At 36.8% G+C, this 72,089-nt stretch overlaps 1 protein-coding gene and 1 pseudogene across 2 annotated transcripts; both read left to right on the top strand.

The window, feature by feature from the left end:
• The first annotated feature begins 27,365 nt into the window (after positions 1 to 27,365).
• LOC120070576 (pentatricopeptide repeat-containing protein At1g08070, chloroplastic pseudogene) lies at positions 27,366 to 29,367 on the top strand (annotated as a pseudogene). Its single transcript, XR_016527538.1, has one exon. The product of XR_016527538.1 is annotated as a pentatricopeptide repeat-containing protein At1g08070, chloroplastic pseudogene (transcript).
• A 14,328-nt stretch (positions 29,368 to 43,695) lies between these two features.
• Positions 43,696 to 64,779, top strand: LOC120070770 (xanthine dehydrogenase 1-like). Its single transcript, XM_039022653.2, has 14 exons — positions 43,696 to 44,409; positions 44,974 to 45,073; positions 45,170 to 45,278; positions 45,589 to 47,094; positions 47,786 to 48,028; positions 49,653 to 49,967; positions 56,745 to 56,984; positions 57,655 to 57,939; positions 58,058 to 58,279; positions 58,371 to 58,532; positions 61,023 to 61,157; positions 62,422 to 62,658; positions 63,441 to 63,614; positions 64,420 to 64,779. The coding sequence occupies exons 1-14, from the start codon at positions 44,274 to 44,276 to the stop codon at positions 64,660 to 64,662; spliced, it is 4,107 nt and encodes a 1,368-aa protein (XP_038878581.2). The 5' UTR covers positions 43,696 to 44,273; the 3' UTR covers positions 64,663 to 64,779.
• Positions 64,780 to 72,089: the final 7,310 nt, after the last annotated feature.

Below are 72,089 nucleotides of genomic sequence, written 5' to 3'. Positions count from 1 at the left end.
TTCTTTTGAAATAGAAATGAATTTAATAGTGTAAAACGGAAAGGAATTAAATGTAATTATATTTGCTTCCTTTTTTGTTTTATTATTATTATTCTTATTATTGTTTTTTATAAAAAGTCAAACCCCACCCCCCTTTTCTTCCTCACGTTCGTGAGCCCGTCCGATGCCGCCCAAAGCCATTGCATCAGTTTCTTCTTTCTGACCTCCGTCCACCACTACTCAAGCGTCGTTCGCTTTTGCCATCACTGGATCTATCGATTTGGGTAAGATTTATATCGTTTGGGTTTGTTTTTGGTTGATTCTTGAATACTCATTTACTTTTGGCATCAATTGATTAATACCCATTGTGTTTCAACTTTGGATTCAAGTTTGTGAAGGTATTGAGATGTTGTTCAGAAGTTGGAGTTTGTTTTAGCGAGTTTTGATAAGTTTTATGCTTTGATTACCCTCTTGTGGATTAATTTTGGTTGTTGAGAAATTTTGGTAAAGTCATTTGGAAGTGATTTTTTCACAAAGCTACATATGGATAATTTATTTGAGACATTGGTAGTGAAGTATGTATTTGATTCAAGCTTTAATCATGTACGCCTAATTTCAAATTATGATTAGGGGGTTGATTCAAGAATTTCATTCATGAAGAAGAGTTTGATTTGCTAATTATCTGGACTTAAAATTAGAGGTTTGGAAGGTGAATTCGAATTGGACCACACCTTAGGTAAGATTATTTGGAAATATTTTGTAATATTTGGGTGTTTGGAATTTGGCCTTCACTATTAATTTTGAAGGTTTATGTTTAGACTTGATTAAGGATTCAAGAATTTCACAAAGATTCAATTGCTTTTTGGTTCAACCTAATATCAAGGTAAGTAATCTTACTACTGGAACTACCCACGGGCCAGGCATTAGATGCATGCTAGCATGTTAAATGAAGGTTATGGCAGAATGACAGCATGAAAGATTGATAGTATAACATGATTAAAGTATGTTCTGTTACGAGATCCGAATTATTTATTTATGCACATAGACATTTGAATGCTAGTATGAGATGGTATGTGCTTCCATGGTTGTATTTGATCTAATGATGTTGAGGTATACATGTATGTTGTAGAACCATGATGTTGAGGTATATGTGTATGTTGTAGAGCCATGATGTTGAGGTTTATATGTATGTCATAGATTCGTACAGTGATGATTATGATGTTGAGACTGTGCAAAATGTCCTTACTGATTAGTTAGATGCCCATTAGATTTTTTGTTTCCTTCGGGTTCACCAGTTTGTGTTTCCTTCGGGATTCACCAGTTTATGTTTCCTTCGGGATTCACCAGTTTTTGTTTCCTTTAGGATTCACCAGTTTGTGTCTCCTTCGGGATTCACCAGTTTGTGTCTCCTTCGGGATTCACTGTTTGTGTTTCCTTCGGGATTCACTGTTTGTGTTTCCTTCGGGATTCACTGTTTGTGTTTCCTTCAGGATTCACTAGTTTGTCGCCTTCGGGATTCACTAGTTTGTGTCTCCTTGGGGATTCACCAGTATGTGTCTCCTTGGGGATTCACCAGTATGTGTCTCCTTGGGGATTCACCAGAGGTATTGGGCATACTTAACTACAGTAGGATAGGACTCGGTCTCTTTCTTGTTTCATGTGCACATGTGTCCTATGAGGACTAGAGCAGTTTATATGTTTCACCAGTGGTGGATATCTAGAGAACATAGATGCCCAACCTGACCGCAGTAGTGGGGTTACTTACTGAGTATTTTATACTCATTCTTTCTCATGTTGTTGTTTCAGGTAAGGGTAGAGATGCACCGGCAATGGATAAGTGGAATTCGTGATCGAGCCACTGGGACTAGTTTTTACGCTTCTGCTCATGAGATTTAAAGTTCTTTTCATGTTTCTCTTAATTTTTAGTTTTGATGTTTAAAACTTACTTTTAAGAATCGTTTTTCATATTTATTTATTATCCTTTATGATTTATGGGTACCCTACTATTGATTTAGTATTTGAATTTAATGAAAGTCTTTTGAACTTACCTTATTTAATTAGCATTTATTTCGCCATAACCGAGAGTGGTTTTGAGTTACATGTATGCATGTATTTAGTAACTGTCTAACTTAAGTCCTAGGGGGTCGGGTCGTTACAGCCTCCGTCACGAACACTCCAACAATACGAACAACCTCCACAGAACCTCGACGGTGTCGTGTTGAGTATGACACCACCAAGAAGGCTACCTTGGTATTCTCGGTGTGAGAATCCAGAGGGTGGGCTCTGTGTGGACTTGGTATGAGGCAGAAGAATGAAGGAATCAACAATCGTGTTAACGATTGAGCAAGTGGGAGAAGACTGGACCTATCGTATAGGTCGATGCCCAATCGTTTACCAAAAGCTAAGCGGTCATATAGCAAATCATATAGGTAGATGCCCAATCATTTAGCAAAATCTAAGCGATCTTTAGCTCATTGCTTAGCAGCGTGTCTGTCACATACAAACACTACACGATCGTTTACCTTGTCGCTTAGTAAATCGTATTTACTTGAAAACTTCTTTTTCGAGAGAAAAATCATAAAATTCAACATTTCAAAAACTTACTATCAAGTACTCGATGCAAAACTCCAAAAGGGGCCTATTACCTTTTAGGCATGGAGTTACTTTGTCTACGGAAATGTGTCCTAAAATGCCTCGAGAGGTTGAGGAGATGAGACGGGTCCCATATGCATCTGTCGTTTAGACATCTACTATGCTGTAAGAATAGTTAGTAGGTATCAGTCTAATCCAGGACAGGGTCACTGGACCACAGTCAAGAACATCCTCAAGTATCTTCGGAGAACGACGGACTACATGCTCCTGTACGGAACTAGGGATTTCATCCTTACTAGATACACAGATATTGACTTTTAGACTAATAAGGACTCTACGAAGTCCACTTCAGGGTCAGTTTTTACTCTTAACGGAGGAGCAGTAGTATGGCGAAGCATTAAGAAGGGGTGCATCACCGACTCCACGATGGAGGCCGAGTACGTAGTGGCTTGTGAAGCTGTGATGCATTATTTTATGAGGTGAAATTATGAAATGGAATGCAGTGATGGAAATGCATCAAGCAACAAGTTTTCTTAGCAGAATCCAAGTGTAAACCCTACTGAGTTTCCTGGAAAGTCTAGGGTCGAACTCAGGAACTAAGGAAAACGGTATGCGGTGATAATTTTCAAGAAGACTTTGCGGTAACCAATAAATCAAATAGTTGTTTTGGGTTGTTGTTTGCGGTGTAAAATAAATGTATGCGGCAGAGATACGAAAAGAGTTGATAATACAGAAGATGCGATGAATATGCGAGGAATGGGTTGAGAAGGGGTTCAGCTAACACTTTTTAGGATGCGTTCATGTTATGTGATCATGCAACACACATACAATAACAAATCATCTCTCAATGCAGATGCTACGGCTTCTAGTACTAGAACACATGCGATATATGCGATGAGTCTATAGGACCTACACATAAGCCTCTATTCTTATTTATGCGATGACAACATGACACACACACAAATAAGGTGACCACATAATATCATAACCTATCTCAAGGGTGCATTCGATGCATGTTGGCAAACAGAGCTTATCACTAAGTCCCTATCTCCTGCTTATGCAGATCTAATCTTGCTCTCTCGAGTCTAGATTTTAACCTAGCTCTCTCAAGTCTTAGGTTCTTTCTTTAGACTCTCTCTCGAGTAGCTCTAAAGCGGTGTTGGGCGTAGCATAAGACAAGATAATTGCATGCGATCAAGGTCCTAGGTCATGTTAGCTTAATTCTTCTCAACCCATTTGATAAAGTTAGCTATTCATGCGTTCTTTTAAGAGAGTGAACAGAGGTAGAATAGCAAGTTCCATTTTATAGATAAAGAGTTGAAATACAAAATAACAATGCAAGATGAGAATAAAGAGCCTGGTAGCAATCTCTTGCTTCCCAAGGCTTTTACACTGTCCTTTCTACTTTGTTCAAAAGATAGTCTCGCTCTGGCGAGAGTCGGCCCTCTCTCTGCTTTTCACGCCTCTGGGTTCTCTCTCGAGTTGACCAGAGCGATCTTCCAGCGTCACTTCTCTTCTCTCGCTTTGCCTTCTAAATAAAAAGGAAAACTATGAACAAGGTTGTTTCTTTCTGAGGAAAAATTCTCTAACTCTCCGAACTTCTTCACTGAAGGTTGCCTTAGGTATTTATAGAGCTTCGGGGTGAAAGGTTGCTTCTCTCTTATGATTGCACAATGGGATGGTATTAATTCTCTGTCTGGTGTGCCAAATATTTGTCACCAAAAAGTTAAGTGTACTTGTTACAGTAGTTCGTTAATGGCTTGTCAACTTAATTCGGAATCGACCATCATCAGCTTTCTGTCTCATCGTGATTTATTATTCTTTTCACCCAGATGCGCCCACCAAGTTGCGGCGGCTCTATGCGGCAATCCTTCTTGAACAGATATTTGCGAGCACAAATCACCGCATTGCGGTAACGCTTGCTCGACCGTATCTTTCTTGTGATTGCATTTTACGCTTTGCGTCAACACATATTCTGCACAAAAATACAAAAGTTAACTGTTTTTATGCGATGAACGCATGCAACCACAATGTTATAAACTTAATGCTTTTTGGACGCAATCTTATATATTTTATCAATGCAAACCTGCATTGTTTAATAACTTAGCACTGTAAGAACGTGTATTTCTGCCCGTTATCACACCCCCAAATTTAAACAATGCTTGTCCTCAAGCATAAGCTAAATATTTTCTTTAGAAAGTTGACTGCAATCTCTTTTCCTAGATTTCTCTAGGATACGTCATTCAAATCCTATACACCAAAATTTCCTTAATTCTTATTCAGGTCTCTTCTTAAAATATTTCTAAAATTTAGGAACCGCCAGTTTAACCTTCAAAAGGACTTTACTAGATTTATTTCAAAAAGAACTTTTTCACTGGGCTATTAAATGATTTTTATCTTTGCATTTTTGACATTATTATTTTTCTCTGACCTTGCGCTGATTCAAGTGCCTCACCTTCATTTTGGCTTGCCCCCACATGTGTCATGCAGACATCCAACAACGAGCAATGCATTCTTTCTCAGACTAAACCTATACCTACTCGGCAGCAGAGTTGTGGTCATTTATTTATGCATTGATCACAATTCCTACCTTCATTTTGGCTTGCCCCCACGTGTGTCATGCGAACATCCAACTACGAGTAGGATCCGATCGCAACGTTATGATTTTTTTTTTAAATAGAAAGGTTGAAAATAAATACTTCATCCCCAAATTTAAAATGCAGCAATGTCCTCGTTGCCAAAAGAGTGAAAGAGATCATGTGATGTTCGTAGGAAGTTTGGTAAACGACCAGTTTGAAAGAAAACTAGCAGACCACTAAATTTTAGAAATATTTCATGAGGTGACTGTCCTAAAATAAAGTTGACTCTAGTATACATGAAAAAATAGAAACATGCATTTCATCACTGTAATCATAATTGGCAAAGAGAAAGCATTCGATGACTTACTAAATTTATCAAAGTTAAATGATTGCGGTAACCAAAGAGGATGCGGTGATAAAATTTTCAAAATTAAAATGCGATGCGATAGTGTAGAATTTGAAATAAAGTCAAGGAAAAATACAACCTCCAAATTTGCGCTGTCGCCCGCATTGTTTGTTGACGCATCCTGCTTTGCGGCGATCTACTGTTTTTAGATTGTAGTGACGAAATAAAGTAGTTTCGTCTTCATGTAACGCCTCCGCAATCGTTCACCTTGATCATTGCAAGAAAAACATTGAGAGGGAAAAAAATATTAAACAAAGAGTTAACGAAATCTTTTACCCCAATCGTTCAGCACGATCGCATATCTTTTTTTTTAAAAGCAAAAAAGTAAATATGCGATAACAGATAATAACAAGGTGAAGTAAGTTCAGGAAGCACTGATTCGTTCTTCTCAATGTATTGTTTCAGCAAGCTCTCTAAGGACGAAGATTGCAGTATCTGTGAACTGCTGGCTTGATTATGCATTGGACCATTGGTTTGCAGGAAAAATCCGGGTGGCCCATGTTTTTGCGCCACTGGTTGAAAACTTTGTTGTTGATTTTTCCAAGAGAAATTTGGGTGGTTTCTCCACCCGGGGTTGTATGTATCAGAATAGGGATTATTCTTTATGAAGCATACTAACTGCGGATTTTCTGGGCATCCTTCCATCGAATGAGCATCTCTACAGATGACACAACTTGCGGTCGTTTGAGAAATTGCGTTGATCTGCCCCTTTTTCTCTCCCGTACTATTAATTACAATGCCTTGAATCAAACTCATCATCGCAGTCATTTGGTTCTGAAGGGATGCAATGGCCCTATTGTTTACGTCACTATCTTTAATTCTTAATCTTTGATCGCTTTCTCGCCAGCCCTTGTGATTTTTGGAAATGCGATCAAGTATATTTTTGGCCTCCTCATATGTTTTGTCAAGCAGACCACTAGCTGCTGCCGTATTGGCAGCGGTCTGCGAAGCAGGGTTTAGTCCTTGAAAAAAGATCTCCATTTCCAAGCAGTCTGATAATCCGTTGTGTGGACAGTCTCTTACTAGCCTCTTAAACCTCGCACAAGCATCGCTGAGCGATTCATCAGTTTCTTGTTCAAAATTCGTTATTAATTTCCTTCTCCTGGTATTCTCGGTTGGTGGGAAATATTTCTTCATGAACTTTTTGATGACTTGTTCCCACGAAATTATCTCTCTCGGTTTGAGAAAATAAGCCCATTTTCTTGCCTAATCATACAGAGAAAATGGAAACAAAGTTAGTCGAACTTCTTCGGTAGAGATATTCGAGAACAGAAAAGTGTTACAGATTTCTATAAAACTCCGAGGGTGGGCGTGCGGATCCTCGCCACGCCTTCCTCCAAACTGTCTTGTAGTCTGGAACATCTGTAGCATCACCAATTTCATTTTGAATCGGGATCCATCAAGGGCAGGCCTCATGATTCCTAGAGAGAAATCGTAAAGGTTTGGTGATGCATAGTTCCGAATGGGCCTATTATATTCATTTGCCAGTAGGATTGGATTTGTCATGACATTGTTTTCGTTTGGTGCTCCGTTTTCAGGTCGCTCCGCCATATCGTCTTTATCTGGTTATTATTGTTGGCGGCTGTTTCTTAGTCTTCGTCGGGACGTCCTCTCAATCTCTGAATCGTAATTCGTCAAAGAGTGAGAGCTGCAAAGAAATCAGAAAAATTACCGTTAGCACACTGAATTACTGAAGTCCCCGGCAATGGTGCCAAAAACTTGATGCGTTATTTTATGAGGTGAAATTATAAAATGGAATGCGGTGATGGAAATGCATCGAGCAATAAGTTTTCTCAGCAGAATCCAAGTGTAAGCCCTACTAGTTTCCTGGTAAGTCCAGGGTCGAACTCAGAGACTAAGGAAAACGGTATGCAGTGATAATTTTCAAGAAGACTTTGCAGTAACCAATAAATTAATAGTTGTTTTGGGTTGTTGTTTGCGGTGTAAAATAAATGTATGCGGTGGAGTTACGAAAAGAGTTGATGATACAAAAGATGCGATGAATATACGGGGAACGGGTTGAGAAGGTGTTAAGATAACACTTCCTAGGATGCGTTCATGTTATGCGATTATGCAACACACATACAATAACAAATCATCTCTCAATGCAAATGTTACGGCTTCTAGTACTAGAATGCATGCGATGAGTCTATAGGACCTACACATAAGCCTCTATTCTTATTTATGCGATGACAACATGACACACACACAAATAAGGTGACCACATAATATCATAACCTATCTCTAGGGTGCATGCGATGCATTTTGGCAAACAGAGCTTATCTCTAAGTCCTTAGCTCCTGCTTATGCAAATCTAATCTTGCTCTCTCGAGTCTAGATTCTAACCTAGATCTCTCAAGTCTTATGTTCTTTCTTTAGACTCTCTCTCGAGTAGCTCTAAAGGGATGTTGGGCATAACATAAAACAAGATAATCGTATGCGATGAAAGTCCTAGGTCATGTTAGCTTAGTTCTTCTCAACCTATTCGATAAGTTTAGCTACTAATGTGTGCTAAGAGAGTGAACATATGTAGAATAAGAACTTCCATGATATAAATATAAAGTTGAAGTACAAAATAACAATGCAAGAAGAGAATAAAGAGCTTGGTAGCAATCTCTTGCTTCCCAAGCTTTTACACTGTCTTTTCTACTCTTGTTCAAAAGTTAGTCTAGCTCTCGCTCTCAACTTTCTACGCCTCCGGGTTCTCTCTCGATTTACCCTGAGCGATCTTCCAACGTCTTGGCTCTTCTTTTGCTTCTCCTTAAAAAAGAAAACTGTGAACACAGGGCTTTTTCTCATCGTTCTGAACCCCTGGGTTCGTTTTCAAATTTTCGGCCATCGTAAAGTTCCCGCCTAAAAATTAGGACCCGAGGCACCCCCACCGGGCTCGATAGCCGTTTGGGGTACCAAACGAGCTCTGTTCCCAAAATCTTCTGCGCGCACGGCTTTTTCTCATCTTTTTAAACCCCTGGGTCCATTTTCAAATTTTCGCTCGTCAAAAAGTTCCTGCCCAAAAATTGGGCCCCAGGTACCCTCGCAGGGCCTGATAGCCGTTTGGGGCACCAATCGAGCTCCATTCCAAAACCCTCTGCGCGCATCGCTTTTTCCCATCGTTCTGAACCCCTGGGTCTGTTTTCAAATTTTTGCCCGTCGGGAAGTTTGTGCCCAAAAATTGGGCCTCGAGGCACCCCTGCGGGGCCGGATAGCCGTTTGGGGCACCAAACGAGCTCCATTCTCAAAACCGTCTGCGCGCATAGTTTTTCCTCATCGTTCTGAACCTCTTGGTTCGTTTTCAAATTTTCGCCCGTCAGAAAGTTCCCGCCCTAGGACACCCCGCCGGGACAGATAGCCGTTTAGGTAACCAAACGAGCTCCATTCCCAAAATCGTCTATGCGAACGACATTTTCTCATCATTCTGAACCCCTGGGTACGTTTTAAAATTTTCGCCCGCCGGAAAGTTCCCGCCCAAAAATTAGGCCTCGGGGCACCCCTGCCTGGCTCGAAGGCAATTTGGGGCACCAAATGAGCTCCGTTCCCAAAATCGTCTACGCGCACGCCTTTTTCTCATCGTTCTGATCCCCTGGGTCCGTTTTCAAATTTTCGCCCGCTGGAAAGTTCACGCCCAAAAATTAGCACCCCCGTCGGGCCCGATAGTCGTTTGGGGCACCAAACGAGCTCTGTTCCCAAAACGATCTGCGCACACGGCTCTTTCTTATCGTTCTGAACCCCTGGGTCCATTTTCTAAATTTCGCGTGCCGGAAAGTTCCCGCCGAAAAATTGAGCTCTGGGCACCACCGCCGGGCCTAATAGCCGTTTGGGGCACCAAACGAGCTCCGTTCCCAAAACGATTTTCGCGCATAGCTTTTTCTCATCGTTCTGAACCTCTGGTTCCGTTTTTGAATTTTTGCCTGCGGGAAATATCCCGCCCAAAAATTGGGCCTCGGGGCACCCCGCCGGGCCCGATAATCACTTGGGGCACCAAACGAGCTCCATTCCTAAAACCGTCTGCGCGCACGGCTTTTTCTCATCGTTCTGAACCCCTTGGTCTGTTTTCAAATTTTTGCCCGCCAGAAAGTTTGCACCCAAAAATTGGGCCCCGGGGCACACTCGCCGAGCCCGATAGCCGTTTGGGGCACCAAACGAACTCCGTTCCTAAAATCGTCTGCGCGTACAGCTTTTTTTCATCGTTCTAAACCCATGGGTCCGTTTTCAAATTTTTCACGCATCGAAAGTTCCCTTACAAAAATTGGGCTCAGGGGCACCCCTACCGGGTCCGATAACTGTTTTGGGCACCAAACAAGCTCCATTCCTAAAACTTTCTGCGCGCATTACTTTTTCTCATCATTCTGAACCCCTGGGTTTATTTTCAAATTTCCGCCCGCCGGAAAGTTCCCGCCCAAAAATTTGGCCCTAAGACACCCCCGCGGGGCCCGATCGCTGTTTAAGGCATCAAACGAGCTCCGTTCCCAAAATCGTCTACGCGCATGACTTTTTCTCATCGTTCTAAACCCCTCGGTTTGTTTTAAAATTTTCGCCCGCTGAAAATTTCACGCCCAAAAATTGGGCCCCGGGGCACCCTCGCCAGTAGCCGTTTGGGGTACCAAATGACCTCCGTTCCCAAAACCGTCTACGCACATAACTTTTTCTCATTGTTCTGTACCCCTGGGTTCGTTTTCAAATTTTCGTCCGCCGGAAAGTTCCCACCCAAAAATTAGGCCTCGGGGCACCTCCGCAGGGCCCGATAGCCGTTTGGGGCACTAAACGAGCTCCGTTCCCAAAACCGTCTAAGCACACGACTTTTTCTCCTCGTTCTGAACCCCTAGGTTCGTTTTTAAATTTTCGTCCGTCGGAAAGTTCCCGCGCAAAAATTGGGCCCCGGAGCACCCTCGCTGGGCCCGATAGCCGTTTGGGGAACCAAACGAGCCCGTTCCCAAAACTGTCTGCGCGTGGTGCTTTTTTTCATCGTTCTAGACCACTGGGTCCATTTTAAAATTTTCACTCACCGGAAAATTCTCGTACAAAAAAATTTGCCTCGGCGCACCCCCGTCGGCCCTGATAGCCATTTGGGGCACCAAACGAGCTCCATTCCCAAAACCCTCTATGCACACGGCTTCTTCTCATCGTTCTGAACCCTTGGTTCGGTTTTCAAATTTTTGCCCGCCAGAAAGTTCCCGCCTAAAAATTGGGCACCAGGGCACCCTTGCCGTGCCCGATAATCGTTTGGGGCACTAAACAAGCTCTGTTCCCAAAACCATCTGCACGCACGACTTTTTCTCATCGTTCTGAACCCCTGGGTCCGTTTCGCTCGCCGAAAAGTTCTCGCCCAAAAATTGCACCGGGGCACCCCCACCGGGCCCGATAGCCATTTGGGGCATCAAACGAGCTCCATTCCAAAAACCGTCTGCACGCACGGCTTTTTCTCATCGTTCTGAACCCCTTTGTCCGTTTTCAAAATTTTCCCCGCCGGAAAGTTCCCGCCAAAAAATTGGGCCCCGGTGCGGGGCCTGATTGCCGTTTGGGGCACCAAACGAGCTTCGTTCCCAAAACCATCTGTGCGGACGGCTTTTTTCATCGTTTTGAACATTTAGGTTCGTTTTTAAATTTTCGCCCGCCGGAAAGTTCCCGTCCAAAAATTGGGCCCCGAGGCACTCCCGCCGAGCCCGATAGCCGTTTGGGGCACCAAACGAGCTCTGTTCCCTAAACCGTCCACGTGAACGGCTTTTTCTTATCGTTCTGAACCTTTGGGTACATTTTCAAATTTTCACCCGTCGGAAAGTTCCTGCCAAAAAATTGGTCCCCAGGACACCCCCGCCGGGCCTGATGGCCGTTTGGGGCACCAAACGAGCTCCGTTCTCAAAACCGTCTACGCGCACGGCTTTTTCTCATCGTTCTGAACCCCTGTGTTCGTTTTCAAATTTTCGCCTGCCGGAAAGTTCCCACCCAAAACATGGGCCCTGGGGCACCCCATCCGGGCCTGATAGCCGTTTGGGGCACCAAATGAGCTCTGTTCCCAAAACTGCCTGCACGCATGGCTTTTTCTCATCGTTCTGCACCCCTGGGTCCATTTTCAAATTTTCGCCCGCCGAAAAGTTCCTGCTCAAAAATTGGGCCCTGAGACACCCCCGCCTGTCTCGATAGCCGTTTGGGGCATTAAACGAGCTCCGTTCCCAAAACTGTCTACGCGCACAGCCTTTTCTCATCGTTCTGAACCCCTGGGTTCGTTTTCAAATTTTTGCCTACCATTTTCAAATTATCCGGGAAATCGTACACTGTGGTGACGTTGTAGTGACCCAAATACCTTCTGAGCAAAATATTGTTGATCTTTTTACAAAAACCCTCACGGCTAAAGTTTTTTAGGTCACCTACAGAGTTTAGGTTTACGGTGTTTTTAAACTAGGACAAATGGGAGATTATGTTGGGCGTGAATGCCCTAGTTTATTGTATTCATATGTTTATTGTACTCATATGTAATATTAATTTCTCACAGTTAAATTCAACATCGTTTGATCCTACTAGGAGTTTTAGTCCAAGTGGGAGTTTGTTGGATTTTATGTCCTAAAACTCGTAGTTTGTAATATTATATTCTTGTTTAATAAAGCAATTATTGAAAATCTTTAGTAAATTTAAATTCTATGTTAATGAATCTAATAAACTAAGGTTCCGAGGCTATTAAGTTTAAGTTTGAACTTTATGTAGTGACATAAATGTGGATCAAGTTCAAATATATATAGACAAAATGGTCTATAGTATATGAATAAGGTTGGGGGCTTTATTCTTGGGACACTATGGATGCGGCCCATTTTGTAGTTAGTACAAACGATGTGATCCTAAACCGTTCATGTGGAGACATGAAAATGGGGGCATCCTATGTAAAGAGTTTACATAAGACTGAACCATGAAATAGTCACTTTTACGTTCTAAATGTCGTTGAATGTATAAAACTGACTATTTCGTCAATTGATGACCTAGGTAACTTAATCTTAATCCTGACCTAACTATGAACTCCTGTTCACTCGAAATATCCTTAGATCTGCATAGGTGAGGGCAGCTCATTATCGATGACCCAATAAGCCTCCCATTTCAGGGGTAAGATCAGGTGGATAGCTGGGAACATAGGGTGCAAGATGAAATTCACTCCTACCCGTTATAGGGATAGTAGATAGGTTGTTCCCTTTAGTACTAAATCCAGGTCTTGAACAAGGGCCCCCACCCTCTCATTGGCCCGAGAGGGGTTCGGTTTATAGGTTGGACCTTAAACCAATTGTTCATTAGAGGATCAGTGGAACTTAAGGAATAAGATGTAGTCTCGTAGGTAAAACGGCTTTTATGACCCAGCCGAGATTACGAACAACTTGTGAAGGATTAGCTTACTAATCATAGTTATATCAAGTGACGAGACTATAGTGGAATGACCCGTTAGTTAACAAATATATCTCTAGTAAGGGAAGTGCAACTACGGAGCTTCAAAGGTATTATTTCAAAATAACCCTAATTAATTCTTTTAGGGTTACATGTTTATTTTGGGCAATTAGAGTAAAATCAATTCTTATTTCCACTGCGCATGTCGATTTTTCCATCATGTGGTATCAGAGCATGCTTTAATTTTACTCAATTGCATGTGGTGGGTATCAATTTATTAGATAAAATTGAGATTAGAAACTAAAATGGTTATTAGGTTTTGACAATTAAATTAAGTTTTTTTTTTTTTGTAGTATTAATTTGTAATTGCTCACATATTTATGAGCATTAATGTGTGAAAAAGGGTACGTAAATTTGCTAGAGTCATTAGAGTTGAAATTAAGTTGTAATTGCTCGGTTCCGGGGCATCGCCGCCGGGCCCGATAGCTGCTTGGGATACCAAACGAGCTCTGTTCCCAAAACTGCCTGCGTATACGCCTTTTTCTCATCGTTCTGAACCCCTGGATCTGTTTTCAAATTTTCGCCCGCTGGAAAGTTCCCGCCCAAAAGATGGGCCCCGGGGCACCCCCGCCAGGCCGATAGACGTTTGGGGCACCAAACCAGCTCCGTTCACAAAACCGTTTGCATGCACGACTTTTTATCATCGTTCTTAACCCCTTGGTCCGTTTTCAAATTTTCGCCTACCGGAAAATTGGGCCCCGAGGAACCCTCGCCGGGCACGATTGCGGTTTGGGGCACCAAACGAACTCCATTCCCAAAACCATCTGTGCGCACCACTTTTTCTCATCGTTCTGAACCCCTTGTCCGTTTTCAAATTTTCGCCTGTCGGAAAGTTCCCGCCCAAAAATTGGGCCCCGGGTGATAACTTGTAGAAATACAAGTTATTTATGTCATCTTATCTAGATATTGCGGCCAAAAGTTAGTAATTATGCACCAATTGTATGAAAATTAACTTAATATGACAATAATTATAAATGTTTACAATTACACCCACTAACATAAAAAAGATAAAGGACAAGCCAAACTTCACTCTGTTTTGCAGGAGACCAAGTCACCACTTGCGCTCAAGGCTCATGAGAAACTAATCAATGCATCTCTATCACATTGCGCCCGTCGATCAACCTTGAAGAGACAATTACCGAAGTAATGGTGCAATGCGATAGTCGGTCCAGAGCTATGCTACGACCGCATCCGGTAATAAAAACAAACACCGCATGCGAACCTATGATCGAAAGATGCAACCGAGCAACACGAAAGCAGAGGATTGAGACATGTGTACAACTAATGGTTGTGCAAAATTGATGGTCTTATTGCATAACAGAAGGAACAATATCCCTCCATCTGCGAAATTACCATAACCATCAAGTGGGGACCACATGGCCAGAGTCAAAGGATCTACTCCTATAAATACCCCAGCAAATTCAAAGAAAATGATGCTATTTGATACTGGGCTAAGTGCTGTAAGATTTTAGAGAGAAAAAGGTTGAGCTGAGTGCTAAAAAGAAGAAATCCGGGAAGAGAAAGAGATAAGGTCGAGAGATAAATCTCGGATCTGACCGACTGTATACCCGATCGAAGCTCTGTGCAGAGACCCCTGTACTGGTGGAGCAAGCCTGAGAGGGAAGCTCTTCCTGCCATCAAAACATCCTATCCGGCAAGCAAATCTCCATTGAATCTGTGCCAAAACATTGGCACCTGATTGTATCTGTTCTATCTCTTTTTCACCGTATTCCATGTTTTCTTTATCTCTACATTCACACATCATGTATCAAACACTTAGTAGAAATATTAAATGTTTCGATAGATTTCATTTACCATTCTGTATCTATTTTCGTTCACCCATTAGTCACTTTCTCCATGATGTTTTCTTAATCTCTTGATGAGCAATATAAATCACCAAGAACTTAATATGTATTAAAGTTATCAAATACATTTAGCTAAAGCATGCTAGACAGCATCTTCACCTGTGAGAGCAGAAGTGAAAATGTCATTCTGATCTATCGAGAGAAGGTCAGAAGAGTGCGTTAACTAAAGCGAGTAGTACTTCCAGACATGGAAACAACCTTGCATTCATTACGTTAGACTCTATTTCACCACAAGCATGTGGGAGACACGGCCGATCACTGAAAGGTGTATGCCAAGAGAAGAGCGGAACAATATTTGTACCATCAATTCGATTAAGAACTTGCGTTGTTTGTAATACTTATCTTTCTCTATCTAATTTGTTCACAAGACTTGTCGTCGCATTCCATGTCTTTGCACAACCTTCACAGCCAGCCTTAATCCTAGTATCTTGCACATAAACCCTGTATCTTGTAACATCTAGTTTAGGTTTATTGTATTTTCAAGTTTTATCGCATCTTATTGCTTTCCTTTATTTTACTGTAATTTACATACTATACACACTTTTATAAAGAATTAAAAAATATGGTCGCATATACCATGAACATACCGCAATAACCGGCACCACTTCCCCGTGTTCGACCTCGGATCACACCGAGAAACTTGCGGTGGAATTATACTTGGTTCCATCGTAAGGAAACTTGTGACAACGCAGGGCATACTACTTGAGCATCTCTAATTAACGCATAAATAGTAGTAGTATCGCATCATCATGAGCATTAAATATCATACATACAAATCATGTTACACCGGGGCACCCCCGCCGAGCCCGATAGCCGTCTGGGGCACCAAACAAGCTCCGTTCCAAAAACCGACTACGCGCACGGTTTTTTCTCACCGTTCTGAACCCCTGGGCCCGTTTAAAAATTTTCGTTCGCCGGAAAGTTCCTATCCCAAAAATTGGGCCCAAGAAGACCCTTGCGAGGCCTGATAGCCGTTTGAGGCACCAAACAACCTTCGTTCCCAAAATCGTCTGCGCGCACGTCTTTTTCTCATCGTTCTAAACCCCTGGGTCTGTTTTCGAATTTTCGCACACCGGAAAGTTCTTGCCCAAAAATTGGGCCCCAGGGCACCCCCGTGGGCCCGATAGCTTTTTGGGGCACCAAACGAGCTATGTTCCCAAAATCGTCTGCGCGCACGACTTTTCTCATCGTTCTGAACACCTAAGTCCGTTTTCGAATTTTCAGCCGCCTGAAAGTTCCGGCAAAAAATTAGGCCCAGGGCACCCCTGCCGAGCCCGATAGCCATTTGGGGCACTAAATGAGCTCCGTTCCTGAAACCGTCTGTATGCATGGCTTTTTCTCATCGTTCTAAACCTTTTCGTCTGTTTTCAAATTTTCGCCCGACGGAAAGTGCCTGCCCAAAAATTCGGCCTCGGTACCCCCGTCGGGCTCGATAGACGTTTGGGATACCAAACGAGCTCCGTTCCCAAAACCGTATGCGCGCACGGATTTTTCTCGTCGTTCTGAACCCCTGAGTCTGTTTTCGAATTTTTGCACGATGGAAAGTTCCTGGCCAAAAATTGGGCCCCGCAGCAACCCGTCGGGCCCGATACCCGTTTGGGACACCAAACGAGCTCCGTTCCTAAAACTATCAGCGCGCACAGCTTTTTTTCATCGTTTTAAACGACTGGGTCCGTTTTTGAATTTTCACTCGCCGAAAAGTTCCCGGCCAAAAATTGGTCCCCAGGGCACCCCGCCAGACTCGATAGCCATTTGGGGTACCAAACGAGCATCGTTCTCTAAATCGTCTGTGCGCATGGCTTTTTCTCATCGTTTTGAACCCTTGGGTCCGTTTTCGAATTTTCACACGCCGGAAAGTTCCAGCCTAAAAATTGGGCCCCGAGTCACCCCCTCCGGATCCGATAGCCGTTTGGGGCACCAAACGAGCTCCGTTCCCAAAACCGTCTGAGCGCACGACTTTTTCTCATCGTTCTGAACCCCTGGGTTCGTTTTCGAATTTTCGCCCACCGGAAAGTTCCCGCCCAAATATTGGGCCCCAGGGCACCCTCGCCGGGCACGATAGCCGTTTGGGGCACCAAACGAGCTCTGTTCCGAAAACCGTCTGCACACCTGGCTTTTTCTCATCGCTCTGAACTCCTAGATCTGTTTTCGAATTTTCGCACGCGGAATGTTCACTCCCAAAAATTTGGCCCTGATGCACCCCCGCCGAGCCTGATAGCCGTTTGGTGCACCAAAAGAGCTCCGTTCCAAAAACCATTACGCGCACGATTTTTTCTCATCATTTTGAACCCCTGGGTTCGTTTTCAAATTTTCGCCTGCCGAAAAGTTCCTGCCCAATTATTGGGCCCCGGGGCACCCCCACCGGGCACGATAGCCGTTTGGGTCACCAAACGAGCTCCGTTCAAAAAATCGTCTGCGCGCATGGCTTTTTCTCATCGTTTTGAACCCCTGGAACCGTTTTCGAATTTTCGCTCGCCGAAAAGTTCACGCCCAAAAATTGGGCCCCGGGGCACACCCGCCGAGCCCGACAGCCGTTTGGGGCACCAAACGAGCTCCGCTCCCAAAATAGTCTACGCGCAAAGCTTTTCTCATCGTTCTGAACACCTGGATCCGTTTTCGAATTTTCGCCCGCCTGAAAGTTCCGGCCAAAAATTGGGCCCTAGGGCACCCCCGCCAGGCCCAATAGCCGTTTGGGCACCAAACAAGCTCCGTTCCCAAAATCGTCTGTACGCATGAATTTTTCTCATCATTCTGAACCCCTTGGTCTATTTTCGAATTTTCGTCCAACGGAAAGTTCCCGCCCGAAATTTCGGTTTCGGGGCACCTCGTCGGGCCTGATAGCTGTTTGGGGTACCAAACGAGCTCCGTTCCCAAAACCGTTTGCACGCACGAATTTTTCTCGTCGTTCTGAACTCCTGAGTCCGTTTTCAAATTTTTGCACGCCGGAAAGTACCTGGCAAAAAATTGGGCCCCGGGACACCTCGTCGGGCCCGATAGCCATTTGGGGCAAAAAACAAGCTCCGTTCCCAAAACCGTCTGCGCGCATGGCTTTTTTTCATCTTTCTAAACGCCTGGGTCCATTTCTGAATTTTCACCTGCCGAAAAGTTCCCACCCAAAAATTGGTCCCCGGGGCACCCCGCCGGGGCCGATAACCGTTTGGGGCACTAAACGAGCACCGTTCCAAAAACCGTCAAAGCGCGCGGCTTCATCTCATCGTTCTGTACACCTGGGTTCGTTTTCGAATTTTCGCCCGCCAGAAAGTTCCCACCCAATTAATGCGCCCCTAGGCACCCCCGCCATTGAATTTAACATGATAGATCTACTAAATATAATAAAACTAGTAATAAATAAATAGTAAACTCACAAATTTAACAACCTTTTTTGTTCTTTGTTTCCCAAACAACAACAAAAACTATATAAAAATAATAATAATAATAGTATGAGAATAGGAACAAAATGTATAGTTCTTTAAAAAAAAATGAAATTTTGTATAGTAAAAGGTACAAACCTCACAATTTAATGGACGAATGTGGGAGAAGAAGAAGATTTGCTGAAGGTAGTGAGAAAATGAAAGGTTGAAGGCAGTGAGAATGAGAGAACGAAGGCAGTGGGGAGAAAATGAGAGGTTGATCTTAAAGGTCGAAAGGCAATGAGGAGAATGAGGGAACGAAAGCAGTGTGAGAAAATGAGAAGAGGGGATGGGGGTTATAAGCTTAAAGGTCGAGTTTTCAAAACTCGACCCACGGGTCCGACATTGGGAAAATAATATGGATGGGATGGAACGAGACGCTGACACGCTACAGAGATTCGGATTCGTTTTAAAGGAGCTCGACAATTCAAATCACTCTGACGCACGTTGCAGAGATTCAGATTCTTAGCTAAGCGATCGTGTAAGAGTTTTGGACGATCGTGTAGTGAGGAAAGAGAGCTCTCGAGAGGCCATCACAGCGTGCCGCTCATCGTGTACTTCCACTAGGCGATCGTGTAGCATAACTCAGCGATCGTGTAATAAAACTTAACGATCGTATAGCACTTGGTACACAATCGTATAGTAAAAGGTAGGCAATCGTATAGGTTTTGAGAAGGCAACCGTCTAATTGTAATAGTTAAGCGATCGTGTAGGAGTTTGTGGACGGTCGTGTAGTGAGAAAAGAGAGCTCTCGAGAGGCTATCGCAGCGTGCCACTCATCGTGTACTTCAACTATACGATCGTGTAGTAAAGCTTAGTGATCGTATAACATTTGGTATACGATCGTATAGTAAAAGGTAGGCGATCATTTAATTGTAATAGCTAAGTGATTGTGTAGGAGTTTGTGGTCGATCGTGTAGTGAGGAAAGTGAGCTCTCGAGAGGCCATCGCAGCGTGTCACTCATCGTGTATTTCCACTAGGCGATTGTGTAGTATAGCTCAGCGATCATGTAGTAAAGCTTAGCAATCATGTAGCACTTGGTACACGATCGTATAGTAAAAGGTAGGTGATCGTATAGGTTTTAAGAAGGCGATCATCTAATTGTAATAGCTAAGCAATCGTGTAGGAGTTTGTGGGCGATCGTGTAGTGAGGAAAGAGAGCTCTCGAGAGGCCATCGCAGAGTGCCACTCATCGTATACTTCCACTATGTGATCATGTAGTAAAGCTTAGCAATCGTGTAGTATTTGGTATACGATCGTATAGTAAAAGGTAGGCGATCGTATAGATTTTGAGAAGGCGATCGTCTAATTGTAATAGCTAAGCGATCATGTAGGAATTTGTGGGCGATCGTGTAGTGAGGAAAGAGAGCTCTCGAGAGGACATCGCAGTGTACCGCTCATTGTGTATTTCCACTAGGCGATCATGTAGTAAAGCTTAGCGATCGTGTAGCACTTGGTACACGATCGTATAGTAAAAGGTAGGCGATCGTATAGGTTTTGAGAAGACGATCGTTTAATTGTAATAGCTAAGCGATCGTGTAGGAGTTTGTGGGCGATCGTGTAGTAGGGAAAGAGAGCTCTCGAGAGGCCATCGCAGCGTGCCGCTCATCGTATACTTCAATTATGTGATCGTGTAGTAAAGCTTAGCGATCGTGTAGCATTTGGTATACGATCGTACAGTAAAAGGTAGGCGATCCTATAGGTTTTGAGAAGGCGATCGTCTAATTGTAATAGTTAAACGATCGTGTAGGAGTTTGTGGGCGATCGTGTAGTGAGGAAAGAGAGCTCTCGAGAGTGGGAGTTCAGAAGACGCTGTCGCGGAGAGACCATCACAGTGTGCTGCTCATCGTCTACTTCCATTAGGCGATCATGTAATAAAGCTCGGCGATCGTGTAGTACTTGGTATACGATCGTATAGTAAAAGGTATGCAATCGTATAGGTTCTGAGAAGGCAATCATGTAATAGTAATAGTTAAGCGATCGTGTAGGAGTTTGTGGTCGATCATAGAGGATTTAGTAAGCGGTCGTTTAGTCATACTGAGCGATCGTGGAAAGATTGTAAACGATCGTTTAGCGTCTTGTAAGTGACCGATTAATCTTGTTTGATTCCTATCGTCTAATAAAGAAGTTGTTCATCGTTCACTTATTCTTTTCGGAAGTTTGCACCTATTGTTATGTTAATAAAGAATTACTAAACGATTGTGTGCGATCGTGTATAATTATTAAACGATTCTTTAATTTCCTTTAGGTCGAGGGTTTGTTCTATAATTTTCCAGAGGTCGAGGGTTACCCTCGACCTCTTTCAAATTTTCCCTTTAGTTTTTGACAGGTCGAGGGTTGGATCCTCGTCCTCTTCTCAATTTCCTTTAGGTCGAGGGTCAAACTCTCGATCTCTTCTTTAATTTTCGGCAGGTCGAGGGTTGAACCCTCGACAAAATATTTTAAACAAAATTCCCACCTCGAAAACTTCAAAATAATCATAGATTTCTAAATAGTTTCAAAACCACTATATTTCCCTAAATTGTTTTCCTAATCATAATTTTTTTAAAAAAAAAAAAAAAAAAAAAACTCCTTTTAGAACAACCATTAATACCTAAAATTAAACTATAATTTTTAAAACAACTCATATTAAAAATGAAAAATGATAAAACAGTGACATCTTTAGCATAATTTGATTGGTCAAAGATTATATATCCATCTTTTAATTTTTGACTTTATATTTATTTTTTTTTCTTTTAGGAGAAATTTTCACCATGTTGAAGAAAATAAAATAATATTGTTACATGGTCGTAGCCAATGATTAATCTTAAACTACCATTTCAACTATAAACTTCAACCATTTAATACTTTAAAAATGGAAAATGGATAACTAAAAATAAAGATCAGGTAATATATAATAATAAAAATGTTGGGATATCATGTTATTTACTCAAGTAATCATCTTTTGATGGTCCACTATCTTTTACTCCAATTATGTTAACTTCCAATCCTACAAACTTCTAGAATTATTCAATTAAATTTTGTTTCAACCAATTTTTAGTAGATAATTGGCCTAATTAATAGTTATTAATAAAAGTGAAAGGTTGAATTTTAGTAGGGCATATATTAGTAAAGAATATTAGGGAAGATATTAGATAGAAACTAAATCTAAAAGGTCTTCAAGATTCTTTTCCCTTTTCAAGGATCTTTAGATATGATTTTTTTTTAAAAAATATATATATTGACTACAAATAAATCAACAATTGCCATTAAAAATAAAATAAGTTGTTATGGGAATGGTTTTTTATATTTAAATACAATGCAATAAAATAAAAAAAAAATTTAAAAAATAAAAATGGAGTAAACAAATTGGTAAAAATTATGTAATCTAGGAAATCAAATTAATTTTATTTAGGTGAGTTGTTATATTTACCTAAAAAAACAAATTTTAAAAAATGAGAATCGGCTAAAAACAAATATGGTGGATATCATACCGTAAACCAAATATTTATATACACATAAATTAAATTAAAAGTAGAAAAACTTGAGTAAAACAAATCAGATAGGGATAACATATGAAATCATGTGGAGGGAAATCATAAGGGAAGTAATAGCCAATATATGTTATTTGGCTTTGATTTTTTTCAAGATTATTTGATCTTCATTTGTTTCATTTCCACATCTTTCTCTCCCTAAACTCTTTTGCCATTTTCAAGCAAAATAACAAAGCAACAAAAGTAAATAAGTTACTAAAATCAATGAACTAGGTAAATAAACTCCTAAATCAAATCTATCACAAAAAAAAAATAATACACATAAACACGCACTTGAAGAAAAAGACAAACAAACAAAATATTTCAATACAAGCCACTTGTTTCCAAAAAAAAAAAAAAAAAAAGGGAAAGAAAAAAGAAAAAAAGAAAAGAAAAGAAAAAAGGAACACACACTCACATTTCCAAAAAACACACACTCACATTTCCAAAAAACCAAACAAACAAAATATTTTAATACAACATCCAAAATAAATGCTAAAGAAAAAGTTATCTACTTGAAAATGCTTAGACTGAAGATCCCATATTTGAAAACGTTTAGGCCGAAGATACCATCCTCCACATGCAAAATACAAAACAAATGTAAAGAATTAAAATAGAGTAAAACAAATTGATAGAGTTTATATATTCTATTAAATCAAATGAGTTAATTATTATATTTAAATTTAAATTTGCATAAAATAAATATGATTGTTGTTTTCAAAACTTATTAGAGAAATATTATTGTTTTGAAACTTATTAGAGAAATATTGTTGTTTTGGGAGTTTGACGCTAGAAGTCGAGGTTTGAGGATTCGATTAATGTAGAGGTCGAATGTTGAGAACTCGACAAACAAAGAAAAACTTGAAAACAATATGTATATTAGGGTTGTCGAGGGTTGAAGTTTCGACATACATAAGTCGAAACTTCAACCCTCGACAAGGAAAAGAAAATTTCGCTAATTTTGTGATGAGGATATCGCTCTAGAAGGGAATCTCGCTAATTTTGTATATTAGGTTGTCGAAGGTTGAAGTTTTGACATACATAAGTCGAAACTTCAACCCTCGACAAGGAAGATAAGTGGGTGAAGCTATTTTGTGATGAGGATCTCACTCTATAAGGGAATCTTGCTAGAAATGTGGGCTGAATCTCATGAGCATCGCTAAGAAGACAGATTGTTAAAAAAATGCTTGAGGATCTCGCTCTAGAAGGAAATATCGTTAATTTTGTGATGGGGATCTCGCTCTAGAAGGGAATCTCGCTAGAAATGTGGCCTGAATCTTGTGAGCATCGCTAGGAAGACACTTTTTAAAGAAATGCTTGAGTATCTCGCTCATGAGGAGGATCTCGCTCATAATTGTCTTCACTTTATTTACTATATATATATATATATATATATATATATATATATATATATATATATATATATATACATGACCAATGAGAAAAAAAGCTAATAATCATTAATGAAAAAATAACAACAATAACAGAATTTTGAATTGTAAGAGAGAGCGAGATTCTGAGTGAGATTGTAAGAGAGAGCGAGATTATAAGGGAGCGAGATTGTAAGAGAGAGCGAGATTGTGAGAGAGAGCGAGATTGTAAGAGAGAGCGAGATTGAGAGCGAGATTGTCGGAGAGGGCGAGATTGAGAGCGAGATTGTAGGAAAGAATACTTATCTTTTATTGTATATTCAATTTTTTTATTATAAAGTTGTGCATTATTATTTTAATTAAGTTGTACATTATTCTTCTAATTGAGAAACAAATATTTTTTTAATTGAGAAATAAATATTTTTTTTTCAGATCATGACTTTAAACCCAGGACCTATTGATCCCGATGTTTTGTACGACCAGTCCATTCATCGATCATTTGTTGTATGGCGAGATTGTATTATTGGAGAAATATCATGCAGGCGTCAAGAGGTAATTCTCCAGCACATTATCCCACTCCACCCTCGAATATTACCGCTATTACGCACATCTGGATTCTACGGGGTTGCCAGATTATGATTTATTCAGTTGAACTGGCATCTGATCACAACCTTGGTCGAGAGATGGAGGTCCGAGACGCATACATTTCATATGTATGTTGGAGAGTGCACTATCACTCTACAAGACATAGAAGTGTTGTTGGGGTTATCTGTTGATGGTGAGCCGGTCACTAGAGTGATGTACGATGACTGGTTAGAAGTTTTTCAACTTTACCTCGATGCGAACCCACCTGCTGACAAGATTAAAGGATTGAAGTTAAGTTTAATATGGTTAGAAACACAATTTCGTGAGCTCACATATGATGTAGATGAGAAAACCGTCATAAGATATGCGCGAGCATGTATACTACAAATGATGGGTGGAAGTCTATTTTCGATAAATCAAGTCATTTTGTTCACTTGATGTTCCTACCACTGTTAGCTAACCTCCATGATGTGGGGCGGTATTCATGGGATGGAGCATGTTTGACATGGTTGTATAGACAACTATGCAAAGCAACAAGACTTGAGGTTCGAGAGATAGCTGAGCCTCTCATACTTTTTCAACTATGGGCTTGGGAGCGATTTCCAACAATGGCTCCACAGCTACAACATGTTAATGACGCTCAGTTAGTTGGACAAGCCTAGGTTCTCGGTATGTTGTTTTAATTCAATTTAATTTTTATATCACTGATTTAGTTAATTTAAATTCTAAATTATCAATTTAAAATTTTAGGTGGAGAGACAAATTTTGTGTGACTAAGACAGCCACACATGTAATTAGCCAGTATAGATATATGTTTGATCTGCTTCAACCTGAACAGGTACATTACACTTAACCTAATTGATTATTTTATACACATTTTTATTGTATTTGTCTTTAATATTCTCTAATATAATATTTTATGTTTCAGGTTATTTGGGAGTCGTACAAAATTATTATACATACTTTGCCTAATTTTTGTACGATTGGTCAAAATATATGGCGGACGATGAGTCCTCTCATATGTTTTCACATTGGTGAGTGGCATCTTCCTAACAGGGTGATGAGACAATTCGGTTTTCAGCAGGATGTCCCATCGCCTTGTGATATTGAACCCGTACTGCATAATATTGACCTAAGGACTGGAGATTGGTTCGAAAAAATTGCACATTTGGTTGTGCGATGGCACTATCGTGCAAGGTTTATTGCAATGGGGGTTTCTCTTGAACAATTTGACACAGATGTCACTCCATAATATATTCATTGGTATAATAATATCACAAGGTGCTACGTCACTTGTCTGGGAGCAGCTATCGGTCATCTGGTATATGAATGAATATTATCTAATTATTTTTAATTTAAATAAATATTGTCTAATTGTTTTATAATTCACAGAGATCGAACAACAGTAGACTCCGTGAGGTTGCGAATGATCTGAACCAGGTTCTTGCTATAAGTAGTGACAACCAAAGCTATATGGAGGAAATTCATTATATGTACAATATACCTATTGTTCCTCCACTAGCTCCTAAACGTAGAGGACCTGTTCGGGAAGAGGATGAATTTGATGAGGTTGCACATAATGTGGAAGAGTTTCCCTCTATGATGCAGATGTAGAGTCAAACTAATTATGTTAGTCCGATGATGATGATGCCAGCATTTGGTTAAGGACATTATGGCTTAGAGATTGGTCCTTCGTCTTCATACGTGCATGGACATGGTCGGGGTCATGGAGAGCATAATAAATATTTATATTATGAAGCACCTGCAAAGGTACCAGAGCAACATCAAGAAGAACCCAAGCAACCTCAAGTTCGAAGTCGACGACGACAACCAACCCGAAATCGACGACATCCGCCTTGTGGGCCACATTGATTTTTGTAATTATTTTTATATAAATGAGATATTTAATTTACATTCTTTTATTTTTATGAGATATTATTTTTTTAATTTATTCTTTTTAGAGTTTAAATAAAATAATAAAATATTTTTAGAAATTATTTTTATAAAATGAAAAATTAAAAAAAAAAGAAAGGAAGAAAGAAAGAAAGAAGAAGGACAATGTGTAATAATTAAAAAAAAAAATTAAAAAAAAAAGAAAAATTTGTACGGATGACCCAAAAATTGAAGTGTACTCTCGCTCTCTATCAAAATCTCGCTATCTCGCTCTCGCTCTTGCTCTCAAAATCTCGTTCTCTCTCTTTTATTTTTATGAGATTTTTTTTTAATTTATTCTTTTTAGAGTTTAAATAAAATAATAAAATATTTTTAGAAATTGGTTTTATAAAATGGAAAATTAAAAAAAAAAAAAAGAAAAGAAGAAAGAAAGAAGAAGGTCAATGTGTAATAATTAAAAAAGAAAAAAAAGGAAAATTTGTACGGATGACCCAAAAATTGAAGAGTACTCTCGCTCTCTATCAAAATCTCGCTATCTCTCTCACTCTCGCTCTCAAAATCTCGCTCATAATCTCGCTCTCTCTCATAATCTCTCTTATAATCTCACTCTCTCAAAATAATAATGGAAACCTCTCAAAATCTCGCTCTCTCTCAAAATAATAATGGAAACCTTGGAAAAGCGAAATGGCAAGGTCGAGGGTTCAAAATTCGACCTACCTTGGTCAAATTTTCAACCCTCAACTTATTTAAAAAAAAACAACAACAATATTTTTACAAATAGTTTGAAAACAACAATATTTTTCTAAATAGTTTCTAAAAGAACAATATCCTTTTAGTTTTCCCAATATGGTGGATATCATGCAATTAATGAAATCAAATATTCATATACACTACAATTAAATTAAAAAATAGAAAAAATTGGGTAAACAAATCACATCATCTTCGAATCCATTGGAGAAAAGTAATAGCTAATGTTTTGAATTCTTTTATATTATTTTGCATCTTCATTTGTTTTAATGAAGTTACTAAAATCAATGGACATATTGCCCCGATCTCTCCTTGTACATAAACTCTTAAATCACACACACATTTGCAGAAAAAAAAAACAAATAAAATATTTACATGAGTCACTAAAATTAATGAACATATTGCCTTGATCTCTCCATGTAAATAAACTCTTAAACTCGTAAATTAAATCCCTCAAAAAAAAAAACACACACACTTAAAAAAGCAAACAAATAAAATATTTTGATAAAACACCCAAAAGGATTGCTAAAAAAACCTACCCATTAGAAAACAATTTCTTCAGTTATCCATCATAAGATCGATTTCCATTGGGGAGTGAAATGAGATATTAGAGAGAATTTCTCCATGACTAATCTTGGAAACCCAATAGAAGAAGTTATATATATGTGCCTATTTGTAGATTTTTTTAGTTGAAAAGATTTCGTTTGAATTGACATGTCATTTCATAAATGAAGTGTCTTGGTGTAGAGGTTTTAAATGTAAAAGATTTGAGGGTAAAGTAGACATTTTAAAAAAATTAAAGGGTAAAAAGGGAAGCTAAAAATTCTCTCCTCCTCGTCTGATATTTTGTTATTATTTGTAAATATTTTTATTTATTTTTCTATATTTGAAAATAGTTCGATTAAATAATTAATCAATATACCAATATATAAATAATTAAATTTAAATTAAATCTCAAATTCATAATTTATAGAATTTAATATATTTATGAGATCATAAATAGAGAAGAAGAGAAAGAAAAGAGGGAAACCAGCTCCGTCATCTTCTTCCTCTTGCCCATCTGCCCTCTGTCTTGTTCGTCGGCGACTACACCACAAACCCACGAGCAGCAGCGTCGACCACTGACTCCGACGACCAGTCCTCGCGTGTCAGACGATTCAGACCGACGTGCTCTTGCTGCACGTTCGACAGCTGACACTCACTTCGAACAAGTTCCGTTTGAGTCCACCAACTGTATTGAAAAATACGGGCTGTTACAAATCCACCAACTTTGTGAAGGTTCAATGTCCAATTCATCATTTCCAAGTTCTACACGAATGGTTGAGCAATAGCATGCTATTGAAACCTCCAAAACCCTCGATTTTAATTGCTCAATTAGCCCAAATCCACACCAACCTCCTCATAAATCCAAAACCCCACATTCTTAACCCTTTGCTCGGTTCTTTGGTAAACTCCGTCTCCCCTGAAAATGGCCTCTTCCTCTACAACCAAATGCTTCGCTACCCATCTTCCCACAACCATTTCACCTTCACTTACGCCCTCAAAGCCTGTTGTTTCCTCCATGAAACCCAAAAGGGCCTCGAAATCCATGCCCATCTCATCAAATCAGGTCACCTTTCTGACATCTTCCTCCAAAATTCTCTGCTCCATTTCTACATTCTCGATGGGGATGTTCCTTCTGCTTCTCGAATCTTTGATTCCATCCCTGACCCAGATGTTATTTCGTGGACTTCGATCATTTCGGGTCTTTCCAAGCTGGGTTTTGAAAAAGAAGCTCTGGGTAAGTTCTTGTCCATGAATGTGAGGCCTAATTCTACTACTCTTGTTACTGCTTTATCTGCTTGTTCTAGTCTTAGATGTCTCAAGCTTGGGAAAGCTATACATGGGCTTAGATTGAGGAGTTTGAATGAGGAAAATGTTAGTTTGGACAATGCCCTGCTTGATTTTTATGTTAGATGTGGGTATTTGAGGAGTGCAGAGTACCTGTTTGATGAAATGCCTAAAAGAGATGTAGTGTCTTGGACTACGATGATTGGGGGCTATGCACAGAGAGGATTGTGTGAAGAGGCTGTGAGGGTATTTCAAAACATGGTTCATGTGGGAGAGGCTATCCCCAATGAGGCCACTCTAATTAATGTATTGTCTGCATGTTCTTCCATTTCTGCTCTGCATTTAGGTCAATGGGTGCATTCTTATATCAACTCTAGGCATGATGTGATAATTGATGGAAATGTCGGAAATGCTTTGATTAACATGTATGTCAAATGTGGCAACATGGAAATGGCAATTTTGATCTTCAAAGCTATTGAGCACAAGGACATCATATCATGGAGTACAATCATTAGTGGGTTAGCCATGAATGGCTTAGGAAATCAAGCTTTTGGTCTCTTCTCACTCATGTTAGTTCATGGCATTTCACCAGATGACATAACATTTCTTAGCTTGTTATCTGCTTGCAGCCATGGTGGGTTGATCAATCAAGGCTTGATGGTGTTTGAAGCCATGAAAGATGTTTATAATATTTCACCTCAAATGAGGCATTATGCTTGTATGGTGGACTTGTATGGAAAGGCTGGGCTTTTGGATGAAGCAGAGGCATTCATAAAGGAGATGCCTATGGAAGCAGAAGGCTCAGTTTGGGGAGCTTTGCTTCATGCTTGTCAAATTCATGGGAACGAGAAGAAGTATGAGAAAGTTAAGGAATGGCTGCTTGGAAGCAAAGGGGTAACAGTGGGAACTTTTGCTTTGTTATCAAATACTTATGCTAGTTGTGATAGATGGAATGATGCTAATGAAGTTCGAGATACCATGAGAAGTAAAGGGTTGAAGAAAATGGCTGGATGTAGTTGGATTGAATTGGTTGATTCATCGAATTCTTTAGGTTAAATATGCGGCAGAGATGCAGTAAGATGTTGAAAAGTTATGTTTTCAGTTAAATTGCATCTCTCATAATTGTATTTTACCATTGAAAATTTTGAAGTATGTTTATAAATCTTGAATTATTATTAATTTTAGTCTTCATTCTTAACACCAACACTTTAAATTATAGAAATTGTACTTGAATTTTTATAAATTTTCTATTATACCCTAAAGTTTCAATTTTTTGAAGTACTTGTTTCAAATCATGTCTTCAATCTATCTTGGTGAAATTTTTTTCACAGGAAAGAAAAAGTCAAACTATTTATGGAAATAGCAAAAAAAAAAAAAAAAAAAGAAAATATTGATAGACACGGATAGTATCAACCTCCATCAATGATAGAGTTGTATCAGATAGTCTTCTATCAATTTCTATTACTGATAGATACTGATAGACTTTTATCAATTTTTACCGATGATAAACTTAGATACGATAGACTCCTATCCGCGTTTATAAGTGATAGACTTGTATCAATTTCTATTACTAATAAACGTTGATAAATTTCTATCAATGACTGTTTGTGATGGATATTGATAATAATGTCTATTGCAACTATCTAAAAATGACAAAATTTTTAATAACAATGTCTACAACAACTAGGAACAGCAAAATGATTATCTATAGATAGGTAATTGATAGGAGTCTATCACTTTCTATCATTTATAGATAGTGATAGTGTTTTATCACCTGGCCTTCCATTGTCTATGATTATCATTCTAATTATTATTTTGGAACTAACAACAAAATACAAAAAATTACTATCACTTGGTCTATAATTTGGCTTTCCATTGTCTATCATTGTCATTTTAATTAACATTTTTGAACTAGCAACAAAACTATAAATAAAGAAGAAGAAGAAGAAAAAGATTTATAGTTGAAGAAGGAAGAAAAGAGGAAAAAGGAGAAGCCGGAAGATGGAGAAGATTAAATAATTAAATTTTGCTATTTGTGTAAATATTTTTCCTTATTTTTCTATTCCTAAAAATCCACCAAATAAAAATGTGACAGTGGCAGTATATGGTAAAAATCGAGATATTTTACCAAGTATTATGTGTCTTATCATTTCAAATTTTCCTATTAGCTTAAAAGCATGTTGGAAATGACTTTTGGGCTTAGGCCCATAGAAAAAATTAAGAGTGAAAAGTTTTGTCCGACGTGGAAAGATTTAGAATTGGCTAATGGGTATAAATATCAAGACATTCTAGTTAAGAATTACTTTCACCATATGCGTGTTGCCGTCATTCGTTCGAAGGGACGAACTGACGGGTTTAGGTAATTGTGCTGTGCGAAAAAAACTAATTTTTTTATTACTTATCTTTTTAATTTTTTTAATAAAATTATTATTAAATCTGATTATTATTTTGTTGTTGGTTGTTCATTTTTTACCGTTAACAGATCATTTGGATTAGACCGTTGGGTTTGTGATTGTTGGGTTTATGTCCATTGGTTTCTGTCAATTAACAGACCATTCTGACTGTTCATTTCTATCCGTTGGTGTTCTCTTCTCCTCTATTATTTAACTCATATCAGACCTGAGGGGACACAACAAACTCGATTTCCATCTTCTATTTCCCTAAATTCATTTTCTATTCTAAGTAATCTTCTCACTAGTTCTAGTCTATTTTTCAACGAGTGCACGTCTGAATTTGGAGGTTGCGTTAACCTTGGGGAGCAACCGGCATAAGCGATTAGCACTGAGGTCGCGCAATATTTATTTTCAAGGCAGTGGTTCTCCATGGTGCAGCAACACTTCGTGACATTTGTTCAAAACATTTGTTCTAACAATTTGAAAGCAAATATCCAAATGTCAATCAAGAATAGTAAGGTTCTCCCTGATTTGTCCAAACTCGAACCACTAGACAGAGCAAATTATCGCCATTGGTCTCAAAAGTTATTGATCTTCTTCGAGCAGTTGGAGATTGATTACATCCTCACCATAGAAGTACCTACTGATGCCTAGAAGGTGACCACTGTCTCTGATCTAGAATCCTCCAAACAACCTCTTCATGTTTCTGATTAATCAAAGCAGTCCTCCACAATTGATCCTAATAAGTACAAGAAAGACAACAAAACAATCATGGCCATTTGCTGAATCATATGAAAAATTCGATGTTCGATTTGTTCGTGGTCCAAAAATCAGCAAAGGTAATTTGAAGTACGTTGGAATCTTGATATAGAGAAGATGGTGTTGGTTGCAAAAAGTACGTTGTTGGTAAATGGCTACAATTCCAGATGACGGACGAGAAACTAGTAGTGAAGCAGATACATGAATATGAAAATTTGGTGACCAACGTTTTGACCGAGGGCATGAAAATGTGTGAGATTCTCCAAGAAAATGTGTTGCTTGAGAAATTTTCCCCATCCTGGAGCGATTATAAAAATCATCTAAAGCATAAAAAAAAGAAGGATCTGACGCTTCAAGAGCTAATCGGTCACATGCACACTGAAGAAACTAACAGGCTAAAAGATAAGCTAATTTCTGGAAATCTAAACTCAATTAATGCTAACTTGGTTGAATCTTCTGCTGTTAACAAAGACAAGTCTAAAAATCACAAGAAGCAATATGGAAAGAATAATTCTTCTCAGAAGAATGGACGTCACAAAACTGTTGGTGGGAAGATTGAAAAGAAAAAGTTGATTTGTTATGTCTACGGGAAACTTGGGCACAAATCCTTCCAATGCAGTCAAAGGAAAGGAAGGCCAAATCAACAACCCACACCACAAGCTAAGCTTGCTGAACAAGATGACGTAATTACTGCTGTTGTGGAAGTGAACCTGGTGGAAAACAGAATTGACTGATACTTGACACTGGAGCTTCGAGACATTTTTGTTCAAATCGAGAGCTCTTCCATGACTACAGGACACTGCTGACGGTGAATGTGTGTTCATGGGTAACCTGGCCATAGCAAGAGTGCTTGAAAAAGGGAAGCTTCTTTTAAAATTAACCTCTGGAAAAACTTTATCCTTAAGTAATGTATTGTATGTACATTCCTTACGTAGGAACTTGGTATCTGCGAGTCTGTTGAATCGAGTTGAGCTTAAGGTTGTCCTAGAAGCTGACAAGGTTGCCCTCACCAAAAATGGCGACTTTGTTGGTAAAGGATATCTTGTTGAAGGTCTTTTTGTACTGAATATTATCCCTATTAAAAACATGATGAATGCAAGTGCTTCTAATTCTGCTTACATAGTTGAGTCTCTTGATATATGGCATGGTAGACTAGTTCATGTGAATATTGCATCAGTTAAGAAACTTAAAGAATTAGAATTGATTAATGCATCTGAAAAACATGAAATTAGTAAATGTTTTGGTTGTGTAGAAACAAAGTTTATCAAGAAATTTTTTAAACCTGTCACATCTAGAAGCACAAAATTACTAGAATTGATTCACTATGATTTAGCTAATTTAAAAAACACCATAAGTAGAGGTGGAAAAAATTACTACATTTCTTTTGTTGATGATTTTTCTCGATATATTAAAATCTATCTTTTAAAGACAAAAGATGAAGCTAGTAGTATGTTTTTTTTTTAAAATATAAAGCAGAAGTAGAGAATTAATTAGATAAGGAGATTAAAAGACTATTAAGATCAGATAGAGGTAGTGAATACAGTGATAATACGCTTAAAGAATTTTGTGAATCAAATGACATTATTCATGAATTTACTACACCTTATTCACCACAACAAAATGGTATAGCAGAACATAAAAATAGAACTCTTAAAGAAATGATGAATGCTATGTTGTTAAATTCTGGTTTATCCGATAACATGTGGGAGGAAGCTATGCTTTCTACCTGTTTTATTCTTAACAGAGTATCACAAAAAAAACTGGATAAGATACTTTACGAACTTTGGAAAAGATATGTACCTAATCTCTCTTATCTAAGGGTGTGGAGATGTTTGGCTAAGGTACCATATTCTGCATTCAAGAAACCTATGGTAGGATCTAAAACTTTTGATTGTGTATTTATTGGTTATGCACAAGATAGTGTTGCATACATATTTATGTGTTTGAATGATAGATCCATATGTGAATATAGGGATGCAAAATTTTTTAAGCATATTTTTCCATTAAAAAAGAGAAACACTGAATCTATTAGAACAACTAATTGTGAGAATGATTCTATTTCCATGCCTTCCTTGTCTAATAGTATGTATGATGTAGCTTCTAGTAGTATGTTTGACATTGTAGATGTTAGCACCATAGATAGAATGCATGATATAGAACCTAGAAGATGTAAGAGACAGAGAACTGAGAAAATTTTTTGTCCTAATTTTTTAACTAATTTTTTTAGTTGAGATGCCAAATGATATTGATTATCAGTTCGCATATACGTATCTAATAAATTAAGATCCTAAAACGTACCAAGAAACCTTAAATTTTGTAGACTCTAGCTTATGGAAGGAATCTATTAAAAATAAATTGGATTATCTAATCATGAATCAAACTTGGAACTTAGTAGATCTTCCAAAAGAAAGTAAACTTATTAAGTGCAAGTGAATTTTCAAAAGGAAAATGATGTCAAACGGTTCAATTGAAAGATACAAGGCTAGATTGGTAGTAGTAGGGTATACATAAAAACAAGGTATTTACTACTTTGACACATATTCCCTTATAACAAAAATAGCTACTATTAGAGCCTTGATTGCATTGGCTGCTATTGTAACGCCCCAGGCCCAGGATTCCGACATTCCCCTACGTCCCCTGTGACCTGGCTATGTCATTCTCTCTTTCCTCCCTAAATGCTTTTTAGAAGTGAAAGTTAAAGTTGTCCCCATAAACCAACACGGGTCCTTTCAACATACTTTGTCCTCATTCACATGCATCCTAGGAAAATTCTCAGGAGGTCACCCAACATAGGATTGCTCCAAGCTAAACACGCTTAACTTTGGAGTTCTTATGATTGAGCCATCGAAAAGAAAGGTGCACCTTGTTGGTATAGGTAGTAACTTTCAATTCTTTTAAGCCTTTCTTAGTCATACTTTCATGTCCTCAGGATCCCTCTCATTCGAATGTGATATCGGTTCATTTATGTACCCCTCCTGAACTTTGGTCGTTACAACTATCCACAGACTTCTAATTCACCAAATAGATGTAAAAACAACATTCCTTAATGGTGATCTAGAAGAAGAAATTATATGATACAGCCTGAAGGCTTTACAGTTGTCATCACTTTATGGTCTTAACAAGCTCCCAAACAATAGTATGAAAAATTCAATGATACTTTGATAAATAATAGGTTTAAGGTAAACTCCTCAGATACACGTGTTTATTCAAAGTTGTTTGAAGTTGAATGTGTGATTATATGTTTGTATGTTGATGATATGCTCATCTTTGGAACAAACATAGAGACGATACGTAATACTAAATTGTTATTATCTTCCCATTTCGAAATGAAAGATTTAGGGGAAGCTGGCGTAATACTTGGTGTTAAGATAAGAAAAACTGAAAATGATTTTTCTCTGTGTCAATCACACTACATTGAAAAATTACTAAAGAAGTTTGACTGTTTTGGTGATCCTCCTGCAAGAACTCCTTATGATGCTAGTATAAGTTTTAAGAAAAATAAAGGTGATTGTGTATCTCGGTCTGAATATACAAAGATTATGGGTAGCATTATGTGTTTAATGAACTATACTAGACCTAATATTGCATATGTTGTGAGTAGACTGAGTAGATATATACATAATCCTGATAAGGATCATATGAGTGTTCTTCGTTGTTTGTTAAGATATCTTAAGGGAACCATGAACTATTGTTTGCATTTTAACAAATTCCCTATTGTATTATAAGGTTATTGTGATGCAAACTAGGTATCTGATAATGAGGAGGTCAGTTCTACAAGTGGATATGTATTCTTACTCGGAGGAGGAACGATATTATAGAAGTCTGCAAAACAAACTTGCATAGTTAGATCCACTATGAAATCTGAACTTATTGCTCTAGAACTAGTAGGACATGAGGTTTAATGGCTTAGAAGCCTACTAGGGGATGTACCATTGTGGGGGGCATCAATACCAGTCTCTATGCACTGTGATTCACAGGTTACCGTAGGTATTACCAAGAATAGTGTATATAATGGAAAAAGGAGGACATATACGTCTTAGACATGGAGTTGTGAAACGATTGTTAAAGGGAGGAATTATTTCCTTAGAATTTGTGAGGTGTGAGAAAAATTTGGTTGATTCTTTGACCAAAGGCTTAATAAGGAAAATAATTTTAGAATAATCAGTAAACATGGGGCTTAAACCCTTATAGGATTCTATAGCCCTTTGTCTAGGTGGTCTATTATGATAGACCGGATGGTTCATAGCCCTTTGTTTGAGTGGTCTGTTGCGATAAACTTAATGGTCCATAGTCCGTTATGTGGATGGTCCTAGGATGGACTTGACGGATAATACTGAAATCTTTTAATGACCCATAGCCTTTTCTTTGGGTGGTCCTAATGTGGACTTGTTGGATAATGATAAAATCTTCATAGCTCAGTATTTGAGTGGTTTGTTTTTGACAGACTTGATGAAGATGGTCCTAACACGAACTAAATGTCTAAGTCTTCATGGCTCAGTTTGAGTGGTTTGTTTCTAACGAACTTGATGAAGCATCTAACGTGATAGCCTTCTAAGAAAGAGTTTAAAGGTCTCTTTCTAGAGCTTTCACGGTGACCCGAGGTTTATGTGTATGGCCATAGTGAACACACTTTATATCACAAAATTGAGAAAGGGTCTAGGAGTAAAACGTGTTGTGGGGGTCTCTAAAGGAACCTGTGAAGGCCCTGAGTGAAAATGTGGGAATCGATCCAAATTTTAATTTTACACAGAAACATAAATTATTGTAACAAGATTATGCAATAATGAAATTTACAGCATGCCAAAAGGAAATAGAAGGGAACATAAGGTTTAGAAACCCTTACCTTTGAAGAAATGACTTCTTCACGTTTTTCCTCTCCAAGAATGGTCACAAACAAAACGATCTCCAAGTGGCCACCACCACAAAAATTACCACTGTATTCTCTAGGATGAGAATCACAAGAGTTTGTGGACTCTGTAATTTTGGAGAGGGAATGTAAAAGAATTTAGAGGAAGAGATTTTGGGATTCAGGGATTTTTTTTTTCATAACTATTCTCAGAATGTTACCACCCTCATCTCGGTAAAAAACAAAGAAAAATCCCAATCACAACCACCCACTCATACTACGTGAGAGTTGAGAGAGTTAAGGGGAGAGAAATTATTTCCCTCCCTTTAATTCAAAAATAAAAATAAAATTAAAAATAAATTAATTTTAATTTAAATCAAACTATTATATATATATAGGTTACATAACATAAAATATGTAACCTATGGTTTAATATTATATCACATACAATATAACCTATAGTTTTACTTCTCTCATCAATAGTATTTAATATAAATACAATTTATATTAAATTTAATTATATTAATCAAATTCATATAATTAATATTTGAATCATATTCAAATATTTATTTCCTTTTAAATAAACTTTATATTATAATATATCATATACATTATAGTAATTATATCATATATAAATAAGTAAAATTGACTATATCACATATAATTAATTTTCTCAATTGATTTGAACAATTCAAATTAATCCAAAATTGATTCTCATTAAATCTTTGTCGAACTACAGAGAGGACCTCGTGGACCTGTAGATTAAAGCTCAGTTAGTAATTGAATAATTAATTAAACTCATTTAATTAATTTATTCAATATCCATTAACTGTCGGGCACTTCACTAAAGACTGACAATTGCACTCTTCACACTACAGATATATTTTTGTGTTCATTGGATATAACCAGTCAACAGTATGATAACCATTCACAAATTATTCGTAACTATAACTAGACCAAAATTACCGTTTTGTCCCTGTAGTTACATCTAACTTCTTAAGTACCACTAACCCCTCTAATGAACAATAAGTCATAGTCCAACTATGACCAAGCCCCTCTCAGGTAGGAGAGGGTGTGACGCCATATTGTTCAAGTTCTGGAATCAGCCCTTAAGGGAGCAATTTATCTAAGTACCCCAACGTCGGGAAAGGAGTGAATTTCGTCTTATGTAGCCATGTTCCCAACTCCCCAATCTGACGAATCCCCAAAATGATAGGCCTATCGAGTTGGCTATTTGGCTACTCTCATCCATACAAATCAAAGGACCTCCTCCATAGGCTTGAGTTCACAACTCATTCAGGATTCAGGTCATGTCACCTATGGTCATCCTGGTGAAATGTAAGTATCTATTTAAACGGCATTATATAATGAGACTAGTCATTTCATGGTCTGGTTTTATACAAACTCCTTTGCATAGAATACCCCCGCTCACATGCCTCCACATGAATGATCAGGATCAGATCATTTGTAACACTTTACAACAATTGTAACATCTACAAAGCAAGTCGTACTCATAGTTCTACCAGGAAGGTATTCAGTGTTATCTATCTACTACAGACCATTTAAGTTATCACTTAAACATGATCCATCTGTATGTCTCTAGATACATGTTTAAGCTACAAATGATAACCTTGGATGTTAGTTTATTGGTTTGTGGGTCTAATGCTACTAAATGTCAAATAAAACATCTCATATTAAATAAATGAAATGTTTGTACAATACAACTACAAACTACAAGACCCTATAAGATTTAGTGCATTAACCCAAACAATCTCCCACTTGACTTAAAGCTAGGGGGGTGTACAATATAAAAGTCATACTAATGTACAAGTACACAAAGCAATAAACCAGGGCATAACACGCGCCTAATACAAATCTCCCACTTGCCCTGTACTTTGAAGCTATCTGTGTGACGATCACATCCCCTCAATGCACAATCTCTTGAATGAAATGATACTTCACTCTATGTATTTCCGTCACTTGTGACTCCGAGGCTCTCGGGAATTAGCCACAACACCACTATTATCACAATAAAGGGTGATGGGCTTTGATATGTATGGAACGACTTCCAAACCAATCAGAAATTTCCTAAGCCATATAACTTCCTTAGCAGCTTCACAAGCCGTTACATACTCAACGTCTATGATGGAGTCAGTAATGCACCCTTGCTTGGTGCTCCTCCAAACTACTACCCCTCCATTAAGAGTGAACATTGATCTTGATGTGGATTTCCTAGAATCCTTATCAATTTGAATTAGATTGATATCTGAAAGAAATCATAAACGGGGATCTCCATGAGCAGCAGAAGTGGATCGTTCCAAATTCCATTCAGATTAAACACAACCAATTACAGTCTAACCGGAAACTCATGAATTATGCACAACTAGAATTTACAACATGCTATAAGAGAATCAAGAGATATAGTATGCATAGCTTTGAAGAACCATTCTTCAAGAATCCCTCGATCAATCTTCAAGCGTCCACAACAACACTCGAACGCAACGACCAGAATACCAACACGTTTTGAAGTTCCTCGAACCCAATCGAGTCCAACTCGATTCACGATCGAAGTAAGAACACCACCACAAGTGTTACCTTGGTATTCTTGGTATGAAAATCCAGGAGTTGTGGGCTCTGTATGATCTTGGCTTGAGGAACTAAGGAGGTAAGCGATCGAGTAAGTGGGAGATATGACACTGTCTATCGCATAGACGATGTACTCGATCGTTTAGTAAAATAAAGCCTATCGTATAGACTTTCTACTCGATTGTGTAGCAACGATCAGGTGAGTAACTATCATATAGTCAACTCTAAACGATCGTTTAGTCTCTCAACGGCTATCGCTTAGTAAAAACTATTTTTACTTGATAGTCTTTTTCCGTGAGAATTATCCGAATAGATCAACTACAAATTTTGGAAAATAATTTTCCTTTTATCTCATGGTTACCATAAAACTTCCAATAACCTCCCACTCAAACGGTTATTAGAGAAAAAGAATTAATTATCACATAATTAGTATATTATAAATAAATATGATAACCAATTTATCATATTTTATTTATAACCTATAGTTTTAATATTTCATCATATGAAACATATAAATCATAGTTCCTTTTCTATTTTATGGTACTTAATATAAATCATATTTATATTAATTCCTCCAATCAATGTATCTAATATATCACACCAATTATATTACATATAATTGAATTTTCTCTTGTTAATTTGAACACTTCAAACTAACCCCAAAATTTGATTCTCAACTTGAACCCATTGAGCTACCAAGAGGACCTTATGAACCTGTAGCTTGAAGCTCCAACAGTAAGTGAATAACTAACTAAATTCTTTAGTCACGAGATCCACCATTCGTTAACTATCGGGCACTCCATTAAAGACTGATAGCTGCACTCTTCGCACTACAGATATATTTATGTGTCCATATAACCAATCAACAGAACCACCCTCATAGGCAGGAGTTTCCAAAATATTTAGGATTAAGGTCGTGTCACCTATGGTCATTTTAGTGAAATGTAAGTCTCAATTATCAACGGCATTATATAAAGAGACAAATCATCTCGTGGTCCGATCTTATACAAACTCCTTGTATAGGATACTCTCGCTCACACATCTCTACATGAATGGTCAGGATCAGACCATTTGTAGCACGTTACAACACTTGTAACTATCTACAAAGCGGGTCGTATCCATAGTATCACCAGGATAAGGTATCCTTCCTTTATCCTTATACTATAGACCATTTAGGTTATTACTTAAGGCATGATTCACTTGTATGTCTCACATACATGCTTAAGTTTTAATAAAATAATCACAGATCTTAGTTTATTGAATATGAGTAAATGCAAATAAAATAACATTTATTTTATTAATAACAATGTGTGTACAAAATGTTTACAAACTACGAGACTCTGGGAGAATTAGGATACCAATCCCAATAATATCTACTGACTATCCCCACCGCAAAGCAGATGTCAAGTCTAGTACATAACATCGGATACAGTAAGCTGCCAACAGCCGATGCGTAGGGGATCTGTCTCATTTCCTCAATCACTTGAGGTGTCTTAGGACATTGTTCTTTAGACAATATAACTCCATATTTGAAAGGTAGTAAACCTCTCTTGGAGTTTTGCATAAAAAACTTGACATGCATTTTGTCAATATACGATGCCTGAGACAGGGCTAGTGTTTTGTTCTTTCGATCTCTAAAGATCTGAATTCCCAGAACAAATTGCGCCTCTCCCAAATCTTTCATTTGGAATTGGGTCGCTAGCCAATTCTTAATTTACATTAGTAAACATACATCATTCTCAATGAGTAGGGTATCGTCTACATACAACACTAGAAAAACTACTGAATTGTTAATGATTCTCTTGTAAACACAAGACTCATCAACATTTTAATCAAAGCCATAAAATTTGATCCCAGTATCAAATCTTATATTCCAAGATCGAGAAGCTTGCTCCAATCCATAGATGGATTGATTAAGCTTGCAAACTTTTTGCTCTTGACCTTGAGTTTTGAATGAAGGATTCCAATGAAGGGTCCTTGAGCGAAAGTGGGAACGTCCCAAAATTCCCAAATCTTACAGAATAAAAATTTTACAGAAAACATTCAAACTCATGCATTTAATTCAAACAGTAAAGCATGCATTAGAAATTACAAAAAATTAAATTGGGTTAGAAAAACCCTTACCTTTTGAAGACGTTCTTCAAAATGAAACATTGATCTCCAACCGGACACTACCATGAACGCAACCTCGATAATCTCAGGTAAGAACCCAGGAGTGTGTGGTGCTCAGGTGATTTTGGATAGAGAGAGGGAAGGGAGATTGAGAGAAGAGGAAAAAGATTTTTTTTGGAATTTTTCACAGAATCATTCTCTGTATCTTTTTTTTCTTACTTTTCCTTTTTGCAGGAGGAAGAAAAAGCTAGCCCTCATTCACACGATCAGGAGAGAAAAGAGGGGGGAGAGAGTTATAATTCCCTCCCATTAATTGATTCAAAATTAATTAAAAAATAAATAAATAATAGTTTCTGTTTCTTGACTGTAATTGTTAGTATTCAATTTTGAATGGAATTTGGAATGATTATTTCGTTGCTCATGGAAATACTCATGTCTGATTTCCTTCAAAATTAGTATGTCCCTATACAGATGAAGGAAGCTTAGCTCTCATAAGTAATGGTCTTGCAATTGATCGCAAACGTTTTATGAATGATTATGCTAAACCATTTTTTTGTGTGAACTGAGCTATATGATGTTCAACACTTATCCCAATTGACATACAATAATTACTAAAAGCTTGGAATGTAAATTCACTAGCATTATCAAGACAAATGGTCTTGATTGTATTAACAGGAAATTGTGCTCTAAACTTAATTATTTAAGCAAGTAATCTTGCAAATGCAAGATTTCAACTTGATAATAAGCACACGTTTGACCATCTGTTGGATATCTATTAATACCATAAAATATCTATTATTATACCATCAATAACAAATGCAAGAAACTTACGCGAGAGAATAAAAATGAATAAATAATAAATACAATAATTGAATTATAATGAAATTCTATAAATTAAAATTAGAAAAATTATATTCCAATTCTCACACCATATCTACCCTCCTACAATTTTCTCAAATCCTCAATTTCAACTTGTACTCGTATTGCAATATGTAGTATGCATATACTTAAATCCTAATAAAAAGATTGTTTTTTAAAAGAAAAATCCAAACAAAAAATTGTTCAAATAGCCAATAAGGAACACAAATTCTCATAAACATTAGTAACCTTAAAAACACACTAACTTTGGTAGTTTTAAACAAAAATTGATTCTATTAATTAGTAGATTACCGTGGTGGAACATAGATAATCAAATAAATGAACATTTTAGATTCAAGTGACGTACTTTACAAGTAACCTCGAAAACACACTAACTTTAGTAGTTTAGAACGTTGATTTCATTAATTAGTAGATTACTGTGACGAGACAATGAGAATCAAATAAATGAACATTTTATATTGGAGCATATCTTTAGACATCATGGCTAAAATATCTTGCTATATCGAGATTACCCCCTTGCACACCAACCAAATAATGAAGATGAGAAGAAAAACAATATTACCTGCACACATCACCTGCACACCAGACAAATAATGAAGATGAGAAGAAAAACAATATTAACTGCACATCAAACAATAATGAAGACGAGAAGAAAAGGATATTGCCTACGCACTAATCAAATAATGAAGATGAGAAGAAAACCAATATCACTTGCACATCAAGCAAACAATGACGATGGGAAGAAAAACAATATTACCATCACATGGACACCAAACAAATAATAAAGATGAAAAGGAAAACAATAATAGTCACTCTAATGCGTTAAAATCAAAACCAGAAAATGAAATGAAAGATGAAAATAAACTTACATGCAGAAGAAGTTTTGTTTGAGTGAAAATTTGTTTTACCTTAAAAAGTTGGAAAGGTCTAATTTATTGGAAAGGTTTTAATTGGTAAGTTTAAATAGATTTAAATAGTTAACTATTAAACAAAGGGTAGTTTTCTTTGGATGAAAATTTGTGTTTTATCATAAAGAGTTAGAAATATCTCATTTATTATAAAGATTTTAATTGGTGAGTTTAAATAGATTTAAATAACTAACTATTGAAACCAAGGTTAAAATGACAATGTGAAATTCTTTTCATCTTACCCCTTTTATATATATAGTAAGCAACTAAAATAGCTAACTCTCAAATCCACTCCTATAATGGAACTAAAAGCAAATTTGAATGGACTTGTTAATAAAGGTTTAAAAAAAAAAACCATACCCACTGTGCTTGTCTTGGTTATTAAAATATAACTTGAATTATTTGGTTAAGATTTCTCTTTTTAGAAAAGCATTTACTTAAATAGTATAATAATATGTATTTTGATGCAAGTAGAAATTTTTAAAGGAATAGCACAATCATCCTCGAATTCCACAGAGACACAAGTCCAATAACAAACCGTTAAATTTATGCTAAATTTGGAAAATAAAAAGAAAGTCTAACATAAGATTCGTTTTAAACCTATGCATATAGTTTTTTTTAATCCTAAAATTATAGGGATTGAACCTCAAAATCATATCAATACCATCAAGTCAAATTCACCTTGATTTGCATATAGTTAATTTGTTTTGAAGAAGAGCAAAATTTAAAAGAAAAATCTTAACAAACTTTTTTTGTTTGACTTCGATCTCAACACATTTTTCTTTTTCTTAATTGCATTCTCGAAGAATAAATTAAGGTTGTAATACATATCAGTACAATATATCACTAAATAAAAAATCATTATCAAAATGAACATAGCTCAATTATCAGTACAAAAAATCACTAATCAACCTAACGTTTTTTATCTGTAATAATATGTTATTTTGAGTGTTGCTTTCTCTTTCCAAAGATAACATTCCAATATATTTCTAGTGATTTTAATACCACGAGACATGTCATGGACAGAATGGGCTTTGCGGGATGCAATCTTTACGTTTGTGTAATTTTCTTGAGTTGGGTCAGGTTTCTGTATTCATAGGAGTTCTCTCTCTTTTTGGACTTCGTAGAATTTTATGAATTTCAAAAAAAAAAAAAAAAAAAAAACAATGTCAATAACACATGCCCATGCAATAGTTAATAACATGACACGAAAATTAAAGTACAAAACAGATTTACCCCTTAATCCCTATGAAACGAATGAGCCACTTTTTGTCCATTAATCAATCATCGATGAATTTATGTGTCAGCAAGGGCGTGGAGTTTATCTTCTCGGTTGTTTTTTTGGCAATAAATTATTGTACAGCTTAGTTTTCTAAATGTTAGCTAGCGAGGATGAGCAGACAGATATGTCAACAGACTCAACACAACAGTGACCCATTTCGTTTTCGCCACCTGCAAGTTTGAATACTCAAAGCTCCTTTCCTTAGTTCGATTCTGATCGATTTTGGGCACGTGGGTTTTACCCATTATTTCTTCTTGATCATTCAAGTGCTCTTAGTTCTGGGAATTTGATAGCTTGGGCAAGTCTTCTTAGTGACCCAGATGGGATCGTTGAAGAGTGAAGAAGAATTTGAACAAATTGGAGAGGATCCGAAGGAGACAATAGTTTACGTTAATGGGGTTCGCAGAGTTCTTCCTAATGGATTAGCCCATTTAACCCTTCTTGAGTATCTTAGAGGTAAAGGGATTTTTTAATTTGTTCTGTTTCGGCTCTTAATAAGCTTGATAAGAGTTTTGTGTTGGGAGTAAGGTAATTTGCTTCAACAATGGTTTTCTTTATGTATCATTTATGAGGAATACGGTACTGTATGCCCACCAAGTGTTTGTTTATTTGCATTGGTTTAATGTAATGTGTCAATCAGTTTGCTGTTTTGAGTTTATGGATCTTGGAATTCTTTAAGATCAAGTTTAGTATAAAGTTCAATTAGAAACCCTTTCTGGTGGTTTGGTTACTTTAGAACCGTTTGAAAGCAATTAAGAAATCACAAGTGAGTTTCAGGTGACTTTTGAGAGGGTGAAAAAACGTTTTTTAGCCTATAAAAAATTACTATTAAAATACTTGTTGAATTTGATTAGATAATGAAAAACGATTCCTGAAAATTCTAAAAAAGATTATCATTTGATTTTTTGAAGAAGCACTGATTGGTGTGTATTGAAGAATACTTTGATGAAAAATCATCCCAAACTCACTGCTGTTGTTCTAAATTTTGGAATTGGATTCTTCTTCTTTCTGCTGATGTAGATAATGGTTTGACTGGGACGAAGCTTGGTTGTGGCGAAGGTGGTTGTGGAGCATGCACTGTTATGGTTTCTAGTTACGATGCAAATTTTAAAAAATGCATGTGAGTCTCTATTTGGTTTCTTACATGCATTCTCTCTGAATTCTATTATAATAAAAGTATCATACTGAACTTTGCATAAACACTATCTTCTTTCAGGCATTATGCTGTTAATGCTTGCTTGGCTCCTCTGTATTCTGTAGAAGGGATGCATGTAATAACAGTGGAGGGTTTGGGCAGTCATAAGCGTGGATTGCATCCTATCCAAGTAACAATGCCATTTTCCATACTTTTTCAAGTGCTTTAAATATTTATGTTGTTTTTTAGTATTCCATTGGACTGTGGTCCTGGTGATAACAATTTTTAGGATTGAATTATTCTCTTTTGATGGTAATAATGATCTTATTGTCTTTAAAACTATGTATCAAAGTTGACTATGACCCTAACCACTATATCTTTCTTGAGTCACTGTTAAGAGGGTTGGAGATAACAAAGAAGACTTTAAACTAGCCATACTCAACTATCATTGTAGTTTTATAAATCAAATTTTCAACTTTCTCTAAATTAATTCATTACAGGAGTCATTGGCAAGCGCTCATGGTTCACAGTGTGGATTTTGTACTCCTGGTTTTATCATGTCTATATATGCATTATTAAGGTCAAGTAAAAGTTCACCTAGCGAAGAGCAAATTGAAGAATGCCTTGCAGGAAATTTGTGTCGATGCACAGGTTACAGACCAATTATTGATGCATTCCGGGTCTTTGCAAAAACTGATGATGCAGTATACACAAATTCTTTGAATACCAGTGAAACAGATGAATTTGTTTGCCCTTCAACTGGGAAGCCATGTTCTTGCAAATCTAAATCTACGAATGAGAGGGTTGACTGTAGAAAAAGTATAGCTTGTGGCAATAGGTGTGAGCCAGTTTCTTATAGTGAGATTGATGGCAGCACATACTCAGATAAAGAACTTATTTTCCCTCCTGAGCTGTTTCGAAAGAAATTAAGTTATTTGAATTTGAGTGGGTTTAATGGGATTAAATGGTTTCGGCCCACAACACTTCAAGAAGTGTTAGACTTGAAGGCCAGATACCCTGAAGCCAAGTTATTGGTTGGTAATACTGAGGTAGGAATTGAAATGAGGTTGAAGAAAATGCAGTATAAGGTTCTGGTTCATGTTATGCATGTTCCTGAGTTAAATATGATGAATGTGAGAGACGATGGCATTGAGATAGGAGCTGCAGTACGATTATCGGAACTTCTGAGCATTCTAAGAAAGGTTACAGCGGAGCGTTCTGCATATGAAACTTCATTTTGCAAAGCATTTATTGAACAGTTAAAATGGTTTGCTGGGACACAAATAAGAAATGTTGCTTCTGTCGGTGGGAACATATGTACAGCAAGTCCTATATCAGATTTGAACCCTCTCTGGATGGCTACAAGAGCAGAGTTCAGAATTATTAATTGCAAGGGAAAGATTAGAACAACATTGGCTGAAAAGTTTTTCCTGGGATATCGAAAAGTGGATTTGGCGAATGATGAATTCTTACTCTCTGTATTCTTACCATGGAGTAGGCGCTTTGAGTATGTGAAGGAGTTTAAGCAGGCTCATAGGCGAGATGATGACATTGCCATTGTAAATGCTGGTATACGTGTTTTTCTTGAGGAAGAAGGTAAAAATTGGGTTGTTTCGGATGCATCCATCGTTTATGGTGGGGTTGCTCCATTATCACTTTCTGCAATAAGGACTAAAAAGTATCTAATTGGGAAAATTTGGGATCAAGTGCTACTCAAAAATGCATTGAAAGTCTTAGAAGAAGATATTTTGCTGCAGGAAAATGCTCCCGGAGGTATGGTGGAGTTCCGCAAATCTTTAACTCTAAGCTTCTTCTTTAAATTTTATCTTTGGGTTTCTCATGAGATGGGGAGGTATAATCTTGTTGGGGAGAAAGTTCCATTGTCACATCTCTCTGCTGTAAAGTCATTTCAGCGGCCACATGTTATTGGAAGTCAGGATTATGAGATCAAAAGACATGGGACGGCTGTTGGCTCTCCTGAGGTTCATCTTTCTGCAAGACTTCAAGTATGTAAAATTGTATCACTTTATATATAGAAATGAACCAAATGCATATAAAACTTACTAACATCTGATATATATCCATTATCACTCTCTTAATAGTAAAAGAATGTTCATTCTGCATTGTGAACAGTTTTTTTATTATCTGAACATTTGTGCAATTTAGAGTTATTATCTAATAGAATTACTGCATTTTTGCTTTGGGAATGTAGATAAGAATGAGACTTCTTAAAGTATTATTGCAATTTACTTTATTTGTAACTGGTGGGTCTGTAGCATTCTGGTCTCATTTCCCTCGCACTTGGAAGGGCATAACCAATCCAGTTGTACCATTTTATCCATAGAATATTGATCATTTTTTGATACATACTCGTATTAAATTATTATTTTTATTATCATTTAAGATTTCTAAAACAATTTAAAATTACATAAACATGCTTACATAACATAAAAGTTTAGGCGTTGTACAAAGGATCGTATTTTATTTTATTTTCGTTTATTTGATTGAAACAAAATCAGGATGGAATATAATTTGGAAAGTGATTGTTATGTTTGGTTTAACTTATGGAATGTATGGTAATCGTGTTTTTTAGATAGACTAAATTCCAAATGCAACTAAATCGATTAATAACAAACTTGGTTGATCTTGTAGAATATATCACGGAGATGAATGTTTATACAACACTTCTAATTTTAGGTCACAGGAGAGGCAGAATATACAGATGACATACCTTTACCTCCTCATGGTTTGCATGCTGCTTTGATTCTGAGCAAGAAGCCTCATGCTCGCATGCGTTGCATAGATGACTTGGAAGCCAGGAAATCTGCTGGTTTTGCCGGCATCTTCCTGGCCAAAGACATTCCAGCTGATAATAAGATTGGGGCAGTTATTCATGATGAGGAACTTTTTGCTTCAGAATTTGTCACTTGCGTGGGACAGGTAATAAAATCTTATTCTACATTGCCATTCCTAATCTTACCTTTATTTATGATTTAATTTGATATGTATTATAAAGAGTGTGGATTAGAATCTATGTAATGGTAGCTTTATGTGCTATATATGTAGCAAGCAATCATTTGGCTCATATTAAATTTTTATGTATGAAAAAATAAGTATTATAATAAGATAACGTAAAGTTAACAAAAAAACAAAAAACAAAAAACTAGAACTTTTATAAGAGATGGTAGAGAAAATGAAAATATTGTTTTTCCGATCTTTTAAGTTTCTTCCTTAAAAATAATAATAATGAATAGGCAAAATGAAAAACTACCCCTGAATCGGGATGATTCTTGCAATTGTTCCTTCAATTTCTTTTTTTTTCTTTTTTTTTTTAAGATAAGAAACAATTTATTTGATGAATGAAATATACAAAGATATTCAAAGATACAAATGGGCCCAAAGGGTATCCAAAAGATGTTTCCAATTTGCAAGAAGGAAAAGTAAGGGGGAAACAATCTGCAATAAGGAAACAAAAACTATGGCTTTGTATGCCAGTATATCTTTACACAAAAATAAAATAAAATAAAGATGGTAGTGTCAATAATGTCCTTTGAAGCCTTGCTTTTATCCCGGAAGATTCTTGCATTTCTTTTATCCCAAATCTTCCACAAAACTGCAGAAATAATGTGAATTCATAAACATTCTTTAGGGGCTTTGAAAAGTAGATCAATATATAATAAACAAAGCTAGCTCTAAGTTTTGTTTGGGGGAACCACGGACCAACTGAAAGCTGTGAAGAATTCCGACCAAATCCTTTTGGAGAAAAGACAAATTGAAGAATAGATGATGGGTAGATTCATAAATGGCTTGGCATAGCATAGGCAGCACCATGATGGAGATAAGTTGATCCATGGGCAACAGTTCTGAAGTCTATCCACGGTAGTAAGACAAGAATTAGTAACTTCCCAAAGAAGGAATTTCTCTCTTTTTTGGGCACCGTTAGATTTATAGTGTTTGCTGTCGCTTGTCTTGATAGTTTGGCAGCAACTCAATTATCACTTGGAAGCTAGTCTTCCACAACCACAAAGTTGGTTTTCCTCTGCAAATCATGAAGGAACAAAGGAAGGACCCAAAGCCAAATATGTAGAGAATTTGAATTTGGACCTTTTGTAGGCCATTTTAACTTGTTAAAAACCCATCTATTCTCTATAAGCAGAAAATTTTCAGATTGTTTTGTAACCAAATCTTCATATATTTGTAGATTAAAGTCACAATTGCATATTGAACCAAAAAGAATAAGGAATAGCAAAATTTCATGGTCAACCCCAAAGTTCCTAGCCATCAGAATTCCAATTGGAAGAACAGAAGTTAAGATTTAAAAATGATGGAGCTCAGATGGCAGTAGACAGTAGTAATGGAAGAAGATGAAGAGGCACCAAAAGATCGAATCCGTAAAATATGTGTCCATTAGAGAAAATAAGGAATTAGTGTAGAACCACTTTCATTAGATTCCAATCATTTTACATTTCACTCTCTCTAAACGTTGAGTAATTTGTTTTTAGTATTTAATTTAATTTCCTCTATTCTAACTTTTCTGAAATAAATGCAACTTTCTTTTTTCCAGATTATAGGAGTGGTAGTTGCTGATACTCATGAAAATGCGAAATTAGCAGCACGAAAGGTTCATGTAGAATACGAGGATCTCCCAGCTATACTATCAATTGAGGATGCTATCCTTGCTAAGAGTTTCCATCCCAACACCGAGAAGTGTTTGAAGAAAGGGGATGTGGAATTTTGCTTCCAGTCAGGTCAGTGTGATAAGATCATTGAAGGTGAAGTTCAAGTGGGAGGTCAGGAACACTTTTACTTGGAGCCAAATAGTAGTGTGGTATGGACATCGGATTCTGGTAATGAAGTTCATCTGGTTTCATCAACACAAGTATGGTATACCTCTTTTTCGTTACTTTCTTTCATGTTTTTTTCCCTCCTTTTTGGATGTTATACCCCTCTTTTAAAAGGATAGTTCTGAAAACCTCTTTGAAATTGGGAAATATAATGAATATATATATGAATGAGAAAGATTACATTGTTTCTGGACCTTTTTTATTTTTCTTATAGTATATCATTGTGGATATATCTCATCTTGCGTTTTTTGTTTGAACATTTTATGCAAGGTATCGAGTCATTGAAAACTATGTTTGATTGGCTTCTAATTTTCTATGTGAACCTTGTTATAAGGGGCAGAAAATTGATATGAAACCTGATGACGAAGCTTTAAATAGCCCCCCAAAACCCTAATGTGTGCCACATCATAGGTCTTAGTAAAATGACAAAAATACCCTTATTTAACATGTTTTAGAAAAGATAAAATTGGAAAATATTAAACATCTAAATTATTAAAGAAAATATAAATAATAATTTTGAGTACATGGCAGTTCTTATCAGAAATGGTAGCCTTGTATCATTTAAACATTTATGACTAATCAGAAATTTGAATTATCAGTATAACTACTCTCGCTTTGGTAGAACGAAGACCTCTTTTACAGAGTTTCCCCTTCGGTTTCATTGAGTTTCATGTCATCAATGAAGTTTTTGTTTCCTATCAATTTCCAGTAGTTATACTTTGTGCAAGAATGAAAAAATGTAGCACAAAGTTAATATTTTTTAGTTACAGAGAAAACCGTATAAAGTAATTGACTTTTAATAAAGTTAGAAAAAAGAACCTGCAACCCAATCCTTGTATTTACTTTCAAAGGTTAAAGGTATATGACACTCGAATTTTTTAACTATATGCAAGAATGTATGAATATGTGTCATAATAAATTTCCAGTAATATATTTATCTAGTAATGTAATTTATAGTTAAATCTTAAGCTATCTAAACAAATAATGAAGCTAAAAATATTTCTTACTTTGTGCTACATTTTTTATATAGTTTAAACCAAAAGATATATTACTTTAAATTTTAAAGGGGAAAAACATAAAAAAGTTATAATTTTTTTTCCCATTTTTTTAATTTGAAGAAAAAAAGAATAAACAACTACTTTCATTGAGAAAAAAATGAAAAAATACAAGGGCATACAAAAAAAACTACACAATAGAAAGAGTTTCCAACTAAGTAAGATGTTACCCAAGGAATAATTACAAAAAAGTCTTCGAAATTGAAATCCAAAGAGAGATGTGTAACCTCACCAAGGACCAAACCTCACAAGAGTCCCTATCCACAACTTTGAACACTTTTTTGTTCTTTTCCCTCCAAAGATCCCATAACAGGGCACATACCCCGAAAATCACAAAAAATACTCTCTTTGAAAGGTGGATAGAGGAGGAATTCCTCAATCAACAAACGAACAACCCTCTGGCCAACTTGCACAACATCAAACTCCTGAAAGAAGAAAAAGTAGCATGTTAGATTATATATATATATATTTTTTAATATATTATATATAAACCACCACGTACCTTGTAAGCATCATGTGATACAAATTTTTGAGATATGGAAACCTCAATTTTAAAGCAAGCCTATGTGCATGAGAAAAGTCTAGCAGATAACAAATAAGGCAAAAGATTAGTGGGCCAAAGGATTAATCAGGGACGAGAGAGAAGAAGTGGAAGTAGAAGGAAAAAATAAAATGAAGAAATGAAGGGATATTCACAGAAATACAGAGGAGAGGCTATAAATAAGTAGAGGCAATGGCATAAGGTTAACTCCTTTTGGGCTAAAATCTAGCACTGCCCTCAAGCTAGGTCATAAATGTTAATTAAAAATTTAGACCCAGCTTGAATTTGTAATCTTCAAATGTTGGACTTTCCATTTTCATGTTTGAGCAACACAATTTTCATTGGTGGGTAGGTTGCATGTTGACAACCATATTTCCATCATTTAACTTCTTCCTATAAAAGTCTATCTTAAAAATAAAAGAGTAGGGAAGAAAATAACACAGTTACGTGGAAACCATAGTACAGGGAGAAAAACCACGATAGACACTGATTTTTATTTTTCATTTTGATACACAAAGTACAAGAGAATAGGCCAAATAAATAGACTAGTGGGAAGCCCTAGGGTACACACAATTACTAAAATACCCCATGGTTACAAGCTGTTTTTCGACACTCCTCCTCAAGTTGGGGCGTAAATATAAAAAAGGCCCAACTTGCTGACACAGTAATCAAAACTTTGTCTTAGTAACCCTTTTGTGAGCACATCTGCAACTTGCTGATTTGAGGGAACATAAGAGATGCATATACTTCCGTTGTCAAGTCTTTCCTTGATGAAGTGTCGGTCGATCTCAACATGTTTTATTCTTTCATGCTGAACAGGATTATTTGCAATACTTATTGCTGCCTTACTGTCACAAAACAGTTTCATTGGGAGCTCATTGTCTTGATGAAGATTTGACAACACTTTCATCAACCAGATTTCTTCACATATTCCTAAACTCATGGCCCGGTACTCAGCTTCTGCACTACTTCTGGCCACAACTCCCTATTTCTTGCTCCTCCAGGTCACAAGATTACCTCAAACAAATGTGCAATACCCTGATGTTGATTTTCTATCAACAACAGACCTTGCCCAATCAGAATCAGTGTAGGTTTCAATGCAGCGTTTATCATACTTCTTGAACATTAACCCCTTACATGGTGTACCTTTCAGATATCGTAGGATGCGTTCAACGACTGTCATGTGTTCTTCACAAGGAGCCTGCATAAACTGACTGACGACACTCACTGCATATGAAATATTAGGTCTTGTAGGAGATAAGTATATCAATTTCCCAACTAACAGCTGATACCTCTCTTTATTGACCGGAACACTGTTACTAGTATTACTGAGCTTTGAATTATATTCAACTGGGGTGTCAGCAGGTTTGCACCCAGTCATTCCTGTTTCCGTTAGAAGATCAATCGTGTATTTCCGTTGGGACACTGAGATTCCATCCCTAGATCGGGCTACTTCCATTCCGAGAAAGTATCTTAACTTCTCAAGGTCTTTAATTTCAAACTCTTTGGCCATCTTTGCTTTGAGTTTCACAATTTCATCATCATCATCACCAGAGAGTACAATATCGTCAATGTACACAATGAGAACTGCTACCTTCCCTGAAGTTGACTTCTTTGTAAAAAGTGTGTGATATGAGTGCCCTTGGGTATACCCTTGTCCTTTGACAAAAGTGGCAAATCTGTCAAACCAGGCTCTTGGAGACTATTTCTACCCATATAGCGACTTTCTCAGTCGGCAGACTCGCTGTTTGAACTGATCTTCAAATTCGGGAGGAGGATTCATGTAGACTTCCTCCTCAAGTTCTCCATTGAGAAAGACATTCTTTACATCCAGTTGATGCAAAGGCCAATCTCTATTAACTGCAATTGATAACAATACTCGGATAGTATTGAGTTTAGCTACGGGAGAGAATGTCTTGGAGTAATCTACCCCAAAGGTTTGAGTAAACCCTTTGGCAACTAACCTGGCCTTGTATCGATCAACAGTCCCATCTGACTTGTACTTTATAGTGAAAACCCATTTGCACCCAACTGTCTTGTGCCCTTTAGGTAGGATCACCTGGTCCCACGTTCCATTTTTCTCCAAAGCTCTCATCTCCTCCATAACAGTAGCCTTCTAAACTTCAGTTCCCCTGTATGTTACTCAGTATTACCCCTGTATCTAAATTAGTGGTAAAGGCCCTAAATTCAGATGACAGGTTACTGTATGTCATGTAACTATGCATAGGGTACCTTGTACATGACCGAATACCTTTCCTCAGGGCTATTGGAAGATCAAGAGAAGCATCATACTTCTTTAATCTATCAGAATTTCCACTGTGATCACTAGTCTCCTCTTCCTGTTTCTCATCTTCAGAAATCACCACCTTTTCACCATTATCTCTAGTATCACTCACATTTTCTATAACTGTGTCTGAATCGTCATTCACTGTCGTCTTCCCATCTGCTATAGTGGTGCTGTCAGCACCTTTTTCTCCTTTTTCCTCTCTGCACTTGTTAGTCTCAGTACAAGTATCAATCTCATTAATTTTTGGAATATACGTACCTGATGTCGGGTTTGACTCATGGACCGGAGCTGGAGATGCAACAGGTGACGCTGCTTCCTTCCTGAGATTCTTCCTATAGTATGTTATCCATGGGACTTGATTGGTAGGAAGGATAGGACCGACATGTTCGAGAATAGGAGATGACTCCAAGGGAACTGTATATGTGGACTAGTTAGTCTCTTCACTAGAGGTCTCCCCCTGAAGATGGCTAACAGGGAAGAAGGGTTGATCTTCAAGGAAGGTGATATCCATGGAAACGAAATATTTTCGAGATGATGGGTGGTAACATTTATACCCACGCTGATGGAGAGGATACCCAACAAAGACGTATTTTTAAGTACGGGGGGTAAATTTCGTGCGGTTTGGACCATGGGAGTGAACAAAGGTAACACAGCCAAAAACTTGAAGTGGTATATCGGAAACTAAACGAGTCGTAGGGTAGGACTCGGGAAGGCATTCGATTGATTAAGTGAGCAGCAGTAAGGATGGCATCACCCCATAGGTAAGATGGGAGTGAGGTGGATAACATTAAGGACTTGGCAACTTCCACCAAATGACGATTTTTCCTCTCGGCTACCCTATTTTGTTGGGGAGTGTAGGCACACGAACTCTGGTGGATAATCCCTTTGGATGCAAGAAACTTCTGGAAGGGAGCGTTAAAAAATTCCCGCCCATTGTCACTTCTCAAAATACCAATCCTGGTATTAAACTGGGTTTCCACAGTGGCATAAAATTGCTGGAATTCAAATAACACCTCGGACTTATCAGTGAGAATAAAGACCCAAGTAAGCCAAGTGTGGTCGTCTATAAAGGTGACAAACCAATGTTTCCCTGTGGAGGTCGTGGTTGGTGAGGGACCCCAAACATCACTGTGGACTAAGGTGAAGGGTTTGGATGGTTTATAAGGCTGGGAGTGGAAGGAGACACGACTCTGTTTGACACGAATACACACTTCACACTTTAAAGAAGACACATTAATATTGTGAAATAAATGTGGAAATAAGTATTTCATGTATTGAAAGTTTGGATGCCCTAAGCGGTAATGCCATAACAGAAAATCATTCTCAGAGTTAGAAAAGTTTAAGGAGACAAGGCTAGTCCTATAATCATTCCTAGAGGAAGCATCATCAGTTAGGAGCAGTGCCAATTGTCGTCCCCGAGCTTAGATCTTGAAATAAAACAGAGTCGAGTGAAAAAACTGCCTGACAATTCAGATCTCTTGTAATCTTACTGATGGATAACAAATTATATGAAATTTTAGGAACATGCAAGACGTCCTGCAAAACCAAACCCTTAAACGGAGATAAATCCCCTTTTCCTGCAACAGGTGTGAACGACCCATCTGCAATCCTAATTCGTTCACACTAATAAGACCAAAAGACTGTATATTGCCTGACTGGGCGATGGTACTGATTCCAACCGTACTCAGGCCGGTCGTACTGTCAACTGAGGGAAACCCAGGCAGGATATTTGTAGTAGGTAAAATAGGGAAAGAATTTACTGGGTTTTCATCTGGATATTGGGTCGAGCCACAACCGATTGGAAACGGGGCAGCCACTAACGGCTGGAAGGAGATCGCCGGCTGGAGGGGGTCACTGGGTGAAGGTGGTCGTTGGCTTGTTGTTGGTCGAACGAACTAGGGCCAGGCGCGGACGGATCTACCGTGTTCGGCGCGACTCCTCATAGATCAGACAGATCTGGCGCAACCGGTGTGGCTGGCGGTGACCCACGGTTCGAATCGACTGAAAACATGTCTGTCCGTCTGTCGAAGACCCGTTTGGACTCACTCGTTTGGTGGTCATCTGGAATCGTCCGGTCGGGTTCGCGTTTGCTGGCGGAAGTAGACCAGTCGCGTTCGCGCTCGGCATTCGCATTCGAGGCAGACCCTTGGAGGTCGATTTGACCTGAAGCGTACCGGTAGACTGGCGCGACTACGACTGGGGCGGATGTCTGTGACTACGTGGCAAACTCCAACGGTGCGGAAGGCAGCACCTTGTAACCTAGACCAATCGGATCTGTCTGATGCGGCTGCTCCCACAGACGGTGGCTCTCCGTTGACTGCTGTTGGACGGCCGAAAGTAACTCTGGCAAGGCTGCTTGAAAACACTCTTTTACGGCTGCTCGAATAGCTGTCTTCATGTCAAAAATCGAAGTTCCAATAGCAGAAGATGACTGTGCTTGATTTTCTCCCATAACGGCTAGGGTTTCGTCGTGGGGCTCTGATACCATGTTAAAAATAAAAGAGTAGGGAAGAGAATAACAACACAGTTACGTAGAAACCCTAGTACAGGGAGAAAAACCATGATAGACACTGATTTTTATTATTCATTCTGATACACAAAGTACAAGAGAATAGGCCAAATAAATAGACTAGTGGGAAGCCTTAGGATACACACAATTACTAAAATACCCCTAGGGTTACAAGCTGTTTTTCGACGGTCTATGCTATTTTCATCCCATCCAAGCACTAGTATTTTCATGTGGAATCTATGCATTTTTAATGGATTTTTTTTTACATCTTTTACTTTTAGTTCTTAATTTCTTTTAACAGTTTCAGCTCCAATGTCCTTGTTCTTGGTTCATTCTTAAGATGCTTTATTCATTTTTTTCTTAAATTTCTATTTTATAATTTTTCTAATGTTGCTTATTATCCCAATTTTCTTTGTGCAGGCTCCTCAAAAGCACCAGAAGTATGTTTCTAGTGTTCTTGGCATTCCAATGTCCAAAGTAGTTTGCAAAACCAAACGAATTGGGGGTGGATTTGGGGGGAAGGAAACAAGGTCAGCTACATTTGCTGCGGCGGCATCAGTCCCCTCATTTTTGTTGAATCGGCCTGTGAAGATCACATTAGACAGGGACACAGACATGATGATTACAGGGCAGCGACATAGCTTTCTTGGAAAGTATAAGGTGTTCTTTTACACTCTGTTCAACTTTACTGTTGGGTTTTAATTTGATTTTGATCTTTACAAACGTGGGAAATAAGCACTTGAATGTGTTCAATATTGCTTGTAACATATAATTCGGAAGAAAAATCCCCCCTTTCCTGGATCATAAAACAGCCAGGCAATATGAAAAAGAGAGAGACATCCTCAATAACTGGTTCTGATATATAGATGAACATAAATACTTGGCAATGTCATTCTTTTTTCAAAATCTTTTACATATGAAAATCTTTTGGAATCACAGAGGGAGAAGACAGGGCCATTTTTTATCCTCATTGATTACTATGTTAGATCATGTCAAATAACCACTAAACAATATACTCAAAAGCTTAAGCTGATGCTACAAAAAATTTTAATTACTTTACACACTCACCTCATTTGTGAGTTAAAAAATGAGCATGAAGCCAATGATTATCACTATTAGTTGAGGAGAACATGATGTAAGAGAAGTTTGGACTCATGACCGAACTTTGGTATCATATTATATCACTATTGAACCCAAAGCTTATGCTGATGATTTGTGGTCAATTTAGTTTCTTAACAAACCAACTTATTGTTTCTGCTTTTGCAAGTATTCTTTTTTTGATTGAAATGTTATGAATGTATATAACGAAAGATTTAAACAACTGACCCAGGTTGGGTTCACAAATGAGGGAAAAGTGATGGCTCTTGATTTGGAAATATACAACAATGGTGGAAATTCATTAGATCTATCCCTTGCTATCCTTGAACGTGCCATGTTCCACTCGGATAATGTATATGAGATACCAAATGTGAGGATTCAGGGAAAGGTTTGTTTCACAAATTTTCCTAGTAATACTGCGTTCCGTGGATTTGGTGGTCCTCAAGGCATGCTTATTACGGAAAATTGGATTCAAAGAATTGCTGTTGAACTTAAGAAAAGCCCAGAAGAGATAAGGGTAAGTTCATAATGTTGATTGTTAGTGCTGTGGTATCTTGTTAATAATAGCAATAATTGTTCTCAATGTCGTTCTCTTGTCGCAGTGACCATTACTTTAGCATTCTATATTTCTGTAGGAAATCAATTTCCAAGGTGAAGGGTATATGCTTCACTATGGTCAGCAAGTTCAACACTCTACCCTGGGGCCACTATGGGATCAACTTAAGACATCTTGTGATTTCACTAATGCTCGTAAAGAAGTTGAGCAATTTAACAGCCAAAATCGGTGGCGGAAGCGTGGCGTAGCTATGGTTCCTACAAAGTTTGGCATATCATTTACATTAAAGCTAATGAACCAGGTGGGAAAAGACTTGCTGAAATAACCGTGCTATTATTTGGGTAACATTTCATCCATAAGAATTCTGACCTCATACATTTTAACGGCCATAGGCAGGTGCCCTGGTTCATGTCTATACTGATGGGACAGTTTTAGTTACACATGGAGGTGTTGAAATGGGGCAAGGATTGCATACAAAAGTTGCACAGGTTGCTGCTTCTGCCTTTAATATTCCTCTAAGTTCTGTCTTCATATCAGAGACAAGTACGGACAAGGTAATATGAGATTTATTTGTAATATTTATACCTTTTTCCTCTGATATTAAAACAATTTATACCATTTTAGAGGAAATTCAACTTGATTTCACTTCTACATAAATTATATTTTCCATAAGTTCACACAAGTTTTATTTGTAGAGATTATTTTCAATATTTTCTCCCAATCACTGAAAATTTATGTACAATATTTTATCGTAATTCTTACTCTTAAAAGATAGTAGAAATAAAATGTTTATCACTCTTTCCCATGGCTTTGATACTTCTCTCCATAATTGTTCCTCCTCTCTGGATTTTTGGAATCACAGTTTTATACATGCTATTTCCTGGCATTAGAACCATTACAAAATGGACTCAATAAGGCAATAGTGGTTGGAACTCAGGTGAACCATAGAAATTATCTAGTAACGACTCTGGATTGTACAACATGGACAACATTGAAACCAAAATAGGACCACAATCCTTTGTTTTCTTGGGATGAATAACCAAAAACTAGGAGTTAGGACCATATTCTTATGCAACAAATAGTGGGGAAGGGATGGAAGTAGTCTGAGAGCTTGAGACTAAAGTTGAGTCGCTTCCTAAAACAATGTGAAAATTTGAAAAAATAGAATTGCACAACTAGATTGATTGAGTTGGTAAAAAATTTCAAGGTGCAGAAGGTAGAAAGTAGTTATGGCATCAAGAGTGTGGGTGAAGCTCTCCTCACTTGACTAGACTGGTTGCAAGAGATCAAGTAGAGTGTTAAATCACCGATTGACCCAAAATTTTAAGCTAAATAAAGATAAATTTAGTATTATATCCTCTTAACATTCACCCACACTTGTGGACTTGAAATATTAGAGGATCCAAGAAGTAAAAACCAATATTAAATGGGAGGAAAGAACATTGCAGGAATTTTATTTAACACAGAGCATTGGGTAGTATTAATATCGGATCAATTTCATTCCTTGTTTAGTTGGAACAATCCTCAAATTTGAAGGATTCGTGGTCGATATCCATTAGGCATCAATGATTCATGGTCGATATCCATTAGGCATCAATGATGTGCAACAAAAGACAAATATAAAGAATGAACCATGAATACTTCTAATTCAAGAATCGTTCCACCAACAAGGAATGAAATTGCTCGATACTAAAATTTGAAACTTGTTGGAGGCTTGTAGAAGGATGAATCCTCCATTCTCTATTGGCAACTGAAAAAACCACTATTTTTAAAATCTCTTGGCAACCGAAATGCACTTCAAGAGCTTTTGAATATGTGTAATGCTCTTCTGAGTCATACAGCAATGCATTTCTCTTGTGATCCTTGTTCTTGTTTGTAGCCTAACCTTCCACATTCATTCACTACCCACCCAACAATGTCAACAAGGATTACTTAAGAACTTTGTTCCATAAGCATCTTAAGTGCCGTGTCGGCATTCCTTTAAAATCCACTTTTTGATATTTGGTCAGAGACTTCAAGCTAGTTGGGAAAATTATTGCTACTCTACCAACCTCACAAGTTCAAACCATGACAGTCATGGTTGAATGCCCATATCCACCATACAAAGGGATGTCATTTGAAAGGTGATGAAGTTCTATACAAGCAAGCATTGGCATGTACATTAGCCACCACATTCCTCACTACCAACTGAATAGGTGCCAGCATTTACTTTCCTGGGCTCTAAGTATTATGCTGGTCTCCATAGTACACAAGCACTTGCAAAATGTTCCATGGAGTATGGAACAATGCTCCAGTGGCATGGGCATCAAGGAAAGAATTTAGAAGTTGATTTTCACTTTGCCTATTGAGAGATTTTGCCACTATTATGGTGTTTCCACAAAAGCTAACTCCAATATTAGATTGAATAATCCTCGCCATCCATTAAGAGGTGAATTCCTAATATACGAGTAGTCTACCATCCTCTCATTGGCAACCTAGAAATGTAAACTTCCAAAATTTCTAAGCAACCCATTCCCATTTGTTCTTCTAGAATTCCCAGCATGTGCAGACCGCAGAGCTCCCTTCGTAAGAAAATTTTCTTTTGCCTGGATCAGCATCTTTAATTGTACACTTAATCTTCCACGTTTGAACACTATTCAACACTTTTATTTGGAAACTTTGCTTAATAAGTCCCCTAATTCCCACCATTGGTGCACCTTGAAAATTTAATCGCAACATATTGCCACTTTTGTGATTATTTAGACTTGACCTTGCTCAATGTAGGTAGGTTTATAGGTTCTTGACCCACCTGGAACTCTATCTACCTTGTGTTGTCTCCTGTTTTAAACAATATTACTTCTTTGAAGTTTGTTACTATCATGCAAGTTTGTACTTCCTGCGATCAAATAGCATTTCAAAATATTTTGACTAGTTGAATCTTTTCTCCATTCTATTTTGAGACTTTTAAGCATTAGTTGACCTATGTTACTTTTACATTGAAGCAAGTACGACCGGTATATTTCGATGGATGGTTTGTTTTATCCCCTTTTCTTTTGTGAAAACAGGTTCCAAATGCATCTCCTACTGCAGCTTCTGCCAGCTCTGATATGTATGGAGCTGCAGTTTTGGATGCATGTGAGCAAATCAAGGCGAGGATGGAACCTATTGCTTCCCAACATAATTTCAGCTCTTTCGCAGAGGTATTGTGTATGTTAAGGGTTTGGTGAAAAAGGAAAAAAGGACATGTTTGGTGATTGTTTTAGGTTCTGTTTTTTTATTTTTATTGAAAATAGAATTAAAAAGGTTTTTGGTATCGCTAACTATTTTTACATATAGATAAATATAAAATAGTCAAAATTATAATCTCACTTTTTTCTTAATTTCTTTATATATATCATATATTTTATAGGTCAAAATGATGAAATAAAAAATTGTTTATGTTTCAGAAACTTTGAAAACAGTAAAAAAGAAGCCATATATTTTTGTTTCCGCAAATTGTAAACAACTTTAAGATATTTCTTAAAATTCTTTTGGAGGACAGAATATTTCTTAAATTTATGAAGCAAAATATAAAATCGGTTATGACAAAAGATGTTTTTCTAAAAATGAAAATAAGAAAGAATAAAGGTAAAACAAAGCATTGCCGGAACAGTCTCTTAAGATTTTTCTGTTGAACACACCTATCCTACAAAATAGTTTTCAATTGGATTCTGGCATCTAATTACAACTTGAAATGTTTGTACTGTGGTTTCAACGGTATCTTCAGATTAGAGAACAAGAAGTGTCTTTGTATGTTAAAGCAGAAACTATTTTAATTCTTGGTGGGCGATCATTTGATAACAGTGTCTATTCATAGTCTCGATGCTTTAATTGTCAATTCTATGTAGCAGCTGGTCACGATATCTAATGGAGAACGGCTAATGTTCAGATAGCTCATGAAACCCATTAGTTAATATTTTAAACTTTCATAATATATGGACATATTGTTACTATTCATGTATATGTTTGTCAGATTTTGTCCTTTTACTCTAAATTCTCTACCCTGACTCCCTCGTTAATTGTTGAACCGTTAAAACCACTTGCAATTTCAGCTTCTCTGTATTCAGACATGCCTTGTGTATATTTGTTTACAATATGCATAAGTTAGGCTGTAACTTTCTATTGTATATAAGAAATTGAAAGAATGAGCAATTTCAACTTTCTTTTACAAATGTCATGGTGGTGTGTGAGCTTTGTAATACCTAAAACACATCCAAAAAATACCGGCTCCACTACAATAATCACATGGTGCAAGGCCTGGGAATCAAGTTGAAATAAGAAAATGCTAATCTGGAAAACAGTGCCGAATGCTTGTTTTAGATGGCACAATTCTTTTACTTGCAATTCTTTTTAATTTCCGGCTAGTCGTGGTTCTCTTTCCAATTTTTTATATCATATCATATGAAAGTCATCCATTATTTTCAGCTGGCATCTGCATGCTACGTGCAAAGGATCGATCTCTCTGCCCATGGTTTCTTTATCACACCTGAAATCGGGTTTGATTGGTCAACTGGAAAAGGAATTCCCTTCAGATATTTCACTTATGGTGCTGCATTTTCAGAAGTGGAAATTGATACATTAACTGGAGACTTTCACACTCGGTCAGCAAATGTTTTCCTAGATCTTGGACATTCTCTCAATCCAGCCATTGACGTTGGCCAGGTACTCCTTAATTTCCTTTTTGAGTGAAATATATATATAGTAGAAGGCTACCTTTTACTGAGAAAATGAAAACAAAAAATACAAGCGCATACGAGAAACAAAGCCTACAAATGAGAGCATCCTAGAGGAAGAGCCTCCAATCTAACAAAATGATACCTACCAACTAATTACAAAAGGAACTCATCACCGGAGCCGAAAGAAACATTATAATTTATAACGAACCAATATTCAAAAGAGTTCCTCTCTAACCCTCTAAAAATTCTATTGTTTCTCTCTCTCCAAATACCCCACAACAAAGCATAAACCCCAACTTTCCATTATCATTTCAGTGAAATCTTTTAGATGCATTCTTATGACGCCAATTTTCTCTCTTTCTAGGGGAGAATGCTAAGGCATATCCTTAATTACTTGGACAAAGACAAAAGTTATTGACAAATTTTCGTTACTAGATAAGACATCTCAGGTTGATGGCACTAGGCCAATGCTGTTTGATACTAAGCAACCAACAGGGTAGACAGCAATCCAGTAGGAATTTCAGTAGTTCTTGTTCGATCCCATTTGACCCAAACCTTTTGATTTATTCTCATTGTTTTGGTAGAGAATTTTTTTGGTTGATATGGATTGTGTCAAATAGCATTGTTGTTATTTTCTCTTGGTGCCTTGAGATTTTATTATTTAGTTTAAATTCTCAAAAAATAAATATATTAGATGTCGTAGAACTTATGCATTGTCAAAATGACATATAATTAAGCACTTTTTGGTTCCTTTCATTTATACAACAGATTGAAGGAGCATTTGTACAAGGATTGGGTTGGGTAGCTCTAGAAGAATTGAAATGGGGAGATACAGCTCATAAATGGATTGCCCCTGGTACTCTGTATACTGCTGGACCTGGAAGTTACAAGATTCCATCTATTAATGATGTCCCTTTCAAATTTAATGTTTCTCTTTTGAAGGTATGCTAATTTATGTTCTTTCTTTCATTGTTTCTCATTGTCATTGTTATTAAATGTGAAAAATGTTTGCTTTTAAAAAGTTTGAAATAGCTATTTGGAAAGCCACCATAACTTAGGAAATATATTTTCTTCCGATTTCTGACATAATGTTAAAGTACTCTTGTGATATGATTACATCACAATGCCTAAGTAGGCATTGATCTAATAGATCGTTGTAACGAGTAGTAGGATCATAGTCTTTTACCATAAAATGGTTGCATGTGCAACAACACCAATTATGAGAAATCTACCAACTACACGTGGTGTGTGAATAATGAAAGTCGTGTACCATAGTCAGTAGCTAGATATGGATGAGGAGGTATCACATACATATGGTGAGCTACAATAGCTACAATAATGGTTAAAGAGCCTAACATAGCTAGGTTAAAAGATAATTGAGCATGCCATGACATTGAATTTTCTAACTTTTGATCGATACCAAGTTAAATTAAGCATAAGCCGCCTACTCACGCTTTTGGGTTCAGTAGTAATTTAACATGGTATCATAGCATGAAGATTTGTGTTCGAGCCCTTCTAGTATCATTTCTTTTTCAGTTACTACTGATTTCTACTTATTGAGTATTCTACCAACTTTTAACCTTGGAAAGTGTTGAAATACTCTTAAAATATCAAATTTATTGTGACCCGTCATTTTAAGCTAGGGTTCAATAGTTGTGATTTTTTATATTTTGATGTGATCTAAAGCTTTTATCGATTCATGAGATGCATTTGTTAATGGATACTAATTTCTCTGATTAATCGATAGGGTCACCCGAATGTTAAGGCGCTCCATTCATCAAAAGCAGTGGGAGAACCTCCATTCTTTTTGGCCTCGGCTGTCTTTTTTGCAATCAAAGATGCCATAATCGCCGCAAGGAAAGAGGCAGGGCATGACGATTGGTTTCCTCTTGATAATCCCGCTACACCGGAGCGAATCCGAATGGCTTGTTTGGATGAATTCACTACTCCATTTGCTGGTCCAAATTTCCGTCCCAAGCTTAGCATATAATGCAGTTTTATATTAATTTAGTGCTCATGCTGTAGGAAACCTTGCAAAATAATCATTTGTATGTGTATATTCATAACAAAACTTTGGAATAAAAGTGGGTTATAACTTATAAGCCAATTTTATCTTTTTTATCATTTCAAAATTTCATTCTGAATTCAGTAAGGAATATAAACAAATCAATAGATGGTGCCTACTGCCCTGGGCATTGAAGCTGAGGATACCAATTCTCGTTGACTTGAGATTTAGCTTGTAGTAATGCTAAGTCATTAGCTTCAACGAGTTGAGTATATTGTCTTTTGTAGTTGAATATCTGTTGTGTTTCTTTCCCTTTTTCTTATAATAAAAGTTACACTAGAACTTCTTTGGAGTGATTTGTTTTGAAATCTAACAAATTTCTATCTATTCTTTTAAAAACTTAATTAAGGAAAATTGTATAGACCACCCCTGAACTTAGGGATGGGTAGGAACGGACCAAAATTGGAGAATCAGTTCGAATCGAACTCAATCGATTGGCTTGGTCTGATTTTTTAAAAAAGAAGCAACTATCGGTTTACTAAGTAGTCGAACCTATTGGTTCGGGTCGATCAACGGTTCTCTGTCTTGAAAAACTAGAGAATCGGATCGAATCGAGTCGACTCTATATATTAATATTTATTAAATATTATATTAAATAAAAGTATTATTAAATATTAAGTAATACTGATTAGTCCATAAGCATCAGTCCAAGTCCAATCTTTTTGTCCAATTAAAAAGAACCATTGGCTATTAACCGAACCGGTTCAGGAATTGAAACTAATTGAAATCAGTTTTCATGGTTCTGTTTACTTGAGAACTGTGAACTTTGGTTCGATTCATTGTTCGGTCCAAAATCGAACCGAACCGTACACACCCCTACCTAAACTAAGGGATTGGTTGCAATCGCTCATAAACTTTCAATTCGAGCAATTATCCCTTTTCATTTTATTTCAAAGGGAGATATTCGGCAGTGAGGCCCTTGCCGACGAAGACTGAGGATCAGTTTCCTGTGAAGACTTGAACGAAGCTTTTAAGCTCGTCAGGTCGGACATGGATGAATTTGTTCCTGGAGCAAAAGGGCATTGGTGAATGAGTTCATTTTTGTCAGATGTGATTTTCCTATTGCAATTTTATGGTGGCCTGGTATTTTTTTCCACTAACTTCTTGAATGGAGGCCTTGCAGGTAATGGATTATACGGCTTAATAATCTTCCTCTCCACCCTTTTTTGTTTTTATGTTTTTTAGGGGGAAAAAACCCTTAATTGCAGCCGAAGGACAATTATTTTAGTTTCATTAAATGGAAAGAAAAGAGAGAACGAACATAGACTGATCCCGCTGTTCCTTTTCTTATAGAGCAAATGACAAGTTTGTCCTCCTTATCCACGTGTGATTATGTATAAATAAATATTAATTTAACCCTTTTAGAGGATGATTATAAAGATATATTTGGTAATTTCACGTTTAGAATTATTAAATAAATTTTTTTTTATCCCTATTGTTTAGCACCACACGTAAAAGGAGGGAATATCTAATTTTTCTCCTATTTTTAGCATCAAATTTTAAAAATATAATAAAAAATATTTTTGTTTAAAGTAAAATTTAAAATTAGTAGGATATTTATATAAAGAAAAAACTAAAAGAGAGTTATCACGAAAATTTGAAAAAATATATATATTTAATTTAAATTTAAATTTAAAATTAAGAGATAAGCAAATCATTCAAATAAAAATTCGAAAAAAATATATATTTTTAATTCCTTCATAGAGTTTCGTTGTAATTTCGAGGTCATTATTCAATATCTTTTAGATTCAATGGATGTGTATTACACATTTTGTAATAATTTCCGGATGTTGTTGCCCTTTTATGTGATTAATATATTCGTATGTATCTACAATATTTATTTTCATTCATATAATATGTTATATATTACATATTGGTATCACATACATACCATAATATATATTGAATTTAATATGTACTACAGATGTTTTGATATATATGACATACTAATTAGGTATCACTTGCGCGTCAAAATTTATAGGATGATTATTTCAATGAAATGAATAATTACGTGAACTACAAATCAACAGAGATTGTCCTACATGAAAGAATGACATTTATTGAATTAGAACAATCAACAATTAGGAACTTCGATACTATACGCAATTTCGCACACTCGCAATTGTTTGCTTGAATAGGATTTATTTCTCCAAAAAGATGTTGATAAAATTCTGATGTGGTTACCAACAAGAGCATAGCTCAACTGACATAATGCTTTACTATCGACCTCGAAGTCTGAGGTTAGATTCCTCCACCCCACACTTTAATTACAATATTTTTCAAAAAAAAAAAAATCTAGTAATTCTTATGGAGACATGTGAGTGGGAGTATATTATACAAAAAGTTTGTACAAAGACCGGACCACAAAATGTTAAGTCTCTCTTTATAACGTCGGAGCTTCAATATATGGACCGAAATCAAATTAATTTTGGTGTGATTTGAATTGTTCAAATTAATTAAACGGAATTAGTTGTATAAGATATAATTAAATAACGTATATTGATACGTTATATAATATAATGTATGTTGATACATTTCTATGAGAGAAATAAATATTTGAATATGGTTCAAATATTAATTATATAAATAAGATTCATATAAAAACTATATGTTAAAATTTAATATGAATATGATTCATATTAAATTTAAATATAATTTTATGAGAGAAACAAATATTTGAATATGATTCAAATATTAATTATAAGAAAATGGTTTATATAAAAACTATATGTTATAATTTAATGTGAATATAATTCATATTAAATTTATAAATAGTTTTATGAGAGAAATAAATATTTGGATATGATTCAAATATTAATTATATGATTATGATTCATATAGGAACTATATGTTAAAATTAATATGAATATGATTCATATTACATTTATATATTTTATTGAGAGATATTATAATTTGAATATGATTCAATTATTATTTATATGAATGTGATTCATATAAAAACTATAGGTTAAAATTAATATGAATTTGATTCATATTAATACCTTAGGTTATTTGAGAGAATAATAAACTATAGTTTATGTTATATGTAATATAATATTAACTATAGGTTATATGTTATATGTGACATAACATATAGTTTAAATATATATTAAATGGTTATATAATATATATACATATATACATACATACATATATATATATATATATTAATCTCAAATTTTTTAACTTGAATTTATTAAAAATAAAAGGGGAGGGAATTATAACTCTCGGGCCCCTTAATCTCTCCTTCTCTCATGCAAAAATTAGAAGAGAGAGAAAGTTCTCTCTCTCTGGTTTTCCTTCTCTCTGTGAATTTTTACAGAGAAAAAAAGCTCTCAATTATTTTCTCCTTCCCTCACGCTAAGATTGAGTGCAAGCCCACACCTCTGTACGGTTCTCATCCTTGAGAATAATGGAGAAGACCCCTTGGTGGTATCCATTTATGTTCATTGAGTTTGTGGACGCCGAGTTCGTGAGATCGGGAGAAGACGACTTCATTTGAAGAGGAATGTGAAGAATTGGTCTTCAAAGGTGAGTGATTTCTTAATCTCTTCCTCTCTATTTTAACACTACAGAAATCATGCTTAGGTTTATGTTTTTCCATGGTTTCCATCACTCTAAATTATGTTGTACGTTCTGTAAAACGAAATTTAGAGATTGATGCGTCTAATTGCTTCCGTTGCGAGGAATTCCAATCCCTTCAAGTACTATTTTAGATAGTCCACAATATATATCATATATTACATAATTTATTTTACATATAATACAACTGTTCCAAAGAATATAACAATATCCATATGACCGTGCAGTATATGAATTAAGAGTACATATCATTTAATTGAATTCCTTAAATAGTTATACTACTGTACATAAATCACAGATTGATTCAATATGAATTATAAAACATATAGGTCAAAGTATATATCATAAAACTAATAGCCTAAATCACAAATTGTCTTTAAAACCTTATTTATATCACAATATATATATCATAAAATAAATTAAGTAGTTAGAAATCCCACCAATAGAAATCACTCATTCACATCCCATATTTTTCAGATATCACACATTCACAACCCATGTTTTCATATTATATAGCATAAACATGTTGGGGTTGATACCCTAAATCTCATAGGGTCCTGTAGTTTGTAAATATCTGTATGAACAAACGCTTGTGATGTAATAATATACGATATTTTCTTCACTCTTGTCTATGGAATATGAGATATTTTATTTGCATTTACCACAAACTAATAAACTAAGATCCTTGGTTATCGTTGTAACTCAAGCATGTATATAGAGACATACAAGTGGATCATGCCTTAAGTGATAACTTAAATGGTCTGTAGTATATGGATAAAGGAGGGAAACCTTATCTTTGTGACACTACGGATATGACCCGCTTTGTAGATGTTACAAGTATTATAAAGTGCTACAAATGGTCTGATCTTGACATTCATATGGAGACATGCGAACGGGGGTATCCTATACAAAGGAGTTTGTATAAGACCGGACCACGAAGTATTTAGTCTTGTTATATAATGTCGTTCATGACAGAGACTTTCATTTCACTAGGATAACTATAGGTAACATGACCTTAATCCTGAGTAGGTTGGGAACTCTTGCCTATGAGGACGATCCTTTGATTTGCATAGGTTCGAGTGGCCAGATTTTCGACTCAAACCTATCACTTTGGGGATTCGTCTGATTCAGGAGTTGGGAACTCAGCTACACAAGATTAAATTCACTCATTCCCCAAAGCAGGGGTTAGTAGATAGATTGCTCCCTTAAAGGCTGATTTCGGGGCTTGAACGATGTGGCACCATACACCTTCTCATGGCCCAAGAGATGTCCACTCATAGTAGGACTATGATGTATTGTTCATTAGAGGAATCAGTGGTACTTAAGGAGTTAGATGTAACTACAGAAGCAAAATGGTAAATTGGCCCAGCTGTACTTACGAGCTATCTGTGAAGGGTTATTGTACTGTTGATTGGTTATATCCGATGGACACAAAAATATATTTTTAGTGAGAAGAGTGCAGTTGTCGGTCTTTAGTGGAGTGTCTGACAGTTAATGGATGGTGGATCTCATGATTAAAGAGTTTAGTCAGCTATTCACGTACCGTTGGAGCTTCAAGCTATAGGTTCATAAGGTCCCCTTGGTAGCTCAATGGATTCAAGTTGAGAATCAGTTTTTTGGTTATTATTGAAGTGTTCAAATTAACAAGAGGGGATTTGATTATATATGATATGATTAAACTCGTTCAATTATATATAATATAATTGATATGATGTATGAGATATATTAATTGGAGGATTTTGATATAAATATGATTTATAGTAAATAAAGGAGAAAATGACTATAGTTTAAATGTTACATATGATGTGATATTAAAACTATAGGTTATAAATATAATATGATAAGTTAGTTATTATATTTATTTATAGTTAAAACAATTATATGATAACTGTAGGTAGTTTCTCCTTTAACCGTACATGAAAGTGGGAGGTTATGTTCAGTTTTCATAACTGAAGGATAAAATGAAAAATGTTTTCATTTTGAAAGATATTGCTTTATTAAGTGTGTTTACTAATCATTTAGCTGACTAGAGACTACTTGATAGCCTTCTAAGCGAGAGACTAAACGATCGTGTAAAGCGCCTTTTACTAAACGATCGTGCAGACGATCCAGCGTGATTTATTAAGTGATCGCGTGCCAAGCAAGTTTCTCTAAACGATCGTGTACCTGGTGATTTTTACTAAACGATCAAGCATACAAAGTCTATGTGATAGATATTACATTCTCCCACTTGCTTGGTCGTATAGTTCGATCGTTGCCTATCCCCATCCTTTTACCAAATCCAACAGAGCCCACACCTTCTAGATTCTCACTCTGAGAATACCAAGGTTTTCGAGTGGTGGTGTCTAAGGGGTTGCTTGTTTGTGGAGAAGATTTTTCGTGATCTAATCGACAGCGAGAGAATGGCTAGATGATTGAAGCGACAGCTAGAGGTTGTTGTTCTAGTTCTTCACGAGAGCGAAAGATTCACTGAAGAAGAGTTCTTCAAAGGTAAGTCTCTCATTCCTTTTGTTTTTAATTATGAAAGCATTCTGTAATTTGTTAAAGATGCATAATTGTTCTGTATGTTTGTGAATACCTTTAATTCTGTCACAATGGATTTGGATTAATCGTGCTTCCGCTCATGGATTCTCTTTGATAAGAGTTCCTTCAAAACCTCATTTTTATCATAAATACACATACTTTCAAACAAATGCAGTTTTATATTAGAGTATATGTCACAAAATCCATTGGTTTATATTTTTAGGTTTGTGTTTCGTACCTTTCTCTAATCGCCCAGAACAGTATTGTTGACCTTCATAGTAAACAAAATTCAAAATATAGTAGAAAGCCCAAAACTGGGTGAATATGTTGTTTTGATTTTCATAATGTTGTGGGTGTCCAGTCCACTTGTTGCACAAGCAAGACTTTATTTTAAACTTGTGTTTTGTGAGCTCAAAATGTTGGGTAATTTGTTTGGCCCAAATGGGATTAATTTTTTGTTAGATTTTATGTCCTAAAACTCGTAGTTTGTAAATTGATAAACATATTCTATTTTGTTTTTCAATAAAATTGTTATTGAAATTGTAATCTTGAATCCAATAAACTAAGGTCCTGAGACTATTTAATGTAGACTTGAACTTTATGTGATGACATAAAACATGGATCAAGTTTGAGTATATAGCCTAAAATGGTCTATAGTATAGGGATAAGGTGGGCGCCTTGTTCTGGGGACACTATGGATGCGGTCCACTTTGTAGTTAGTACAAACGATGTGACCCTGAATCGTTCATTGAGATATGTGAGTGGGGGCATTCTATGAAATGAGTTTGTATAAGACTGGACCACGACTTAGTCACTTTTACTTTATAACACCGTTTAATATTTAAAACTGACTAATTCAAATTTGATGACCTAGGTAACTCGATCTCAATCCTGAGTTAATTATGAACTTCTGTTTATTTAGGATTATCCTTAGATCTGCATGGGTGAGAGCAGCTCAACAGCGCTGGCTCAATAAGCCTCCTATTTCAGGGGTAAGATCGGATAAATAGTTGGGGACATAGGGTGCAAGACGGACTTCACTCCTACCTATCTCTAAAGGTAGTAGATAGGTTGTTCCCTTAAGTGCTGATTTCCGAATAAGAACAAGGGGCCCCACCCTCTCACTAGGCTGAGAGGGACTCGATTTGTTGGTTGGATCAAAAATCAATTGTTCTTTAGAGGTTTAGTGGGACTGAAGGAACAGGGTAAAACGGTATTTTGACCCAGCCAAGACCACGAATAACCTG

This window comes from Benincasa hispida, chromosome 2 (genome assembly GCF_027475165.1).
Source record: "Benincasa hispida cultivar pf3 chromosome 2, pf3_genome.v1.1, whole genome shotgun sequence".
Taxonomy (NCBI): Eukaryota; Viridiplantae; Streptophyta; class Magnoliopsida; order Cucurbitales; family Cucurbitaceae; genus Benincasa; species Benincasa hispida.
The sequence above is the reverse complement of the archived record's forward strand: the minus strand, read 5'-3'. Positions and strand labels throughout refer to the sequence as shown.

Excerpts from the sequence above, each read along its gene's own strand:
- LOC120070770 (XM_039022653.2), top strand. The coding sequence starts at position 44,274 with ATGGGATCGTTGAAGAGTGAAGAAGAATTTGAACAAATTGGAGAGGAT. Across the intron at positions 47,095-47,785 it reads ATCTTTCTGCAAGACTTCAA|GTCACAGGAGAGGCAGAATA; the intron begins GTATGTAAAATT and ends TTCTAATTTTAG. Across the intron at positions 61,158-62,421 it reads ATTTCAGCTCTTTCGCAGAG|CTGGCATCTGCATGCTACGT; the intron begins GTATTGTGTATG and ends CATTATTTTCAG.